Raw genomic sequence first — 71,630 nt, 5'->3', positions numbered from 1 at the left:
GTGTTCGGTTCCAGCTCTTCCACTTACTAGCTGGGTGAACTGGGCAAGTCACTTAGCTCTCTGAGTCTCAGTGTCCCCATCTGTAAAGTGGTCACAATACCACAGGCACTGCCTCTTGTATGGAGTTGTTATGGAACTAAATGTGATCATCTGAAGGGTGTGAAAGTAGTTTGAAAACTGTAAAGTGCTAGTCAAAGGCAGGTTGGTATAAAGACAGACACTGACAAAGTTAATAGCCACTTTATGATTCCTCTCATTGAGGCTGGACAAGAATGTCATCTCAGCACAATTGAGGTACTGAAGATTTAAGAACAAGAGATTCTTTTTTTTTTAAAGATTTTATTTATTTATTTGACAGACAGAGATCACAAGTAGCCAGAGAGGCAGGAAGAGAGAGATGGGGAAGCAGGCTCCCTGCTGAGCAGAGAGCCCAATGTGGGACTCGATCCCAGGACCCTGGGATTGTGACCTGAGCTGAAGGCAGAGGCTTTAACCCATTGAGCCACCCAGGTGGTTAAAGCCCCAGAACATTAGATTCTTAAAGAGAAGATTTCTTCCCCCCACATAGTATCTGCTTCTTATAATTGCAGTATATCGTGTTTGAATGTTGTAGTGCTTGATGACATTTTTTGGCAACCTGTTACTGATGGAAATGAGAAATCATTTGCCTCTCCAAACAGATTGTAACCGCCTCCTTGTTCCAAAAAGAGGTGCTCTGTAGAGTAACTAGGTTCAATTTAGAAATAGAATATCTGCACCCTGAAAGGCCAGGTTTCTTTTTATAATGTAACCATATTTAAGACTAGTTGGAAATAAAGAAATAAAAATAACCCAGAATCCTACTCTCTGAGTACATCTTTTTGTATACTTGCCCATTACTGCCCAGTTATCACCCATAAGCACAGACAGCTTAAGATAGCTGTAATTATAATGTACACACCATTTAGTATTCTACGTTTTTTTCCTCCTTCAACATTGTAGCAAACATTTCTCCCCATTTGTACATAGTCTCCATGTTTATTACTATAATGGCAAAATAGTATTCCATGAACTTGATCGCCTTTGGGTTAATCATAATCCCCTTCTGGTCAGGATTTAGGTTGTTTCAGGTCTTTCTTTTACTACTATTAATGATGCACAATGGATAGCTTCCTAAACATAGCTTTTTGCCTTACTGAAAGATAAACTCTCAAGGGTAGAATTATTCTATTCAAAGGGTATGAAAAATCTTTAGTTTTTATATTTGCACTGCTTTCCAAAAGGATTTACCAAATTACAGTGCTATTAGGTGTATTTAACTTTTAAAAATTTCATTGCAAACATTCCACAATTGATCAATTTGTTGTAAAATTTTATGGAGTAGGTGTAAAATGCTCTCTTAGAGTTGATTTGTTTTTATCTCTATAAAGGAAAGACAGCTTCCAAGGGCTACTTTTTAGAGGAGAAAGTTTGGGCACCAAGAAGAGAAATCCAGACAGCAGACAGTATCTTCATTTAACAGTTTTTCTACTGCAAGAAGGCAGAGCGTGAGCTGGTCCCCAGTCTCTGTTTCAGAGGATGAGAACAACCAGACCTGCCCTGGAACCCACATGGCACCCAGGCCTAGACTATGCAGCTGAGGAAGAGCCCTGCAGTAGTCTAGACATATTTGCTGGAACTCACCAATAGAGATTTTCAGTTTTGCTGAACTTCAAAACCAGCAATGCAAGTTGTAACTATTCCAGGAAGGGATATTACATTGGCAACATGAAAGTTGATCATCACCCAACTACTGGCATCTAGACCCAGTCAGAAGGAATTTTCAGGCAAACAGAATCTGGTGTGATGTTTATTGCTACTTGGAGGGAGCCAGGCCTCTTTGCTTTGCTAGTTGGACAAATTCTGAGGGGAACTTGGGTGGCAAAAGCCCACTCTAGTTTTCTCAGTTTCATGTTCCCCATTTGCTAGATGCTTTGCCTGAAAGAAGTGCTATGAGATGTGTGAACTGGAATCTTGGAAATAACTCTGAGAGTTTCAGAAGCTACAATTTTAATTATGAAAGCTGGTTCCATTAAAGAAAAATCAGCCAACACCAAAGAAATACAAACAATTATAAGAACACATTATGAGAAACTATATACCAACAAATTAGGCAATCTGGAAGAAATGGATGCATTCCTAGAGACGTATAAACTACCAAAACTGAAACAGGAAGAAAGAGAAAACTTGAACAGATCCATAACCAGCAAGTATATTGAAGCAGACATCAAAAATCTCCCAAAAACAAGAGCCCAGGGCCAGATGGCTTCCCAGAGTAATTCTACCAAACATTTAAGGAAGAACTAATATCTATTCTTCTGAAGCTGTTTCAAAAAATCAGAATGGAAGGAAAACACCCAAACTCTTTCTATGAGGTCAGAATTACCTTGATTCCAAAACAAGACAAAGACCCCACCAAAAAGGAGAATTACAGACCAATATCCCTGATGAACAGGGATGCAAAAATTCTCACCAAAAAACTAGCCAATAGGATCCAACAATACAGTAAAAGGATTATTCACTGCAACCAAGTGGGATTTATTCTTGGCTGCAAGGTTGGTTCAACATCCGCAAATCAATCAATGTGATACATGACATCAATAAAAGAAAGGACAAGAACCATATAATCCTCTCAACAGATACTGAAAAAGTATTTGAAAAGGTACAGCATCCTTCCTTTATTAAAACTCTGCACAGTGTAGTGATAGTGGGAATGTACCTCAGTATCATAAAAGCCACATACAAGAAGCCCACAGTGAGTATCATTCGCCACTGGGAAAAACTAAGAGCTTTCCCTCTAAGGTCAGGAACATGACAGGAACATCTACTATCATCCCTGTTGTTCAACATAGTACTAGAAGTCCTCAGCAATCAGACAGCAAAAAGAAATAAAAGGCATCTGAATTGGCAAAGAAGAAATCAAACTTTTACTCTTTGCAGATGACAAAATACTTTATGTGGAAAACCTGAAAGACTCCACCCAAAATTGCTAGAACTCATATAGGAATTCAGAAAAGTGGCAGGATATAAAGTCAATGCACACAAACTAGTTACATTTCTATACACCAACAATGAGGAAAAAAAAAAGGAGAAATTAAGGAGTTGATCCCATTTATATTTGTACCAAAAACCATAAGATACTTAGAAATAAACCTAACCAAAGAGGCAAAGGATCTGTATTCAGAAAACTACAGAACACTCATGAAAGAAATTGAGGAAGACACAAAGAAATGGAAAAACATTCCATGCTCATGGATTGAAAGACCAAATATTGTTAAAACATCTATGCTACCTAGAGCAATGTAGACATTCAGTGTAACCCCTATAAAATACCATCAACTTTTTAAACAAAATTGGAACAAATAATCCTAAAATTTGTATGGATCCAGAAAAGACCCGAATAGCCAAAGGAATGTTGAAAAAGAAAACCAAAGTTGGCATCACAATTCCAGGCTTCAAGCTCTATTACAAAGCTGTCATCATCAAGACAGTATGGTACTGGCACACAAACAAAACAAAACAAAACAAAACAAAACACACATAGATCAATGGAACGGAATAGAGAGCCCGGAAATAGACCCTCAACTCTATGGTCACCTAATCTTCGACAAAGCAGGAAAGAACATCCAATGGAAAACAGTCAGTCTCTTGAACAAATGGTGTTGGGAAAAGTGGACAGCCACATGCAGAAGAATGAAACTGGACCATTTTCTTACACCACACAGAAAAATAGACTCAAAATGGATGAAAGACCTAAATGCGACACAGGAATCCATCAAAATCATTGAGGAGAATACAGGCAGCAACCTCTTTGACCTCAGCCACAGCAACTTCTTGCGAGACACGTCTCCAAAGGCAAGGGAAGCAAGGGCAAAAATGAACTACTGGGACTTCATCAAGATAAAAAAGGAAAGAGCTGACAAAACCAAAAGACAACCGAAAGAATGGGAAAAGCTATTTTAAATGTCTTATCAGATAAAGGGCTAGTATCCAAAATCTATAAAGAACTTAACAAACTCAACACCCAAAGAACAAATAATTGAATTAAGAAATGGGCAGAAAACATGAACAGACATTTCTGCAAAGAAGACATCCAAATGGCCAACAGACGCATGAAAAAGTGCTCAGCAACATTTGGCATCAGGGAAATACAAATCAAAACCACAATGAGATACCACTTCACAGCAGTCAGAATGGCTAAAATTAACAAGTCAGGAAACACCAGATGTAGGCAAGGATGCAGAGAAAGGGGAACCCTCCTACACTGTTGGTGGGAATGCAAGCTGGTGCAGCCACTTTGAAAACAGTATGGAAGTTCCTCAAAAAGTTGAAAATAGAGCTACCCTACAACCCAGCAATTGCACACTAGGTATTTACCCCAGAGATACAAGTGTAGTGATCCAAAGGGGCACCTGCTCCCCAGTGTTTATAGCAGCAATGTCCATAATAGTCAACATCCATCAACAGATGATTGGATAAAGAAGATGTGGAATTTATACACATACACATAACAGAATATTACTCAGCCATCCAGAAAATGAAATCTTCCCATTTGCAATGACGTGGATGGAACTAGAGAGTATTACCCTAAGCGAAATGAGTCAATCAGAGAAAGATAATTATATGATTTCACTCATATGTGGAATTTAAGAAACAAGACAAAGGAGCATAGGGGAAAGGAGGGGAAAAATAAAACAAGACAAAATCAGAGAGGGAGACGAACCATAAGAGACTTTTTTTCATAAGAGACTCTTAATCATAGGAAACAAATGGAGGGTTGCTGGAGGGGTGGGGGTGGGGTATGGAGTAACTGGGTGATGGACATTAAGGAGGGCATGAGATGTAAGAAGCACTGGGTACTATATAGGACTGATGAATCACTGACCTCTACCTCTGAAACAAATTATACACGATATGTTAATTGATTGAAATTTAAAGAAAATTTTAAAGAAAAATCAGACACCCCTTTTCACTATTTCATATTCTGGTTCAGATATTCTTTTTAATTTTTAAATTTTTTTTTTTAAAGAGAGGGAGAGAAAGAGGTCGGGGAGGGAGCAGCAGACAGAGAGGGAGAGAGACAATCTTAAGCCCATGCTGGGCATGGAGCCCAAGGTGGGGCTCAATCTCAGGACCCTGACATCATGACCTGAGTTAATATCAAGGGTTAGACACTCAACCGACTGAGCCACGCAGGAGCCCTGGTTCAGATATTCTTTTTAATTTTTTATTTTTTAGATTTTTAAAAAACTATTGTTTTTCTGATTTAAATTCAGGTTAGTTAACAAAGAGTGTATTTTTGGTTATAGGGAGAGAATTTAGTGATTCATCAGTTGCATAGAACACCCAGTGCTCATTACATCAAGTGCCCTCCTTAATGCCCATCACCCAGTTACCCTATTCCCCAGTCACTTACCTGGTTTTCAGATATTTTTTTTTTAAGATTTTATTTATTTATTTGAGAGAGAGGGACAGAGCATGAGCAGGGGCAGGGGAGAAGGAGAAGCAGGCTCCCCACTGAGCAGGGATCCTGACATGGGGCTCCACCCCAGGACCCTGAGATCATAACCCAAGCAGAAGACAGATGCTTAACCAACTGAGCCCCCCAGGTGCCCTGTTTTTATACATTCTTTTTTTTTTTTTAAAGATTTTATTTATTTATTTGACAGAGAGAGACATACAGAGAGACATAGAGGCAACACAAGTAGTGAGAATGGGAGAGGGAGAAGGAGGCTTCCTGCTGAGCAGGGAGACAGAACCCAGGACTCTGGGTTCCTGACCTGAGCTGAAGGCAGATGCTTAACCTAGGTGCCACCCAGGTGCCCCCATTTTCACATATTCTTAATAAAACACAGAAAATGACTTGAGCCTTAATTTTGAAAAATTCAAAAGTAGTAGCAAAATATAAAAGGGAACGCTCTATTAGAAAGAATTTTCTTTTTTGTCTTATTTTATTATTCTTAAATATTTTTATTTATTTGAGAGAGAGAAAGCGAGAGCGAGCACAAGCAGGAGGAGGGGCTGAGGCAGAGGGAGAAGCAAACTCCCCACTGAGCAGAGAGCCCAACACGGGGCTTTATCCCAGGACCCTGGAATCATGACCTGAACTATCGGCAGACGCTTCACTGACTGAGGCATGATGGTGCCCCAGAAAATGCATTTTTTCATTGTTAAAAATGTTAATGTAAGCAGAGGTGACTTCAGGCTTGTACACATGTTTACTTGTTCCCTATCCTGGCTGGTCTTTTACAGATCTAACTTTTTGTTTCTGGTAAGTAGGTAGAATGTAGAGTGGAAAAAAATCTTATCTCATCTTAAAAACAATTGTATGAAGCAGATATTACTGTTGTTTTCATTTTCAGATGAAGACACAGACTCAAAGAAGCCAAGAGCCTGATCTCCAAGGTCACACGGCTCAGAGCGCATCTCTGCTCTCCTCTTCCAGCCCTTCTACTTGGGCTAAGAGTTCACTCTTCCTGTATCTGAAATTGAGCAAAGTTTGATCTTCTACCCAGGTGCTAGAAGGGGTCTAGGAAAAGACAGTGATGAGGATCCTGAGAAGCCCTTGGACAGAGAACGTGCGAACAGCAGGTGGCAGCAGTGTCCTTGGAGTCGTGGTTATCCCCCAGTGCCTGGAAAGCAAGGATAAGCGCGCACAGAGCGGTGGCAGGTGGGAGGGCGTGGATCTGATGCCTGACTTCTGTTCTCTGACTGTCTCCCACCCTCCATCCACCTCCTCCGGAGCCAACTGGACTATCTGACACCTAGGATGTCTGACAGAGAAAGAGTTTCCCTTTCTCTGCAGTAGGTATCCCTGAGGAACCTGTGCAGAAGATTGGGGAAAATGACCCAGAAGTCATTTACACTGGAAAGTCTCCATCTAGATAATTAATGTCATGTACAGTTATGTGATCATGGCATGTTGCCCTCTCTGTTCCTTGATATCCTGTTCTGTAAAATGGGGATCATAATGGCCACCTGCTTCTCAGGGCCATTGAGATGATTGAAGAAACATGATCTATGCAAAGCCTTTAGAATAGCTACTCGTCAGTACTATCTTTTGTAGAGGGCTTTATCATTTGCAGTGGGCTTTCATACCTATCATCTCAGCCCATCCTCCCTCCATATTTTGAGATGCAGATATTATGTCCATTTAACAGAGAAGGACTCTTTGGTTGAGTCAGAAGAAATAAAACTTAACGTGAACTTTGAGGTCAGACGGAGGAAGTCAGATTCCCCTGAGGCATGGGCACACATGCAAGTTAATCCGTGGATCAGAGCCTCAGTTTCTTTGCAAAATGGTGAGAATCCTACCTATCTTGTGTGCTTGTTGTGAGGATTAAATAAAACAATGTACATGAAGCTGTGTGGTGTAGTTCCTCTTACATAAGGAACACTTAACATTATTAAAACTACATCTTAAAAATCAAACATACAGAAAAGTCATATGGAAGGCAAATTACTCATGGTCCCACCACTCAGAAATAACTCTGTTATTACTGTGGTGTGTTTTTTCCCTCGGCGTTAACGTGTAATGTGGCTGAGATTGCATCACGTGTGTAGAAATAACCCGACCAAAGTGCGGCCCCCAAGAAGGGGCAGCGCTGGGCTGGTGCACCAGACAGGCTGGCTCCAGGCTGGCACTGTCCTATGTAACCTCTTCTCTACCCTGTCTCTACAGAGTTAAAGGCTTACATGACTTTTGAGAAACTGAGGGAAAAATGTTGAACTGCTTCAAGTCTGAAAATACATACTCACATTCAAAAGCATGTAAAGGAACCAGAAGCAGCCAAAACAATCCTATTGTATAGTTAAAGGCTGGAATTTTGCCTGGAAAAAGGGTTTCGTGTGGGAAAATTTTTAAAATTTCTGCCCATTTCTATTTAGTCAACATTTTAGTAGTTAAAATATTACTGTTCAGGCTGTTGTAATTGCAATGAGTAAATTTGGCAAAACCGGTAAACTAGTCATCTGACAGATTGATTAAATTGACAAACTGCATTATTGATCATTCAGCAGACTAGGTTCTGGGGTGCACTGATCTTTGGCTAATTGGCTTGCATCTATTGGACATGGAGTTCAATATATAAACTTGTTGAGTAAACGAATACATGTAGGAATGAATGCACTGAATCTTGCTATAAACAAGATGATGTTTCTTTCTAAAATTCAACAACTTTTCAATCTACAGATTCAAAACAATCCCTCTCAAACCACCAAGAGCATTTTTTACAAAACTAGAGCAAATAATACTAAAATTTGTATGGAACCACAGAAGAGCCTGAATAGCCAAAGAAACCTTAGAAAGAACAAAGCTGGAGGTATCATAATTCCAGACTTCAAGCTATACTACCGGCTATAGTAATCAAAACGGTATGGTATTGGCAAAGAAAGAGACACAGATCAATACAGCAGAGAGACCCCAAATATAAACCCACAATTACATGGTCAATTAATTTATGACAAAGGAGATGAGAATATAAATGGGGAAAAGACATTCTTTTTTTTAAGATTTTATTTATCAGAGCAAGAGCAAGAACAAGCAGGCAGAGGGAGAAGCAGGCTCCCTGCGGAGCACGGAGCCAGATGCGGGGCTTGATCCCAGGACCTTGGGATCATGACCTGAGTGGAAGGCAGTGGCTTAACCAGCTGAGCCACTCAGGTGCCCCAAGACAGTCTTTTCAATAAACAATGCTGGGAAAACTGGACAGCTACAAGCAAAAGAATGAAACAGGACCACTTTCTTATACCATACACAAAAATATACTCAAGATGGATTAAAGATCTAAATGTGAGACCTGACACTGTAAAAATCCTGGAAGAGAACACAGGCAGTAATTTCTCTAACATTGGCTGTAGCAAATTTCCTAAATACATCTCCTGAGGTAAGGGAAACAAAACAATGAACTATTGGGACTACATCAAAATAAAAAGCTTTGGGGCGCCTGGGTGGCTCAGTGGGTTGGGCCTCTACCTTTGGCTCAGGTCATGATCCCAGGGGCCTGGGATAGAGTCCCGCATGGGGCTCTCTGCTCAGAGGGGAGCCTGCTTCTCCTCATCTCTCTCTCTGTCTGTCTCTCTGCCTATTTGTGATCTCTCTCTCTGTCAAATAAATAAATAAAATCTTTAAAAAAAATAAATAAAAAGCTTTTGCATAGCCAAGGAAACCATCAACAAAACAAAGACAACCTACTGAATGGGAGAAGATATTTGCTAATGATTTTTCTGAGAAGGAATCAAATACCCAAAATATATAAAGAACTTACACAACTCAACACCAAAAAGCAATCCTATTAAAAGATGGGCACAGGGGACTCCTGGGTGGCTCAGTTGGATGAGCAGCTGCCTTCGGCTCAGGTCATGATCCCAGCGTCCTGGGATCGAGTCCCACATCAGGCTCCTTGCTCCGCAGGGGGTCTGCTTCTCCCTCTGACTCTGCCTGCCATTCTGTCTGCCTGTGCTCGCTCTTGCTCTCTCTCTCTGACAAATAAATAAATAAAATCTTAAAAAAAAAAAAAGATGGGCACAGGATCTGAATAGACATTTTTCTAAAGAAGACATACACATGGCCAACAGACACACGAAAAGATGCTCAACATCATTAATCATCAGGGAAATAAAAATCAAAACCACAGCGAGATCTCACCTTACACCAGTTAAAATGGTTAAAATAAAAAAGATAAGAAATAACAAGTGTTGGTGTGGATGTGGAAAGGAACTCATGTGTACTGTTTTGGGGAATGTAAATTGGTGCAGCTATTGTGGAAAACAGAATGGAAATTCCTCAAAAAATTACAAATAGAACTATCATATGATCTGATAATTCCACTACTGGGTATTTATTCAGGGAAACCAGAAACACGGACTCAAAGAGATGTGTGCACCCCTATGATATAGCACTATTTACAATAGCCAAGACATGGAAGCAGCCCAAGTGTCCATCAAGAGATGAATGGATAAGGAAAATGTAGTGTGTATGTATATATATATATATAGAGAGAGAGAGAGAGATAGATAGATATAGATATAGATATACAATGGAATATTACACAGCCATAAAAGGATAAGATCATGCCATTTGAGACAACATGGATGGACCTAAAGGGTATCATGCTAAGTGAAATATGTAAGACTGAGAAAGACAAATACCAACGATTCTACTCATAAGTAAAATCTAAGTTTAAAAAAAGCCAAATGAATAAACAAATAAAAAGCAGAATCAGAGAACAAACTGATGGTTCCCAGAGGGGAGGGTGCCGAGGGTTGGGCAAAATGGGTGAAGGGGAGTGGGAGGCACAGTTTTCCAGTTATGGAATGAGTAAGGAATCCATAGGACCGGCATCAGGAACACAGTCAATGATCCCGTAACAGTGATGTGATGGGACGGATGGTACTGCACCTGTGGTGAGCAGAGCATACCGTGTTATGGAATCACCGTGTGGTACACCTGAAACTAATGTAACACTGTGTGTCCACTAGACTCATATCAAAGAGGGAGCGAGAGAGAGGGATCAGATTTGTGGTTATCAGAGGCAGAAGAAGGAGAGAGAGAAGTAGGACGGGGGTCAGAAGGTACAAACTCCCAGTGATCAGTAAGGTAGTACTGGAGATATCCTGTCCAACACGAGGACGAGAACTAACACTGCCCATATGAGGGACAGGGAAGTTGTTAAGAGAATCAATCCTTAGAGTTCTCATCATAAGGAGGACATTCTTTTTTCCCTTTTCCTTCTCTTCTTATTATATCTATATGAGATGGTGGAGGCTAGCCGAACCTACTGTGGTCCTCATGTCACAATATATGAGAATCACACCATCACGCTGTATGCCTTAAATATATTCAGTGATGTATGTCGATTATTTCTCTATAAAACCAGAAAACAAAAATAAGATAAAATAAAATAATACACACATGCATACACACACACTCAATAATTTTACATGATGTCAGCATTTTAAGAGACTTGCAAGTTTCGTGAGACAGAAATTCGGGTTCTAGAATCACGTTCAGTATACTCCTACTCCAAATTCATGCTTGGGGCCTGGATGGCTGCTTAGCGATGGCCAGTGCATCCCGGTGGTTCAGGGTCAAAGCCCACACACTTTGGAGTCAGAAGAACCAGGTTCCAACTTCACTCAGCTCTCCCACTTACCAACTCCAGAACGCTGGCCAGCTGGTTCACCCTTGAACTGTTTCCTCATCGATCAAATGGGCATAGTTCTGATGTCTGCCCCCTCCCTTGTTTCTGGCATCACTGTCAAAATCAAACAAAATATGTAAATGTTTGCTGGGAGCGGGGGAGTGCTAGATGAATGTGAGTTCATTATTGTGACGCCATTAGACCTCAGCACATGACGCCAAAGGGCACATGTTGGTGACGAAGGGGTAGGGGTTGCTCTGGGGAAGGATAGCCTGGTCTATTCCTGAGGACGGCCACTCCCCCGCTTTGCTCTTCGGCCTCTGCCCTTCTGGTCACTGACACCAGAGGCAGAGAGACCCACGGACCTCTTAAACTGCCCCATGTAGGTCACCTGCCAGGAAAGAGTAGACAAACAGCAGCGGCCTCAGAACCAGCGCCTCCTGCCTGAACACGTTGGCCTGAGGTTGTCGGTGCAGAGCCACTGAAGGCAGGGTGAGGAGAGCAGCCTGGCCTCTCCCACAGTCACTCCCAGGCCCATGAGGCCCAGCTGCAGATATCCCCCTGGTCTGGCCTCTCCCTCTCAGCCATGCACAGCTCTGAAGCTAGCCTCCCAGTGTTTGGATGTTTGGAGCCAGTGTCTGCAGGCCACCTTTGCTGACTCGCAGGAAGAAAGCTATCGTCAATTAAAGCTAGCTGCAGAGGGCTGAGGACAGGACAGAACACAGCTGCATGGGACAAGACAGCCTGGGAATACCAAAGACAGAAAATTGGTGGGAGACTGGGGAGAAGGCTGGAGAGCACTGTTTCTTTTCTCCTCCTTTTTCTCAAGTGTAAGGGTGAATAACGGGAGGGGAAGGGCATTTTTCAAGGGAGAACCAGCAACCAGTGTCAGCGTCCAGAGCTTATATGGGTGTCTGTCCTGCACTGTCAGGAGTCCTACCACCACTCAGTGATGCTGCAGGCCAGCTGGTCCAGGGCCAGACACCTCCCTACAGCTCCTGGCCTCACACCCAGGCCATGGGACCTGTGCAGGTCTCCTGCCACTAGCCAAGCAGTAACGTGTCACCTCCTCACTCTGGCTGACTTTCTCTTTCATGACTTAGATTAGCCCTGCTAGAGACTAAGCCTAGCAGTTCACTATACCTGTCAGGTACTTCTTTCCAGAAAGCTTCACTTCCGCCATCTAAAACTCACACACTGGAACAGCCCTACAGGGTTTTAAGCTTTTAAGCAGTTGTGTACAGATGGACTTGCATGGAAAGGTTCTGAGCGTCTCAACGCATTTATTATCTCATATCAGCTGGGGCCTCCATCTTACCCCTCAGAGATCCGGTTTAAGTCAGCCCGAACCCCAATTCCAGGACCTGTGACGAGGGCTGGTTTTAGACGGTAACAGGCCCCAGGGCCTTTCAATTAATTATGGCATTCACATTCCACACCATATCAAACACATTGGAATATACCCATCTTTCACATTAAATATAACATTTTTGGATAGCAAAAGAAATAAAAATGAGTTTTGCTTTTGAAATTATGTAGCTACTAGTCATCCATTTACTATATGATCGTGAGTTCTGAGCCGTCATCACACATGCACAGGAAATTTTACGAAGTGAGGAAAGTCAAACCATAGCATTATTTCCAAATATGAAGGATTACAAATACAAAATTTTAAATTGCAGTTGACAGAATCGTAAGTTTTATAGATGTTTAATTAAAATGCTCTACTTTCAATTTTATACTTTTCTCCTTGTTTCAGATCCAGTCATTGTTTTTCTCATCTCACGAGTTTTCACAGGCCTTTGAAAACGGCTCCTCTGCCAGAGGCCCTGTGCCAGTGGGGCCTGCGCACCAGACAGCCCTGTCTGAGGTTGCTAAAAGCCCTTCCTAAGATTCTGGCCTGTCCCTCACCTCCTTTCTAGTCTCTTTCTGCTCCCTTACTCCTGCACATCTGCTCATTCTTCAGCTTTAGCTTGTACCCAAACTGGTCACAAGGCTCCGTTCCTTCCCTGTTTCCTATAAAAGACCACCAAAAGGTACTTTTGGTGGAGTCTGGATCAGGGCTGGTCACCAGGAAGACCGAGGACAATCGGGAGCTTAGAACTTTCAGCCTCAACCCCCTTTCTCTGGAGAGGATAGGGGGCTAGAAATGGGTGTTAATAAACAACCATGCCCACATGATGAAGCCTCCATAACAATCCCAACAATACTGGGTTGGGGGCTTCTGTGTGGCTGAGCACACCTGCATGCTGGGATGGTGGCTGACTTCACCTGCACAGGCTTGGGAGGTCCTGGGCTCCGGACGCTTCCGGATCTTGTCCTACGTAGCTCTTCATCTGCCTGTTCAATTCATCACCTTTACTCTGTCCTTTGTAATAAACTGGTAAGACCTAACTGTTTCCCTGATTTCTGTGAGCCATTCTAGGGAATTATTGACGCCAAGGAGGGGATCATGGGAACTCTGACTACAAGCGGTTGGTGAGAAGTACCCGTGACAGCCTTGACTTGTGATTGGCTCCTGAAGTGGGGGCAGTCTCTCTTGTGGGATTGAGCCCTGAACCTGTGAGATCTGATGCCAACTCAGGTACACAGTGTCAGGACTGAACTGAACCACAGGACGCTTGGGCCGGGGAGGTGTGAGCGTTGGGGAAATGCCTGAAGTGTGGAAAAGCCACACATCTGGTGTCAGAAGTGTTACGAGTATGGTAGTACTTTGATTTCATGATTCTGGGCAAATTCAAAGTTTCTTCACATCAGGAAAAGATTGAGGATTCTTTGTTTAAAGGTATTTCATAACATCTAACACATTACACTATGAAAACAGGGAGATGGAAAAATTCACCGGTGCAGGCGGAATGGAAGCCTGCTGTTTTCCATTAACTCCCTTCAGTTCATGTCCTGAAGGTGGAGCTGACTTTTAAATTGCTCCCCGGCAATCCAGAGTGTGGCTCCAACACTCCCATGCTGCTACTGCTCTGTGAATTCTCACAGTACTCGGCTGAGACCTTCTAAGGTAAGAAGGGAAAATGGAGCTTCAAGGCTCATACTGGTGAGAACAACAGAATCCCTCCAGCAAATCCAGGAAAATGTAGAATTCCAGAAAGCCACGGGAAATCACAACTTTCAGACTGGAATCAAACTTCATCAACTCTCCTAACTGGGAGGTGACGTCTAGCTTAAAAATCCTTGTGCTGCCAGCTCAACCCAAGTCCACTTTCCTTGAAGCTGAGCAGCTGCAAAACTGGAAGTTGGGGAGAGAGCACTTGTGGGGATGTGGGGGACAAAGTACAATCCCTTCTTGACGGAGAAGCTTGAGGGTGGAGTGGGGAGACAATGGAAGAAATACTAATTCTGGAATTCCTGTCCTTGTTTTGTTCCTGTCCTGTCCTCCCCACATTTCGCTCCCTGCCCCCCATCCCAGCCTCCTAACACATACACACACACACTCTCTCTCCTTACAGAATGGAAACCATTTAGCCACAGACATGATTTCCCAGGCGTATTGCTGGGAGTACCTGGAGTAAATCACTTCCTTTTCTACCCCTGGGAAAGGTCTCCCTCTTGCTTGAATCACAATTCAGACAGTCTGCCTCCAGTGAGCTGAGACTCAGATGAAGTATGGGGTGCATCAGCACCAATGGCCCGAGCTCCAAGAATTAGGAGCAGAGAAAAGATAAGATAAAGAGAGAGTGCCTCTGGGAAAACACAGTGCCTGCTTCAGACAAACCTGACTGACAAAACTCAGAACATTTTCATTTCTCTAAACCAAAATAATTATTTTGAGTAGAAATATAAGAAATATTCTCAAATATGATTCTAGGGGCACCTGGGTGGCTCAGTCATTAAGTGTCTGCCTTCGGCTCAAGTCATGATTCCCAGGTCCTGGGATGGAGCCTCCATCTGGCTCCCTGCTCAGTGGAGAGCCTGCTTTTCCCTCTCCCTCTGCCCCTCCCCCTGCTTATTCTCTCTCTCTCTCTCTCTAAAATAAATAAATGAAATCTTTAAAAAAATAGTTTTATTCATAAGATTTCTATTTGTACACTACTTTCCAGGAATCTAAAATGAGTGTCACTTCCTCACTAGATTATATCTTGTGATTTTGTAAAAACTATTGGAACAAGCTGATGGGGTAAGTAGACGAGCCTCCCTTTAGAGTAGACAATCAGCAAAAAGCCAGTAAAAAGCCGTAAAAAGCCAGACAGTAAATATTTGAGACATTTGGACCATATGTCTCTGTTATGACTACTCAGCTCCGTAGCTGTAGCACAAAAGCAGCCCTAGACATCACATAAACGAATGGATGTGAGTGTTCCAATAAAACTTTATAAACAATGAAGTGTGAGCCTCATATACTTTTTACATATCATCAACTATAATTCTTCTTTTGAATTTTTTCCAGCCATTAAAAAAAACTGAAAACCAAGCTTAGCTCTCAGGTTGTACAAAAACAGGTGGTGGGTTGAATTTGACTCATAGATAATAGTCTGTCTAGTATATAAAATTTCCAGGACAAAGACACGTAAAGGTAAAGTTTTGGTTTTGGTTAATGTAATCCTTCCCTTGCGGTTCTGGTATTTCATTTTACTTTATTATTTATTTATAAATGAGATTTATTTATTTATTAGAGAGAGAGAGAGCACACATGCGCACGCAAGCACACAGTTGGGGGGAAGGGCAGAGGTAGAAAGAGAATCTCAAACCGACTCCCTGCTGAGCGTGGAGCCCAGTGGTGCCCCATCTCACGACCTGGAGATCACAACCTGAGCCTAAACTAAGAGTTGGACCCTTAACCAACTGAGCCACCCAGGCACCCCTGGTTCTAGTATTTTATTTTATTTTAAAGATTTTATTTATTTATTTATTTTAGAGAAAGAGGATTGTGGGGGAGGCGCAGAGGGAGAAAGCATCTCAAGCAGACTCCTTGCTGAGTGCAGAGCCTGCCGCGTCGTGATCTCCTGACCCCAAGATTACGACCTGAAGTGAAACCAAGAGATCAGTCATCTAACTGACTGCAACACCCAGGCACCCTGGTTCTGGTATTTTAAAATAAGACAAGTGGGTAAGGAAAATGAAAGTCAAAGGAATACGTTATTAATACAGGAATTCAAGAATAGAGAAATATTTTGGAGGTCTCTCATTTCACACTTTGCAAAACAAGTACTGACTGTACCTTCAGACAGAATGGGTTTCGCCTCTATCAAAGTCACACTCTTACTGACCTCTGTTATTTTCTAGGAACACACTAAGTGCAAAGACCATGTGAAAACAGCCCCTGCCTTTTGACAGGGGCAACTGCTCATCAGAGGTCCTTTCCATTTAGTAACAGTATCCAATCATTCACAGAACACCAACTTCATGCTAGGTCCTGGGTTAGGTGTCACACCTTCCAAGATAAGTAAATTCTGAAGAAGTTTATGGTAAGTGACTTTCTTCCCTGCTTTCATTTAGTTTTTATCTTATTTTTTTGAGGGAAAACCAAAGGCACAGAGGATCTAGCTGGCTGTCTCACATGGACTGTCAAAGTGGGAAACCAGAGCACGACTAGTCCTGGCCTTAGCAGGGCTGGCACTAGGGTGAGGTGAGTGAAGCCTCAAGGGCACAGAGGTCAAGGAGGCCTCACACACAAGTACTACATGACCTCGAGAGTGAGCACCTCCTTAAATTTTTCACCTGGTGCCTCACTTGCCTCATGCTAGTCCTGGCTGGTGCCTTAGCTCGCCAAAGGCCAGCTGTGGTCCTGGAAGGGCTGGAATGGGCTTGGATGAACCTCATGTTCATATCCCCATTCTGAGATGCCCTAACTTCCTGGTGAGGAATTCCTTCTTTCTCATGGTGTAGTCTTGTGGAACTCCTTGTTGGCCTCACGCCCAGAGTGTAGGCTAATGTGAGGCCCTGAGCACAGTGTGGGCATCGTGTCTAGACTGTGACTTCTGAGCTGAATGAGTTGTTTTCTGTTTCTTCTCACGACCCGCAGGACATCTACAGTCTCTCTGAGTAATGCCCATGTTACGTTCCAGGGCCCACCTGAGAGCCCTGCTCTTCCAACCGTGGTCCACAGACCAGCGGCACTGGCATTGTCTGGAGCCGGTGAGAAATACAGATTCTCCAGCCTGCCTCAGACCACAGCCAGAATCTGCATTTGGACTAGGTTCCAGGTGATTCCTGTGCTCATTTAGATGTGGGAAGTGCTAATGTACACTTTCCCCACACCGTCCCACCAGAGTCCCCTCGGGCTTCACAGCCACAGGGGCCTGGGGAAGGGCCTTCATGGGAAATGTATAATTTGCTGAAAGTCTAGAAGGTGCAGGGCTGGCCCTCCCTTTCCCAGATGGGCTTGCTACCTGAAGAATCCTCGGCCCAGGGCTCCTTAGACAGACTCCTATGGTCTCCAGTTGATGGCTGACGCCAAAAGAAAAAAATAGGCACTGACCTCAGAAAATGGTGACAGCATCACCCTTTGAATAAGCCCCTCTCAAGGGAAGCTCCTCCCCTTTAAAAGTTTGGGGGGTGGAAGCAGGAGATTCAGGAAACTATTTCAAAGGGTGACATTTCCCTATAAAGTCCCTTGGGCTAACACGGGGTGGTGGGGGAGGGTGGTGGCCCTCTCAGAGAAGAGACCTGTTCTATCTACCTTTCAGGATGAGTGAAGAAAGGGCATCAGTGGTCCTACGATGATTGACAGCCTGTCATGCGGCCAGGACACATTTTACCTTTTATTTTTTAACATAACCATCAAGGACAGGCTTTCACAGAGGAGAAACTGAAATTCAGAGAGGTCAAGTAACTTGCCTCAAGTTCCCCAGTTGTTTGCTGGGAAGAACCAGGGACAGAACCAGGTTTTGTCAGTGGTGCAGATTCACAAAACACATGAAACATAACACCTAAGATGTAACCATGGTTGGCGTTTGTCCCACGTGGGTAGTGGTGGCGGCAGTGATGACGGCTCAGGTGTGGGTGTGTGTGAGCATACGTTGGATGATGGCGGGATGGAGTCCTTGGGAGAGTCAAGGGCACAAGTGAGAAGTGAGAAGTTGGCAGAGCTTCTCTGTGGTGGACGGCGATGAGATATGTGATCCGCCACTTATGACACCATTTACACATTTGTAATTCGAAATAAAGCATCATTATAGAATAAGTGGAAGTAGATCGAAGATATACAGATGTTTCCGATGATGACTTTTATCAGTGCTCTTTTTTTGGGGGGGTATAAAATATTAAATTCGGTCTCCTTTTCTTTTGGGTGCTCTTCTTTTGCTGATACACTCAGGACCCATCCCTGTAGGCCCCATCTTAACTGCAGCACTGAGGCCGAGAGATGCTCACCCAGCATCTCACCCGGCTTTTCTGGAGGTGGTGCTGACATCCTCCTCTTGGAAGACCGGAGGCGTGCCTCATTGTTAGAGAGGTGGGGACACAGCAAACCTGAGTGAGTCACTGCTCTGAGGATTTCTGGAGTGCCTGCTCTCCCCATTCCTGGGCTCTGAGTCAAGAATGTAACTGAAGCCCCAGACAATAGGGTGTGAAAGAAAAGATGTTCCCAAGTGTCAGATACCCGGGCCAACCAGACCCAAAAGCACAGAGCAGGTGCTTGGCGTTAGTTTCTGGTGCTGGCTGGGTCCCTGTGCCCTGCCCCACACCCTACACCTCTCTAGACAAAAGCCACAGCTAAGAAGCTTGTACCCCTGCCTCCTCCCACATATCTAGGAACCGCTCCAATGAGAACAGCCTGCTTCCTCTGGCCAACCCCTTTTTCAAGGCTAAAGATATAGAAGGCAGGAACTGCGTCCCAAGAGGGGAAGGCATGAAGCAGGGCCTTAGACGTGAAGGACTTCACCAGAGGAGGATGAGGGTATTTTACCGTCTGAAGAAAACTTTCAAGTGCCCTTCTAGTGTCTGAGAATAAGATCAACAACAGGTGGGCTGGGTTTTCTGAGTGTTACTGAGAAGTCCCCAGGAAACCAAACCCTGGAGGCAGACCCCCATCATTTCTGGTGGAGACACAGGACCTAGGCACGCTTTTCTGGAAGAGGGGACTCCCTGAGCGCTGGTCACCGAGGGTCTACTCAGGCCCCTCTCCTCCCCACTACAGAAGGGCTGTTCTGCAGAACGACCATGAAACCTTGCCACCTTGTGACTTCAGCGGGGAGAACCCACTGAACTTTCTGGTCCTGTACCGGCCCGATGGGCATTCGAGGCAGCCTTACAGGTGAGTATGGAAGGGACAAGGGCAGCCTTTCCTTTGTAGCCTGGGGAGAATGGCTATAAGAGTGGGTTGCAAGGAGACGAGACTCAGGGGTGTTTCAGGGATGATAACACAACAGAAGTTGTCTGTCATGGAGTTTTGTATCAGGTACTGTACTAACAACTTCCCAGGCACTATCTTCTTTAGTCATGACCTTAGTGCAGGTATTATTAGTTACCTCCCCGTTTTATAGAGAGAAAAGTTAAGTAGCTTCCTCAAAGTCACCCAACCACAGGAGGCCTTCCAATTCTGCTCTAACTTCCGCACCTGGGATTGTAACCACCGTTCTAGGCTGTCTCTTCTGAATTCACTTTCATTGCTGCTGCTCCCCTCCATCACTGTTCATTATCCTTAAGGAAGGGGCTTCCTAAAGCTAAAGCAAGAATGGCCAAAGATGCACCTCTGAGCCCACACACCGTTATTCACTTTTATCAGTTCTGGGTCTAGACATGGGGTAAGAGCAGGGAACTGCTGTGAGAGTATTGCTCAAAGTTCAAGTTTCTGTGTTTTTGTTGGCAGGAGGAGATTGGGGAGAAACCGAGATCACATTTCTCAAAGTCTCTATTTCAACCAGTTTGGGAAGTGTTTGTTTTGTTTCTTTTTTAAGAACCCAAAGCCTGGAACCCAAATGGGCTGTTTAGTTCTGGCTTGGGCGTTATATTTAGGGTAGGCCTGTACCTAAGAAGAAAAAGATTTTTTTAAATTTTTTTTATTTTTTTACTGTATGTTTTTATGTCCCATCAGTCAGGAAATATCCAAATTATAATGAATCCCTTATCAGTTCTAGTTACGAAAGCAAAAAAAAAAAAAAAAATCAGAAACATTCCAAATGATCAAAACTAGAGTAACGAATTATGAATTATGGCACATTAACCAGATGGAAGAGCATATAGTAATACCAGGAAGGCTAGTGTAGCACCACAGAAGGTAGATACCTATGCAAAATTTTTTGGATAAAAAATAATGAAGTTTTGAATAAAAAGACTTAAATATACACACAGGCAAAACATCAAAAATAATTATTTTTAAAAGTGGTGGTGAGGTTATGAATGACTTTTTCTTTACTGATTTTCTCTATGGTGTTAATAACATGTGACAAATGAAACACTCAAAGTGTATAATTATATGATGGCATGCACCTTATGTATACATCCTGGCTTATTTACTGTAGAACCTTGTATCCAAATATGGCAGAGCTTTTCAGTTGAACTTGCAAATCACTGCTTGAAATTTACATGTTCCTTTAAATACATAATACACGTTCACCGCTATTAAACAAATTGGGATTAATTCTTTGGGCTAGAGTCTTTGTCACCCAAATTTAATTACGCCATATTGATCCCTAGCACTTGCCTTTTTGAGTAGGATCCAAAACTAGAAACGCACAAAAAGCGCCCCCAAACCCCAGCAGTTCCTACTAATGCAGTAGCGAAACTCCGTTTTCTCTCACACACCACCTTGTTTTTCATCTTTCCATGAAAGCTGGAAAATGAATTATCTGGAGTCACCCAGGGCCCCTAATCTATTAGGAAGGTTAAAGTCTGAAGGTTGAAGACCAGCAGATCAGGTCATTGTCTTCTCTAAGGGCTACAAAAGGAGTGCTGCGGAATCTTTCCACAGAAGGGAGTGTTCATGGCATCTCCCATCCATTTGGTTTTCCAGAAATCCCTGCAAATCTCCCTACTGGCATAGAATGCTGAGTTTATTGTCTCTAAAAAGTCTATGTAATAATTTATTTATACTCTACTGTTTGCTCTAAAGATTGAGAGATGCTCTCAGATAAAAGCAAAGGTATGGTAAGACCAAAACAAAGATTAATTTAAAACAAGTTAAATAGCATAAAACGAAGACCAGGAAGGTGGGAAAGAAGGTAGAATTTTTCAGTTAGAGTCTGGTAGAAGAAAACTATAGTGAAGAACAAAACACCTGGTGGCCTGAGTAAAGAGTAAAACCAAGGTATTTGTAAATGAGCAGAGGTCTTGTTTCTAAGGTTTGAGAGGTCATGGTGAGTCGTGAACTGCCTGTGATGGGAGAACTTCTAGGAAAATGATCCAGCAGGCCCAGGAGGGCCTCTTCCACTGGTTTTAGGTGGTTAACAATCTTCCAGGAGGAAAGAGGTATGATGCCTGATTTCAACACACTCCTATATCATTTACGCTCAATTTGCTATGTAATCACATCCTATTGTTTGTAAACATGTGTGCACTGCTTCTATACACTGTGAGCGCAAGAAGTCTATTTTATGCTTTTTCTATATTGTCCTATAACCCCTAACCTATAGTTCCTAAAATGATGTGTATGCTTCTTAAGTGAAAGTGGAATTTCTTAGTCCCATAGGCCAAGTCATGTATAATCTTAATTTACTAGAAGACAATATAGGAGTCCCTTCTGTGTTTAAGAGAAAGTGAGCACTACTGCATATTTACCCTAATGATACAAATGTAGCGACCCAAAGGGGCACATGCACCCAATGTTTATAGTAACAATGTCCACAATAGCCAAACTATGGAAAGAGTCTAAATGTCCATCAACAGATGAATAGATAAAGAAGATGTGGTATATATATACAATGGAATATTACGCAGCCATCATAAAACTGAAATCTTGCCATTTGCAACAACATGGATGGAACCAGACGGTATTATACTAAGCGAAATAAGTCAATCGGAGAAAGACAATTATCATATGATCTCCCTGATATGAAGAATTTGAGAAATAAGACAGAGGATCATAGGGGAAGGGAGGGAAAAATGAAACAAGACAAAACCAGAGAGGGAGACAAACCATAAGAGACTCTTACTGTCAGGAAACAGACTGAGGGTTGCTGGGGGGGTGGGGAGGGTGGGAAGGATGGGGTGGCTGGGGGATGCATGGGGGAGGGTAGTGTTGTGCTGAGTGCTGTGAGTTGTGTAAGAGTGATGAACCAAGTATCTGAAACAAGTAATACATTATATGTTTAATTAAATAATTAAATTTATTAGATTTATTAAAATAAACATGGGGGGAAAAGTTAGCAGAACAAGAGATGATAGAGTAGTAAAAAAAATGGTAACTGGAGAGGGGAGATCACATGCCAGAAACAGACATGAGCTTTCAAGGATGGGATTAGTAACTGAAGAGATGTGATGGGGTTTGCCAGGATTTGAGTCTGGAAACACTTCACGGAGGCACATTTTCTTTACATTGATTATATTCTTATGTTATAAGAATCATGTAATTTCTTACATGATTTGTTCCTTTTTAATTTCTTGGCAAGGTACTAAGGCAGGTAATCCTGGAGTATTCTGGAAAGGAGTACTTTGTGAGAACACAGGAGGAAGACAAATCATGGGAATGGCCGTCTTCAAGCTGAATAAATCAGCAATTCATCACTTTCAGCCTGGGTTCTGAGATGTAATATGTAGCAGTCCCTTAAGAGCAAAAATGAAAAACCCTATTGCCCAGGGGGCTGGCTCATACTTCTAATATACTGTCTGAGCTTTTAGCACCAGTACTAAACCCTTTTGGGATAGTGACAGGGCTTGCTTCAGAGAACGGTGTCCTTGACCACAGCATGATGCAAGTAGTTATTTGGCAAACTGTTTTAGTGTGAAAAATGGTTTTCATAGAAGAAGTTGGCTTGGGACAGAATGGAGGGTTGGGGATGCTGAGGGAGATTGTGGTCAGCCCATCAAAACCTAGCTTACTGGAAGGCCAAAAGGCTACACTATCCTACTGCGTGTACCTGGAAGTTTAATACCCCATCTGTGAGTCAAAGGAACAAGAATTCCAGTTCCTGAGGATCCAAAGTTGAAAACAGATCAGGACTCACCATCAGGACGTGTGCTTCCCTCTTACACCCTCCTCCCCCACCGTCCTTCGGCATCCTCCCAGGAGGCCCCCTGGGAGACAGAGCAATCCTGGGCCACACACAAAGGGCTTGTTTGGCCGTCACTATCTTTCCTCTGGAGATGTGGGTGGGTTCTGCAGTGGTCCTGCCCAGTGGCTGCTCAAGAATGCACCAGGGCTGCCTGCTTCAGGGCCCCTGGGCTGTATTCATGCATTCCTACTGTCCTCTTCACTCCCTAGCATGTCCAAATGCAGTTTGAGAACCCAGCAACAGAAAACTTATTTCCAAAGGCCAGTGTTTTGCCTTAAAAAAGAAAATCTGAATCTATTGCTTCGAAACATTCTTTACCTTCTGTGCGCTGTTGGTACCACTCCGGAAATGTTATTTGAGTGCGCTGTTGGTACCACTCCGGAATTGTTACTTGAGTGTTTGTGTCTGGGCCATTTGTCCCATCGACGACCGTACTATGTGTGGTACGGAGGCCATGAGACGGATGGCCTCCACAGGAACAGCTCTGAAGATCTGTCACTCCAAAAGGAACAGAGTGACTATCAGTCTCCCTAAGGATTCCTAAGGAAGCGGGGTAGAAGGCTCAGGTTGAGGAGCAGCAAAAGGCCTGGAGGTGGTGGGGGCATCAACACACAGCACTTTGTTGAGATCCTGGGCTTGTGAGAATCGCAGGACATGCGAAGAGGCAAACCCTGTCCCTCAAGGCTGAAGAAACTGCTGCTCAAAATGGTACCATGAACCGAGGTCACACAGTGAATGGTGGACAGGTTTCCAGCTTGCTGCTCTGCTTTCCAGGGGAGCTGAGCTTCACCAGCAGAGTGACCTTGAGCAAGCCACTGAACCTCTCTAGGCCTGGATTAGAAGCCTCCTTCCAGCAGGGCTCTGAATCAGCATTTCGGTGAAGGCATCAGCCTTGGCAGGCTCTGATAAGGCCTTGACTTGACTCTTTGTTCTCCATGGCCTTGGAAACAGATGGAAATAAAGCTCTCACAGGCAGCAGGAACCAGTCTTATCCTCTAGGTCGATGCCCATTTGTCAAAAACTTGGCAAAAATTGCATTCATATTACTGAACCCTCAACACAGCTTCATTCATTGTTTGACACACAAAATTTATGACATCTGTTGGAGGAATGTGGCTCTGAACACTCTCAATGTCAAAAAGTATATATAATGGAACACTCCTTGCACTGCCTAACATTTCTGATTTTTTCCCAAACCCCTGTCTCCAATTCTGGAAATGATGGCTCCCTGAGCACCCCAGAGCTTTTTTGTTTTGATTAGAGAATTCAGATTTTTTTTTTCTTTCTGTTGTGTACATTTGACTGCAGATTTGAAAACAAAATCACATCCACAAATAGTGTTGACAAGTTGAAAAAATGGTTAACATACACTCAAATATTTGTTCAAGCAAAAAGACATTCCCCACCCCCACCCCCGGAGGGGGAAAAAAATCAGGCCAAAAGTATTATGCCCTGGAGTATACATACCAGCATACACAAAAATTAGATTTTCTTTCTGCTAATGACCTCTCCAGGAACAATAAGGAGGGGAACTGCTCTACTCAATGCCAGTCTTAAAAAGTTAAGAATGTATCCAGAAAGTGCTTTTCTTTTTTTCCCTCAGCAACAGATCATCATAAATTTAAACATTTTGGGGAGATGCTGATTTCTTACTTGTACCCTTTCTCCGCAGAGAGCCACAGTGTTTTACTCTGAACATGACAATTCTCCAGTTGCTCATCCTGAAATCCAGGCCTGCTAATGGAATTTAGGGTATGAATCTTGAACTATTTCTCTGTACTTCATGGTTTTCTAAATGGTGACCGTTATCAGCTTCCAGCCTTGGTGCTCCCACTTGAAGAGCCCTTATCTTCCTCCTGACCTCACAGGGGCAGCCTGTTCAGAGATTATCACATTGGAACAGAACCAAGGTGTGTGCGGAGACTGGCTGTTCCCTCCTATCTATCAGAAAGATCAGGGAAGAATTCTTGGAATTGCCCTGGTGCTTCATAAATTGGTGATTTCACCAGACCCCTGGAAGTTAGGCGGTAAAGCACTCACTAGTGGTCATGGCAGCCCCGAAGCTGACTCCACATCTTCCCTGTCTCCTCCCCCAACTGTGTTTCTGGCTTCATCTGTTTCTAGCTATGTCCAGCAGTGGCTTTTCTTCTGCTACACAACACCTGAAACAAGTGAGAGGATCCGCACAGGTCTCTGGATTCACATGGACCTAAAACCTGAAGCCCAACCCCATTTCCCGGGAGCCGTGAGACTGTGAGTAGTTTCAGGGACTGTCTGAGCCTTGGAGTCTGTGTTAATGAAACAGGGACTGATGGGAAGCGGAAAGAACCCTCGTGAGGTACTTCTGACAGGTTCTGGCAATGATATCTGAGCACAGTATTGATAACCATCGTCACGTGGGGTGAGGTCAGTGTTGTCCCAGTTTGACCAAGTCAGGTAGTCAATCCCCTCCAGGGTGGTCGCTGGAGCACATGTGGCATGAGGAGGAAAAGGCAGGTGCTGGTTATCAAGCATATCCCAGGTGCTGTGCTGTGTACTTTATGACAAGGGTGCTCCATTCCAGTCCCCATAGAAATACCCCGGGAGCTACGTGCTACTCTTGTCCCATTTCACAGATGAAGAATCTCTGATTCAGGGACTTGACCGGCTAGGCAGCTAGTAAAGAGGAGGCCAGAACTGGCTCCTAAAGTGAACGGGTACTGGGTTCAGGAAAGGCCTCTGTGACTACAGTGAGCAGTGTTCTTGGTCTAGCTGAGGACGGGCAGCGGGGAGCCTAGGGGTGGTGAAGACGAGCCAAGACCCAGAGCATTTCCTTGCTTCGAGCAAGGGGACAGTTTTGAAGAAGGAGGAACCCGCAGCCCAGCCTCCAGGCTTCTTGCTGGGTTCTTTGTCTTATGTGCCCTTCCTTTCTGTGGAGAGAAAATACCTGATCAAAGGGCTTAGAGGAATAGCTACAGATATATTTTCTTTCTTTCTTTCTTTTTTTATTATGTTAGTCACCATCTAGTACATCATTCATTATTTAATACTTTTCAGAGAAAACATGATCTGTCATCCAAATGAGTTTTCGTTCATTTTCATGCTACCGAGTTCGCTTTTCAAGAGAACATCCTTTTCTGCCCCGCAGCCCAAATTTGGCCAAATTAGATTGTTTGTAATCTCCTTTCGTTTGCCTGAAGTTTCAAGAGGGACCTATGATATTTTCAGTTTCCGTGTCGGAGAAAATGAAGATGTACTGGAATTTAGAACTCAGCATGAGTGAGAAAGCAGAAAATCACAAAGACCCCTTAGTGTGATACTTTTAAGTAGAGTCCCATGGTTGGGGGATGAGAGCTCCGTTGGTGCATTCATTCACGACCTGATGTGTGTGTGTGCTGCTGCTAAAGACTTAACTGAGACTTGAGAAAAAAATCCCCCAAACCGTACGACCATGGCAAAAGCCTTTATGTATGTGCAGACATGCACCCGTAACACGGAGAAAGGCTCTTGGAGGGGGTCTTTCCTGCTGGGTTATAACTGTATCGGACCAAAGAGATGCTACCTTGAGTGCTTGGGGGAGGATGATGCACAAAATGTAGCTTCCCCCGATCTCGGAATTACTGTTCTAAGAAACCATTCATGAGTGAAGGTAGGTCAACCACACCATCTGAAGTTCACCAAGGAAAAATGTACAAATGACAGGACCACCAAGTTTAGAAAATGTCCTACAGTGTGCATTTTATTCCATACCATCATACAATGTTTACATATAGTTAAAACTCTTAAATGTTTTTCCTTTACCAATTGTACGTAGTGCCTAAATCTTTCATTTTAACATGGAGAAATGGAGAGTGGAAAACCACATTGAATGCTATCCTACAAGTTGTAATGAGCCGCAAGTGTGCCAATGAGGAGGAGACAGAAGTCTTACAAGAGCAGCGTGCCTTACACATCCCTGGCTTTAGTGAATTCAGGCATACAGGACCCACAGCCTCACCTCGTAGTAAAACTCAAGACAAAATAAATTAGTGTTGGACAGAATTCTAAATTGTACAATATTGAACGAAAGACCACAGTGGGGCTTTTTGTTTAAAGTAGCACCAATCCACACCTGATTGTGTTTTCAACATTAATCTGCCTGTTGAATACATCGTTGGCACTTTTGAGTGGAAATCTTTCTGCTTTCGTGAGGATTCCTGGGCTGGCTGAGTACCCTGTGTTGCAAAACTCTCTATGAAGTGTGGCAATGGCAACCTGGGAAATGGCACTTTTAAGTCACTATGGCCCTGCCACGGGCTCGCCTGTGTATGTGTGTGTGTGTGTGTGTTTTCCCCATCCCCTGATCTAGCTGGTATTTCGTGGATGTTTACTGTGACAGTGTAAAAGTAAATAAAAATGCATTTAAGGGGTTTCATGGTAAGCATGGTGTTTCAAAACAAAACAAAACAAAACAAAACAACAGAGCAACATTTAAGAATGTGGTCGCAGCTAAGGAGGTTTTCACATGTTGTTTAACTCCAGTAAAGTCTGATCCAGCATCTGATGCATACTAAGGTTTTCTTCTTTGGCATGAGCCACTTTCTCTGCGGTGGGATTAGAAAATTAAGTCATGAATAGCTGCACTTCAGACACAGCGGCGGTTTGCTCGTTTACGCAGGCAAACATCAGTCACAAACAAAGATGAGAGGATTAGGACAAGGCATGCTGGTAAGATATTACTCAATTCCAGACAAGGACCTACAAAGGGGGAAGACGGCTTTGACCCAAAGGAACCACAGGCACAGCAGGCTCTCAGAGAGCGGAGCGGACAGGGGAACCTTCGCCAAGGGTCCACTCAGAATACAGTGCAGGTGGGGCTTGGCGGAGGTCCACCGGCCGTGCACCGTGGGGCCGGGCAGGGGTGCTTGCCACGCTGAAGTTAATACAGCAGACATTTCTGAGTTACAGGCAGTTAAAGGTCTGGGAGCTGTGTTGTAACACAATCTCACAGAAGACAAGGATGACGTAAGTGGGTTTTCTGACAACTTTTAGAATGATTTATTTCTCTTGCTCATTAAAAAAAAAATATCAACATATTTCATGCACACTTCAGTAGAACATTCTCTTACTATTCTTATAGTGTTCTATTTATTAATAGCATGACATTCTCACCAGATTCCAACAACACCATTAGAATAAAAGCATACCTTTCAGACAATCAGGGACTTCTGACATGAGCTCCTGTTTTCAAAAGCTATTTTGCCCAAGCATAGGTACATTTAATCAAACACTATACCAGATATTACGAAATTAGGAATATGAGTATGTAATAGCTATATATATATTATATATATTGTACCCTAATTTATATATAATATATATATATGTATATGTATGTATAGTTACTCCTCTGCTTTGGCTTTCTAATTAAAAGCAGGACTCAGTTCTCTGTAGGAAACAGAAAACAATTTTTGGTCCTCTTTATATATCAGTTCAAACAAGAGGACTGGCAATTCCTGAATTGTTATAAATATTTAATCCATATACATAATTTTACGACAAGAGTGGTTTCGGGGTTTAGAGAGAACTTAGTTATTCCAGATAGAAGAGGAAAATGCAGGTGAAGCCAGCTTTTTAGCTAATTCCTTCCATGTACAATTCTGCAGAAAGCAAGTGTTGTCATCCCTATCAGTTGAAGGTACGGCAGTCTTAGATTTCCTGCCCATGGGCTCCATTCCTAGAAATCAGCCCAAGCTCCTTCCCACTTAGAGTCTAATCCTCATTCAGAGCCAGCTTTAGTTGGTTAGTTAGGCGGCGGTTTTGCTCAAGTTGCTGGTAGAGTTGATCTGTACAGGTCAGCAAGCAGGTTAGCAGAAGAGAGGAAGGAGGTAGAAGGAAGAGAGAGGTTAGCCAGACTTGGTGAAGAAGTTAACAGACAGCACACAGAGATACCTCGGTCACCAGCCAGGCAGCTCACCCTTCCTCGGTGGTCATCTGTCCCATGCCCAGGAAGGGGAGGCGGTAAAGGCCTGGCAGATTGAGGAGGAGCCAGGATTTCTCACTTGGTGGCCAGGGAGGAAAAGGGAGCGACAGGGGTGAGGGGGTGAGGGAGGGAGAGAGGGAGAGAGAGGGGAGATATTCCTTTTGCACCTTATTAAAACCACTGTGTGAACGAGCCACCTGCAGCTCTTGGCAACAGCCCGAGGAACCACAGCAGAGCGACAGATTGGAGATTTTACAGTGAAACCTCAACCGGACCATTTTGCCCACCTCTTCCCAGAACCCCTTTCACCTGCACTCCTGGGGCTGGCTCTCCTTTCAGGAAGTACCAAGATGGGCCCCAGGGGCTGCTGTATTATTCACAGTTTCTGAAATGCAGAGCGAAGTTCCCTATCCCTCCCCCAGTCAGCACCATACAGGGTGCTACCCTATTCAAATAACAAAACCAACCAGCACTCATCTCCATGCCAGACTTAAAATTCATTTGCTTACTTCTTGAAGAGAACGGCATTCATGTGTGGTGCGGGATGGAGGCACAGAGACAAACACCCATAGGGAGAGGAGTGCAACGTCAATTTTACACAAGGGCCTATAATCTGCTCACACGGCAGAGAGGCCAACCACAGCTGTCAGGCTGCATGATGACCCAGGGGATGCTGCCAAAATGACAAGAACCTGGCACTCACCACGAAATGCTGGAGGATACACAACTGGTTCAAATGACTGTGACAACCTGGACCCAGAAATTCTACTTACTGATCTTGAAAAGCTGACAATCCTACTCCTGGGAGAATGCAACCATCCAGCCTCTGGCTCCCAGCTGTGCTGGGAAATTAACCAGTCTTATTTCAGCTTCCTCTCCTAAGTGGTAGGAGATGGGGAAAGAGGTCCTGTGCACTAGGCTTTCTAGCTTAAAGTATCTGCTACCCTGTCCTCTTTCAAAACCCTAGTCAAACATCACCTTCTCCATGTAGCTCCAAATGTACACCATCTAGGAGTTCAGACACGCTTCACTCCTCTGCCTTTCAGCAAAATGGCCAGCTCATCAGGCCAAAGAACATTTCAGGCTCATCTCTTCACACCTCCACTGCCTTCCACAATGTCTTGGGTAAGGGACGTGGCTCTGAGGTTGCAAATCTAAACCCCATCTGCACATTCACATGAACACATGCCGGTAGGCAGATATGATATCTCAGTTTGCTGAGCCCATGTCTGGCCAAACAGGAATGAAAGAACTTTAGAGAAACCCTAGAGAGTCCCAAGAGTCAATGAGAACTCAGCTTAAATGACAGCCGTCCCTACCACATCCCCTTGTGGACCTGTTCCACTGCAACTGTCATGGAGCTGTCTGGCCGGGTGGGCTGAGGGCAGGGACCAGCAACAGTTACACATTTGGAAGGGTTTCCCCCTCCTGTCCTACCTCCCAGATGTCTGGAGCCTCTAGTGCTCAGAGTCAGCAATGCTTTCTGTTTGGTCCTACCAGGCTCTTGCAGCAGCAGCAGCTATGGTCTGGCCCTGTGAACTGGAAACCTGGGCTCTGACAATTTCTGGACAGAATCGAGTTGCTACTTAGCCTCCTGTGAACCTGTACGTTCGTGGGCTATTGTAGAGCTGCCTTCCTGAACCATCAGTTTCCCATTTCCCCTTGCAGAATGTACTCACAGATAGTGTGAGACTCTCTGGAAGGGTTTCCAAAGAAAAAAAGAAAAAAGAAAAAAAAGATGTGCCTCCAGAATTAACAGTACATCTGCTCAGCAGAACTTTAAGACTCTTCATTTGGTCTATAAGCAGGAAGCAGGGTTCACTCAGAGAAGGACCCACTTCTATCACAAGGAGTTAAAAAGAAAAGAAAAAAAGGCAGGAGTCATAGTCAAAAGCAGACCCAAGGAGGCCTGGGAAAAAATCCATGAAATTATAGAAGTCTGCTCTCCCAAGGGACAGACAAAGACTCTAGATTCTAAATTTTAGACGTCTACTATACCGCTATTAAAATGCCTTAATATGTGGTCCTCTTAAAGAGTATTTTTCTTCTGCTCTAAATTCTTTGGTGAGTGATTGACATTATCTTCAGTTTGTCTATATTTATTTGAGTATAGTGGTATATAGCAACCCTCTTAGGCTAACAAAAACACATGAAAATCACCCACATTTAAAACACAGGAGAAGTAGAGCCAGACTGTTGAGGATGCAGAAATGTTGGGAATTAAGAAACAAAAGTCCACACCATTTGAAAGTTCTAATTTTGCAATGTGTTCCTCTTTGAAAATCACTTCACTGCTGTTTTTGAAGTGAACTAGTAAAGCTTAAATATAACTGTATTCTGAATAATTTCTAACGCTTTTAGAAAAAAAAAATCAACTCTAATGGCTATACTTCAAAAATGTCTACAAATGAAAGAAAAAAACCCAGCCATTATCACAAATATCATATACATACAAACCCTCCTAAAAAAAAAAAAATACATGATGTCCTTGAGGGCACAAAAAGGAACCTTGACTTAAATCTTACCATACTTAGAAAACTTAAGGGGCACCTGGGTGGATCAGTCAGTTAAGTGTCTGCCTTTGGCTCAGGCCATGATCCTGGGGTCCTGAGATCAAGTCCTACGTCAGGCTCCCTGCTCAGTGGGGAGTCTGCTTCTCCCTCTGCCCCTCCCCACAGCTCGTGCTCTTGCTCTCTCTCAAATAAATAAAATCTTAAAAAACAAAAACGCCAAAAAAAACCCTTATGGAGCCATGTCATGATCAAAATGAAGGTGGCCGAGTAATCAATCAGAGCTTTAACCGTTCTTTGGGCTGTGAAAGGAACATCAACAATAACCTCAACTACGACTGCCTGGATCTAAGTTCTTGTCCGAGATGCTGGTACATGAATTCCTGGCAGCATGGGCTGCTAGTTAGTCAGCCACGTCCCTGCAAGCAGGGCCACCTCAGCATCCACGCAAGGGGCTCACCACATCCCACACCAAACCTCTGGCAGAACGAGACACTGCTCAAGGCACGTCTTCTCACTCCTGCAAGCAACGTCCCCTATGTGGACGTTCTCAATGAGGACTACATACCAGAACCATCACCTTCTCAAAAACACAGGACAAACACTCCCCCACCACCACCCCGCGGATGCCCAGGCCTCACTCTAACCCCTGCAAACTACAACTCTCAGGGGGACCCACGCAGGAGTATTTTTTAAAAGTTCCGTAAGGAACTACCACTTTAGAAACTTAATATTAATGTTCAGCATGGGAAAAAAAAAAAAAAAAAGAGAGCAGCCACTTCACATACTCATATATGTGAAGTAGACTTGTAGTTTCATTCAGTGTTGAAATGAAAAAATGTCAATAAATAAGGAGTAAAAAGAAGAGCAAACAGAAACAGCTTGCACAGTGTTTATTTGACACTGAAACGAGGAGCTTCTGTACAATGGAAAGCAGTGTGCCTGGCCCTTAGGCCGGAGGCTAAAGGAACGAGCCAGGTCAGCTGGAGAAGAGACAGACTGCAGAGCTCAGAGAGGTGGGACAGCCAGCTTGATGAAGGGGTCTCGGGAGAAGTGAAGCAAAGAAACTTATCTGCATGAGGAGAAAAGGTGGGAGAAAAAGAAAACAAGTGGCACAATGGTAAAAGGAAAACCAAACTAATAGAGGCAAGCAGCACTTGACACACACGCCAGAAGCAGACATGCAAACCCGCTGCCAGCCGCACCTGCAGGAGGATGTCCATCCTCACCCACCAGCGTCGGGACCCAAGGCCAGCACGCGCCCCTCCACTTCAGGGGCCATTGCCGAGAAGGCCCAAGAACAGAGTTTAAGGCTTTAAGCTAACCCACCTTTCAGAATAGTTAATCATATGCCGTGATTCCCCTCTAGAATCACATTTTAGCATTGGAAGAGACCTTACAGACAGAGGTTCTGACTCACTCCCACATTTATAAATGAGGGAAGGGAGGATGGAATTCTCTCTGCTTTCCACAGAGACAGTTAATCTCCCTCATGGTGATGTGGAGGTTCTAAAACCTGTAAGGTGGCAGGCATGGGCCATACCCTTCAGGCGACCATTTTCCTGCATGGGTGGGTCTGGAAATTTCCAGGTTAGATGGAATTCAGTGCCATATTATTAGAATGAAGGGAACCTTCTACGGAAAGCTCCAGGTTAGAGTTTAAAGAGGCAGAAGTATGATGCTTGGGTCTGGTTAGCAATATGCGGATTAGTTGTGTGTGCTCAGAGTTCTCATGAGAACACGGGATCTACTTCAACTCTCACTGCCTCACACAGTTAAGTTGGGTCACGAACTCCCAACTCATACCAGGCAATCAGGGTTTTATTTCCCAATTCTTTGACACCAGCTGTGGTGCTCATTGTGAATATTTCAATTTCTTTTATCTAAACATGGAAAATTAAAGGCTCTGGTATTCAGCAGATGAACCATTTCTCTCCAGAATCCTTAAAATCGAGGAAGACATGATCTCTCACAGCACCATTCCTTAGGCTGTACCAGATCAATTTCCTCTCAGTTCATCAGTAACCGGACACTTTGGGGTTCCTTTTTGATATCTCTGGGAAGTTCCTCACAATTATACGTATGGCCTTCTAATTTTACTTGAGCCTAGTTTAATTTCCTAAAATGGCAGCCCTCGAGTCCCTCCTATTTTAGTTCACTGCTTGGTGGGAACCATCTAGCTCAGAGATTGTAAAAGAAACAGATTCTAAAAGGAAAATGATTTGTACAGACAGACTGAATCTGCTTGGCTTTTCTATTAGTAGAATGTAAGCAAAAACCAACTATCCTAGGTGATGCAGAGAGTAAACAGAAAGGCATGAAGACAGAGCTTCTGGAAGTAGAGAAGGGAGCAGTGGTGAGTTTATCATATTAGCATGAGGGCACGGATGTGAGCAGGCAGGGTGGATGAACATTTACATGGAAGTCATATCGTTGAGAGCGTGGTCCAGCTCCTCGCTGATGGCTTTGTACTTCAGTTTCTGAGCGTACAGCTCGTCTATGACCACGAAGTGGAAGGCAGAGGTGCAAGGGCATGGAGAGTGATCAAGAGATGGAGGGTGAGCGGGGGTGGCGTGGAGGCCATCCCGACACAGCAGCAAGAAAGGGGCAGTGCATGAAGGAAGCGGTATCGCAGCAGGTGGCCAATGCAGGAGGCGTGCGTTTTGGTTTTAAATGAATTGAAACAAAAACAAAAAGAACAAAAGCCATTAGAAAATAAAACAAGAGAGACCCAATATGAAAATCATCACAAATATGGTTTGGTCTAGCAGTAAACCAGGTTAAACCCTAAATGAAACCACAGAAGGCTATCTGCTGGGTGGGTGACCGGACACCTCTCCCATCTATAGCCCTGTTTTCATGGTGCTGGAGCAGGGAGCCACCTGTGACTATAAACAGTGGGGAAAATATCCAAGGGCAGTGTTTTGGAAGAACAATTTGTGACTCTGGTCTGTCATCCGGATCTGGCTCCACCCTCCAACAACTGATTTCCTGACCAAACTAGACTCCTGCGAATATCGGTTTCTGAGGACCCTGGGATATGCTCCTGGGGGTCTTGCTAAGCTACCCAGCTCCCGGTCCAGGGGAGCGAGGGGAGCCACACATTGGAGGGTGGTGCTGGGTCAAGTCTGCAGTGCAGTCTCTGTAATGATGAGGGTTTCATTCTTTGCTGCACTCTGGCAGGCTGTTTTGCAACCATCTGTCACCCTCTCTTCCCCACCAGCTTGGTTCTCATCGGCACCAACATCTGGTGCCTTTGCCAGCCCCTTCTGCCTTTCTTGTCCATTTTAAATATTTCCCTTTCTATTCTTTTTCACAGTTGACCCTCCACAAGCCTCAGAGTTCAACATTCAGGATTTCTGTGAGATAAAGGTGGATGTTAAACAAAACCTACATACCTTAGGGTAAAAGGGCTTAAATATAATCTCAAAAAACAATGTCCTATTATCCCCACACCCTTTCCAGAATGTGAAGCATCTGCCAAGATATGAAGGACTTAAACCCCACCCTTACATTGGATTCTTACTTGGAAGACGAGTTGTGTCTAAAAACAAATCCATGCCGCTCTGACAAATAGGAGGGATCACTAAGCAGAAAATACGCTAGTTGCTCTCACCTACAATCACCTTACCCACAGTGACAAATAAACCTGCCACACTTCTCAGAGTGTGAAGTCAAAGCTGGATGGCAGCTGCCGTTACAGAGGGACGGACCTCATCTGCTGGCTAGCAGTCATCTGGTGAGCAGAGGACTCAGGTCCAAGAGTTTAAGAGCCACAGAATGAAAACCCCAGAGGGCAGACAGGAAGAATGTGCAAAAGCAAGGAAGTGTATCAATGAGGGTGCACTTGGATTGGAAAACTGCTTTGGGAGTTCAGTAATCAATTGTAAGAACGGAATTAAAACTCAAGATCTTACCTTCTAAGTCATCAATGCTTTTCTCCAATTTAGTTACTGACCTCTCTGCAAACTCAGCCCGAGTCTCGGCCTGTAATGATTTCATTTATTTCAGTCAAACTTGGGAAGTTTTACATTGCTAGTAGCTACACATACAGGGAGAACTAGAGAATGAAAATCAAGGACAGCACCCATGAAACGGGTCTGGAACCGCCTGTCAGTCAGTCACGAGCACGGCACATTAACCCTGGGACCACCTCTAAATATCCCTGACTGGGCTCCACCATACTTTTGAGATGGAGGACCCCTGACCAGACCCATTAAAAACGGGACTCAGTTAAAATCCAGTTGGCGTCATCTGAAACACTCATAGTATTACCTCCTTCAGCTTGTCAGAAAGGACCTTGATCTCTTCCTCATATTTGTCTTCCTTCTGCGAGTACTGTAATTAGAAAGAGCATTCCAGATGTCAGGCCCCCGTTCACTCTAGACTCTGGTCTTCTAATACAAAGAAAGTGCCAGCCCAGCCAACAGATGTTGAGGATCTCTTAGGAGGTAATGGAGCCTCAGGTATCAAATGGCACGCTACAATACATACTCTGTTTTCCTGCCTATTGTTTTACATGGGGTAAGAATGAGATAACTCGGCCATGTGGCGCTTGGTTTAAATTAAATTGTTACAGACGACTCACATGCTCAACATAAAATACGTTCTCTACTAAAGAAAAAAAAAAGACTGTTATCCAATACCCATCAGGAAATCACCTCAAAATGATGCCATTTGCTAAGGAAAATGCCTAAGGGACAGTTGCTTTCATCGGCGAGGCCTCAGATGAGGGAGAGCGAGCCTGTGCTGAGCAGCTCTGAGGAGACGCCTTTCCCCCACACCGTGCTCCTGGCCTACCTTCTCAGCCTGAGCCTCCAGTGACTTCAGGTTGTTCGTCACAGTTTTCAATTCTTCTTCAAGCTCGGCACATTTGCTAACGTTTTCGATCAGAGGCAGAAAGGGTGGGAGACAAGCCCAAGGAGGGAGGAGAGAAAAAGGAGAGGAATGGGAAAAAGTGAGAACTGAGTCCTAGAGAACAAAGGGCTGCCTTAAAGTAGCCAAATCGTCAGGTATTAAAACACTCCATTTTGCCAAGGACACTGTCCCCAACCTCGCAACAGTACAAAGGCAGGGTGACAAAATCCAACAACTCTGAAGGGTGATAATTTGGCTTCTTTTTTGGCTGCACCGAAGAGCATTTATGAAGGAAAAACAAAGAAGTATAAAGGGCCCAAAGAAAGCACTTAAAGCAGGACAGAAGACAGCAGCGGGTGTCGTTATACCAAACGAACCAGGAGACACTGGAAGCTGAAAGACGTCTGGGTTGCAGTTAAACCTAAAACCACACATGAGCCATCAGTACCTTATCCTCTGCAGCCATTAATGCTTTCAAGGTCTGATCCATTATTCTTAATTGTTCTTCCAGCTGTCGGACTTGGCTGTTAGTGGACACAGGAAATGCACAAGGCCATTCTCAACATCAGTGTGCAGGTAAGGCATGCAGTGACACACGCATTCACACAGACGCCCCACGCGAGTCCTCCGTGTTCCGTACTGGCATCCCCGGCAGATGAGTGCCAGAGGAGCCGGGAGCCGGAACAGGGCAATGTGCAGCTGCCAGCAGGTCATGCCGTTTAGTCACCGCTCCGGAGTACGCCACGTACAGCAGGCTGGCACCGGGCCCGCTTACCTTTCTGAGAGTTCGGCCCGCTCCTCCGCGCGTTCCAGGTCACTCTCAATGATGACCAGCTTACGGGCCACCTGCAGCACGAGACACAACATGCACACATACACACCATGGGGCTGACAAGCTCTGAGGAAGAGGGCAGGCCACGGAAGCGGGTCCTGGATCTCCCAGACCCTAGATGTTCCTACAGACCAATAAGATGACCCTCTTTCCCCTGGACTGGAGAGAAGCCACCCTCTACCAGAAGAACCAATGGAGGGTAGACCAGAGGCTTCTGCCCACAAAGATCCAGAATGGTTGGTTTTGAGTAGGCAGTGTCATTTTAAGTCTGACCCAGGTGAAGTCCATATAATTACACAGCAGCCAGCCAAAGTGTGGAAGGAGGGAGAGAGAAAAGCCACCATCTCAAAAATAGCTGCATGATGAGACAGGATGCGTTTGATGCCGTCAAGGTAGGGACTGACAAAAAACACTGAAAATAATTCTGAAAACCCTATCAATTTAGAGCTCTGTACCTCAACCTCCTCTTTGTGGAGGAGGTTAAAAATGACAACAGAAGAGCAACAGAAGCTAACAAGAGATGAGCTGGTAAGATGACTAATGAAGTCAACTTGGTGTTCAGTGGAGGAAAGAAACTGAGAGAACGGATCCTCTGAAGCATTTCTGGAAGTAGCAGTAATAATAATAATAATAATAATGGTGGTTGTAATAATACAGTGGTCTTAATAATACAGTGATAATAATATTACTGGAAGTAGTAGGAATAATAATAATAATGGTGATCGTAATAATAATAATTATAATGGAAAAAAAGGAATGTAGTACCATTTCAAGATAGCTATGATACATTAAGGGAAAACAAATACAAGTCATATTAGTTTTGTTACCACAGGAGGTTGTTCTCATGGAGACATGACCAGAAGCTGATCCACCTGTGAACCTCTCTTGACAGTGGAATTCTACCATCTTGAAAAGGGAGGAAAGATTGAAAAGGGCCTCTTGAATCTACATGGCCTTCAGTGCATGGACTTGTCTTTATGCTGCCTGAATGGGATGGTGCTAGGCAAATCACACCAGGAAGAGCGGCCTACATGGTGACAGCATGAGAGGCTTTTTCCACAAGGACAAGAGGCCCAACTCTCCCTTCTCCTGGCCAAAGTTCTCTTGTCCTGGTCTGGGGGTTGCAAAGGTAGGGGATCATGAGGAAAGCCTCAGTCCTTCTCAGTGCTATGGACTGGCTTCATGATAAAGCCTGGGATCCCCTAGGAGGATCAAATCACAACTGTTTTCTGGAGACAAAGGAACTCTGCTTCTCAAAACCATCCATTTCCACCAACAAAGCAGACTGTTTCCCTAAAGAGCACAAGGCTGTAAGCACTGCTCCCGGCCCCCACCGAGGCCACTGCTAGGGAGTCCACGAGGCTTTGGTCCCCAAGATCTGACCTCTTCATACTTGCGGTCGGCATCTTCAGCGATGTGCTTGGCCTCTTTCAGTTGGATCTCCTGAATTTCCATTTTCTCCTCATCTTTTTGGGCTCGACTTTCAATGACTTTCATGCCCCTGAAAACGAAGACAAGCAGGAAGACCCAAGGTTTAGAGACGACCAACATAAACCCACACTGCACTGCATGGGTTTGTGTGGCCTGGTGTAACTGGCAGACCAAAACAGAGCACAGAGCCACTTTTACTTTCCAAATCATGAGGCAAAAGTTTCCAGAGCTGAAGGCAGAAAAAGCCATACACTTCTCTATTTATTGTGAATGAAACCTCACTTTCAATACTGGTGAAACTGTCCAGGGATCTAATGCTAAATGAAAGGTACCACGTCAGGATCCTGTTAGAAATTAGGAGGCATGGAAACAGGAAAAGCCAACATACTTGACTTGCTATATAAATAATGGGATTTCTTCCTTTTACTGGTGGGAAGCTTCAGCCTGAAAGTGGACCAAAGTTATAACAAAAACATACTTGTCTTCATGTACTTCTTCCTACAAAGAAGGTAGCTGTTCTCATCCCATTAGCTACAAATGTAAATATCAGATTGAACCATATGAGACTGGTGATACTTTAGGATGTTAGACCTGTAAAAATGGCAATTTCATATGGGTCAACCTATATTTTAGGTAAGAAACTATGAATTTTGCCTTTAATAGAATTCTTTCATAATAGGCATGTTGAGAAACAAACTGATACCAATGTCTACGCTGATATGTAAGTTTGAATCCCACAGTGTTAAGTTTTGGAAAATGTTAATTGTTCTGTGATATACTACAGTTTTATGGAATAAGTCATGTTAAAATGGGATTCATTTAGCAAAATCTAAGCAGGGAGTTCAGATAAATAAATCACTATTTCTTTGATGAAGCACTACGGTATATATTAGAAAACTGAGATTCAAGCCTTGGCTTGGCCATAAATTCACTGTCAGATTTGGGAAGGCTGTATCAACTGCTAAGCCCTTGTTTCTCATTTATAAAATGAGGGGGCTGGGGTAAACAACTCCTAAATTCCTTTTTACTAAAAAGTCTAACATTGCCAGATTGCCTTTTAGGTTCACTAAGAAGTATATTTCAGGAAGAATAGGCCACAGAACCACTGGGATGTGTGTACTGTAAGAGATGATGAGTCATCCTAAGGAATTCCAAAACTCTTGGTCTGGGAAGAAACAATAAGCAGCAGTGAATAATGAGCTGGGAACTTCAACTCAAAAGCTTCTTGAATCTTGAAGTCTGAAATCACTCCTTATCTCTGGCAGCAGGGAGGAGAAACTCACTTTTATCGAAGAGAGAAGAGAAATGCAAAGAATGGCTGAGTGCATTCACCTGCCCAGATCCTAGCACAGAGCCACTCACCCAGGGTTCTGAGCTACCGGAGAACTCTCTCTCATCTTGTGGAGCTGTGCTGGGATGCTTCTGGGCAACATGAATACATGAGCCTGAGCAGCTGAGCGGAGGAGAAAAATGCTTTTTAGCATGCACGGAGCTGTGCTGGTCTCTATGGCTCTATGGTCTCTATGATTCTCCTTTCCTACCCCCAAGCTGAATCTTGGAGCAGTCAGGCAGAACCAGGTTACAGGGAGCAGGCTCAGAATCCACAGGTAGCTGACTGTCTACGTGTGCACGAGTGCCTTACCAGCATTACTAAGTCCAAAATAATTTACTGTCGCTGATCATATTTCTGTTTTATTGGTGCTTCCTCTTCTACTTATCTGTTGGGTTAGTTGACCACTAAGAGTCCCCGGTTCATTTATCCAGGCACAGTCTCTTTTGAGTATTTTAAAATAAAGTGTATTGGGGCGCCTGGGTGGCTCAGTGGGTTAGAGCCTCTGCCTTCGGCTCAGGTCATGATCCCAGGGTCCTGGGATCGAGCCCCACATTGGGCTCTCTGCTCTTCGGGGAGCCTGCTTTCTCCTCTCTCTCTCTGCCTGCCTCTCTGCCTACTTGTGATCTCTGTCTGTCAAATAAAAATAAAATAAAATAAAATAAAAATAAAGTGTATCTTTTCAAAAATGCCTAACTTCTCTGCGGTCAGCAGGAATGAAAGAACCAGCAGGCATCCCTGGAATATCTCATTTAAATGTCCATGTCCCTCACTGGACAGTGAGCTCTAGGAGGGCAGGAATAGGGTCTTTTTCTTCCTTGTAACCTCAGGGTTTAAAACAGTACTTGGCACACAGGCGCCCCACTAACATTAAACAAACAAACCCAGTAAAATTATACCTGGCATTGACTGAGGAAACGATCCCACCAGGGGACTGTAAAAGTCTTAAGCCCTGTCGGGGAAGCCCTCCTGTCACAGCTGGGAAAGGTGGGCTGGGAGAGGCGCGCTCACCTCTCACTCTCGTCTGCTGCCTTCTCAGCCTCCTCCAGCTTCTGCAAAGCTGTTGCCAGTCGCTCTTGGGCACGATCCAACTCTTCCTCAACCAGCTGGATGCGTCTGTTCAGAGAAGCTACATCGGCTTCAGCCTAGGCAGAGAGAGGGAAAGGCCTCTCAGACCCGGAGAGAAGGCAAGCGCGGTGTCTTCAGGAAGTGGCAGAGCCCGAAACACCTGTCTCAGATGGGAAGCCTGGCCCTGTGGGGAGCTACCTTCAAGTGCAGCCGGTGCCCGGGGCCACTCTGGAGCTGGAGGAGGCGGGGCTGTGTTGATCCAATACCGTGAACACACACACTGGTGTGTTTACACACGCACCATCACAGGGACTGTAAGCAAGTGCGCTCTTGCTGGGTTCCCTCCACAGAACTCCACACTGGCCCTATCTGACCGCCACCTCACTCATGGGGGCCCGAGGGCAGGCTCGGCTACACACCATAAGAGGAGTCAGAAACCAGATTCAGGGGTCTGCATTCTCCTTTCTCCTGACCACTTGCTCCAAGGGTTCTCATAAAGGAACTAAAATGTTTGAGAATTCAGCCGTTCTAAAATATACACCATAAAGATGCCACAAAATCCAGTAACTGCCCCTCCCCCACCCTCTTCTCAGTAACCCCTGCAGTACTGGGTCAGATGGAACAGAGCCAAGACAAATTTCCCATGTGTTTCTGAGATAAGCTTACTGGCATTTCTTACGAGGCTGCTACAAGAAAAGTTTCAAACTCCTTAAAAGAAAAGCAGTATAGAGACAATTTTTATTGGTATCTGTATCTGAATTAAGAAGTTTCTTTTTTGGGGATGCAACGATTACCTACTATTGCAGGCGCTTGCTACTGGGAGCCTCAGAACACTTGGAAGGCTGTGACGGTCCCTCATACACACTGGCATTGGGGTCTGTTTAAATACCACACATGGAAGTCAAAGCCAGCACTTACCAATCAGATACCACTTTCTTGTTTGCATCCACTTTTATGTGCTTATCACGGGGTGACAAGGTTTTCAGGACACTTGAGAGTTTTCTAAAGATTACAATACATACTTAGGCACCCATGCGAGTTCTATCTACATTCCTATCTTCTTTACTCAACAGGAAGCTTCTTACATGTAGGGAGTCACAGCTTTCTGCACAGGATACAGGCTCAGTGAATGTCTACTGAATAAAACAAGTAAAATCAACCTAATTTAAACAAAACCAACTTTCTTAGCTCATGGACCCATGATGTACACGATCTAAAAGGCACATGTAGTTAGAGAGAGGCTGTGATTATGGCCTTAAATGAAATGAATGTGAGAACATCCAGCTCTTTGCTCATCAGGATTTATAAAATTTTAAATACCAAGTTTTGTCTGGGAAAGAGGTGATTAGGGCATCTCCAACTGTGGTGAAGGACTCGCTCCATAAAACATTGAGATACACTTTCATCTCGTTAAAAATTAGCTATGTAGTAAAAATCAGCTAACAGAGACAGGGAGTAGGGCAAAAGGGAAACAGAATCTGAGGACAGTTTACAACCACACTGGCTACAAGGTAAATCCTTACTGGGTTCTGCTAAGCCTGACCAGCTGGTGAGTATGGTTTTTTCTAAAGGACGGGTGAGGGCAATAGGGACAATTTCTTATGTACAAGAAACTGTCTTTTAGCTCTATTTTTTAAAAAACTGGAAGGAAGTATACATGAAGGGTATACTTTGGGTCAGGTCTGCTTTGTTCACTTTTCTGCATTTCCATTCCTAGTTAAATTCTAATCCCTTTATGAAGGTGGGGGAGGGGGGAGATAAGCAAGCAAGTTGCAAAGTTGAAAACAAAAATGAAGAACAAAAACAAAAATACTGTAGTACAATGTCTACGTCAGGTATTCAAAAGTATTTCTCTCCCCCACCTTCTTTCATTATTATTTCTTTTAATATGAAGGCAAGTATCTTTGTTACAGGTGCTGGGGCCAGAGAAATGTCAGCAACATTTTCCAAATGTTTTCTTGTAGCCACTACCTGCTAAGTTTCTGCTTTGTGTTTCATCTGGGCCCCAAACTTGAGAACTTTTGTAGTCACAGAAAAAGACGACTATTTCTGCTCTAGGGAAAGGACCTTCTGGGTGACAGGGCAATCTAGGTCCTCAGCTCCTCATGTGGCTGAGGCACAAGAGAATAAGGAAACCGTATCCCATGCTCGTTCCTGTCTCTGTACGCAAGATCTCCCTGAGAAGTCCCCCCAACAATCTTTATCTTCCCCCTTATTGCCTCCCACTCTAACATTCCCTCCTTTAGTTCTGGACCCAGTTTTATAAATGTCACTAACTCTTTCCATGGGAGCATGTTGTAAAAACTTAAGACTTCCTGACATTATGAGTTGTGTCCTATAGGAACACCAGCCCATATAGCTTCACATAGGGCACCCAAGCAACAATTGGGAATGGAAGTCTGTTCTTGGAGCTAGGACTGTACGCACACAGAGAACACACCTGTGGGTGGCTCACAAAATGGGGTCTCAACTGATTAGCTGAGAGAGTCCCTAGGCATCATTTAGCAGTTCCCACAGCTGGCTGAGTGTCAGAATCCACAGGAGGTGTGCATTAATAATGCAAAGTTCCAGGCCCCATTCCTAGAGATTCTGATTCAGCAGATCAAAGGGGAGGGCAGGCTCTGCAATATAAATAAGCAACCAGTTCCATTCCTGCACCTTCTCCATCCCACCACCCACAGACGCTGGCTAATCCTGTGCAAACCACTCTCTGAGGTCTCTGTTCAATAGAGAGGAGAGGGATCTTTGATTCAGAGGGATGACTATGCTAGGGCCATCACGGCGAGACAAGACTAAAACCCCAGTGGCCTGGGTCCTCATGTGTGGGCTCTGTCACTTCTCATGGTCTCCAAGGATGTCACAGCAGCCCTGGAACTAGACGTTCTCACTCCTGGCACTTTCTCTCTTCCTATATCAGAGTGGGAGGTCCTCCAAAGCTTCCCCTACCACAACTCCCCTTTAGAAGAAAGGCTTCTGTGACAGAGGCCAGCCAGGACTAGAGAGTTCTGTATTGAATACCATCCACTAAACAAGTCTTCTCAGTCCTTTCTGAAATAAGGTATATGGTATTACATTAAAAAACTTCAACACACAGCACCCATGTGTGACACCTCCCTTATGGACACAGAGCATTTGCTCTCAAGCCAGGAAGCCAATGCCTGCTGCCCCTGAGGTGTCCAGGATAGGCACAGGTGCTTGTAGGCTACCACTGGGACCTGAGAGCAGTGTCTGGGGTAAGTCTATCCCCACGAAAGCTTTCCCTGGGAAAAACCTGGATTCTCACTGGCTTCTCAGGTCCTACCATACTGGTATGATTACAGTGCTGTCTGGGTCCCCAGAATTCAAATTAAGTTTAATTCCACAAATGAATTAAGAACACTTCCTTCTCTTATTTTTACTTGCACGTGCATTGTCTGTGTGCGTGCATGCACACGTGTATGTGTGTATTTGGGCTTATGCCTTGTGTTAAAAGGCCCCTATTTCTCACCTTCACTAGCTTTTATTTCTGGTGTTTTCTAAATTCTGAGGTTTATTGAGGTATTCTCTAAGGCTCCGTTCATCACAGAACCTGGGCAGTCTACTTAAGATCTAACCTGAGATTACATTTGCCAGTCCAAGCCCATAGCCACATGAGTATCTGCTACTTTAAAAGCACATACAAATAACAAGGCGTTTGCGAAGGGGCAAGACCCCCGAAGCAGATTATTTCCAGACATGGAAGTCACCCTGATTGTGCTGGGTTAGCTTCTTCTAACAACGGGCCCATGTTTTTCCCACTGCTGGTGGAGTCTTTCAGTTTGGGATGCTGGTTTCTTTTATTTCAAAAGTGCTATTGTGTCTCAATATGTAATGAGCTCCTCAGAAAAGAGACTGCTATATTAGCAAAGGCTACCAATTATCTTCCTGCAAGATCTGTTGTTAACCACCAGACACTTTGCAGTTATGCCTGCCCTGTCCCCTCACCCAACCCAAAAGTACAAGCTACCTACACAGAAACCAAGGGCAGGCACACCACTCCCCCGACCCAACACAGTACCACATGGAAATCAACGGTATGGCCCCCTCAATACAGCAAAATATTACTCCAAATCAGATTTGAAAGAAAACTTTTACAAGGCCTAGATTTTCGTGAAATCCAGATGTTTTAGCCAAAACAACAACAAAAAACAACCAAAAAAACCCCACAAAAAAACCCAAAAGTAATGATTTTTACATTTTAAAAAAAGTATTATAGTTAAGATTATTAAGAAAAAAAATATCTGTAGGAAAATAACACGATATCCTAAAAAGTGATCCTCCAGAATACATCTTCAAAGTCCTGCCTGAACCAGAGTGGAACATGAGATGATCAAAGGTCAGGCATTTTTATTTCACGCAAACTGTAGTTATACAGAGAAGGTTTCACTCAACTTGCTGTGTAAGACCAAGTGACTACGGCCAAGTTAAACTTCTGCCCTTATATGGTAAGCAGAGGGGAAAAAAAAACCACTGATGACATTAAGGGGCACTCCCATGGATAACAGATAAACACAACCTCCTCTATCTGTGCCAAAGCCTGTAATTTATGAGGCATATTTGTATAATGAGGGAGAACGGACATGAACAGGGCATTGTAGTGCCCTTGCCTTGCCTACATATGAAAACAGAAATCATGAGTGTATATTCCAGTTACTGCCAGTAACTGGGGGTGCCAATGTGAGCACGAAGCACACCCTCAAGCCTCCTGGTCTCAGAGATATTTACCAACTCAAAAGTGAGAGATGGCAGGAGATTTCTGTAAATTGGCTACTTCCCACGATTTAATAAAATGACCAGTTAAAAACCTACAGGCTACAACTTTAAGTCTCCTTGTTTGCTGGATACCAGAAAGGAGGAAAGACTGGCTCCTTCCTGCTACTTTTTCCTTTGATAATGACAAAAAAACCATGCAAAACCCTAGTGGGTCACAAGATCCAGAGTCAATCATTATATCAAGCAAAGTATCCTCATTCCAACACTTTGAAGGGCCCACACACCTTGGAAAAACAAACCAGTAGGAAATAAGCGATAGCCAATTTTTCCAAGGTAAGTGCTGGCATAATAGGGCCAATTAACTACAGCATGTCTGAACTCTCGAGAATCAGAATTTAGGGCCAACTCTGAAAACATTTTTTGCAGTGGCTCATGATTCTGTCACTAACCCTGTATCTTTGCTGCCAAGAGAAAATGACTAAGCTTAACTCACAGCTCTGACCACTACCAAGAGACTGCCGTCAATAAGCTACCTCTTAGGTTCCAGATGCAGAAGTCAGGAGCAACTCTCAATCTGAAATGGTCTCTTCAATGGTCGGATTCAGCCCTCAAATCGCTACCTTTAAAGGTTCTGTGTCCAGTCACCTGGATAGAGTGTTTTCCAAATTACTTACAAAAAACAGAACCAATTAAACCACTTAAGGGACACCTGGGTGGCTCAGTTGGTTAAGCGCCTGCCTTGGGCTCAGGTCATGATCCCAGGGTCCTGGGATACAGTCTCACATTGGGCTCCTTGCTCAGCAGGGTGCCTGCTTCTGCCTCTGCCTGCGGTTCTCCCTGCTTGTGCTCACTCTCTTGATCTCTCTCTCTATCACATAAATAAATAAAATCTTAAAAAAAAAACCACTTTAAATACAAAACTCTGAAAAGAACAAAAGCATCTTTAGCCAACGGGCAAAAGTAGGAAGACTACTGTTACGAAAACGATGCACAAAAGAGAAGATGCATGGAAGAGTAATAACGTGCCCCTCATGAAGTTAATCTGCTTCGAACATCAGTCGCTGGGGTAGGAGTCGATATAAGGAGCTGCTGGATAGGGCCACACATTCCCTTTCTTAGGAGGGTGAGGGGAGTTCTACCGACTTCCACCAATGATACCATTTCAACCAAACATCTTCCCCAGTCTGCCCATGTCCTCTCTCCAAGTTCCAAAAGAAAAAAAATTATTGATTAAAAGCATGTATATGGAGTGTTTTCAGATGTAGTGAAACGAGCAGGCCATTTTTAAAGACCCTCTGATAGGTGGTGAACCAAAGGCAAAGCGGCAACGAGCAAAGCCAAGTGCTGTGCGGTTTTAACACCAGCTGACACTTAGCACTTACTCTGCTGTGCCCAACAGCACTGTGACTTCTTTACGTAAACTAAATCCCTTCGCCACCTAAACAGGCAAGAACTACTAGGATTATGCACATTGTAAAGTTAGGGATCTGAGAGACTGAAAAGTTTATTTGCCCAGTGTCTCACAGATAGTAAGTAGCAGAAACCAGAATTCAAATTCTGCCAGTCTGGGTCGAGTTCTCATTCTTATCCATCATGTTCTATTAGTTTTAAAGGTTAAAGGACAGCAGTTAGCCAATAAGAGAGGAAACTGCAATCAGTTTATTGCCCTGTCAAATTCAGACACATCTATGCAATCCCTGCTGACTCGGTCTCAAGAAAATTATCTTTTCCTTATTCACTTCCTGACTCCTGTCTGCATTTTATCTGAAATTTCCTCTAGTTAGGGCTTCCTAAGTGAACCCATTTGCTTCTATGTATTTCATGCAAAACAGGTCTTGAAGTTCCCGCAGCCATATTGCCATTACCAACACCTAACCAATAGGATTTGCTCAACTCAGAATGGGTCCATATTAAGCACAGCTGGACACCATATTATGCTTGCCATAATATTCCCAAGGTGTTTGAGTATGCTGATTTGAAACACACACTCAAAAACCAACAAATAGCAAATGCCTGGACTACCTCTGTTCCTGTCTGTTGGATACATTTATTTGCCTTAGAAGAAAGGAAGGAAGCCACCAGGTATTACACTCAGCATGGGGGAGGGGGAAGCCGGCAAGAGAATACACCCAATAATTGTTGGCATTTGGCCAACTTTTTTTCAATACTCGGTAACAAAGGAATGGCTGTATAAGACCGCTAGGAAGGAGAGATGGTTAATACAAAGGGAAAGGTGAACAGGTCTTATACTGTGTAAGTCAGAATCTGGCGCTGTCAATGTCTCAACCACCACAAAGAAATAGGCTTCCAGAAAACCGATGATCAACGGGGATGGTGGAGTTTAGCATCCCCAGGCCCTAAAGTCTGGCAGTACCCCAGACTTGCCCTGTCAGCGTCCCTTTCCAAAGGAACGGATTTCCAAAAGGATTTCCCTCTTCCCTCCCCACCCTTCGAGTAAATACGGCTAACAGCGCAAAGTGCACATCCCGGGGGACCCAAGACACCCGGACCGAAAGCAAATAACCCCAAAATAGAGCCCTTTCTGGGAAACTGGTGCTTCCAGAACCTTCTCAACACCACTCCTGCTCCCCCTCCAGGCTTTTACTTTAAACCAGCGAAGATGGAAAAAAAGGGCTGAGAAGAACAGGCAAGGCCGCTCCCTAGAACCAGGCGCCAGCTGCCCCAGGTGCGCCAGGTGCATTCCCGGAGGCGTTGAGGGCAGGGGCTGGTAGACTATGGAGGGCCCTGCACCTCGCAGTGGGCCCGACTGCGGGGGAGGCCCTCTGGGTCGGGGTGGGTGGGCGATGGGTGGGTCCCTTACGGTCTCCCTCAGCTTCCTCTCGTAGTCCAGCTCGCGCTGCAGACTGCCCGCGCGCTCCTCCGCGGCGTCCGCCTGCTCCTGCAAGCTCCGGATTTTCCTCCGCACCGCCTCCAGCGAGCTGCTCCCGGCCATCACTCCGGGCGGCGGCGGCGGGCTGGCGGGCAGGCTGCGGTGCGAGAGGCCGGCTGCTGCGCTCCAGCCGCCGCTGCCGCACTCCTGAGCGCCCGGCCGCCCCGCCCAGGCCGCGCCGCGCAACGGCGGCGCCCCCAGCGGCCCAGGACCAGCCCGGAAGTCGCGGTCTCCCGGGCGGCGCAGGCGAACCGCAGGCGGGTGCGCGAGCGCCGGGGGCGGGCACAGCGGCCGGGGCGGGGCACGCGCCACGGACCCCGGGAATTTGCAAACCTCGGGAGATACTGCGCATGCTCGCGGCAGCCGGGCGGGCGGAGGCGGTGGGCACGCTGGGGGACACCTGGAGAGCAGAGCACCGCCCGGCGGCCAGCGTGCCAGGAATTTTACTTGGACTCCCAGCGGCCTGCCTTGGTTCCCCGGTGACCCGGGGTAACGGACCTGGCTGCTAAGGGCGACGGTGCCGCCTACTGGCGGCGGGAGTTACAGATTCCCAAGCCAAGAGGGAGAGAAGCTGAGAGAAGGGTTTGGGGCCTGAATGTGTCCCCAGAGGGACAATTCCTCGTTGCAGAAAACCCCAGCACGCAAGATCCTAACCACAACAACCTTCCTCCCTCACCAAACTTGCAAAGTGAAAGCCACTAACATACTGCATTGTGATTAAATCTTCTTCTAAATACATCCTTTCTAGGTTCGAATCCAGCTCCTAGACCTCTCCAGGCTGTTGACTTGGGCCAAATAACTTGACTTTTCTAGGCTTCATCTATAAAAGTGGGGTTAATAGTAGTACTTTCCTCACAGGGCTGTGGCGAGGATTATGAAATCATACAAAGCACTCAGCACCACACATTGTGCATAAATGATCGCTTTCGCGATAAAGATGCAGGCACTGTCTTAAGGTTCAGGCGGGGGCGCATAACCAGCTGTGTTCTCAGAGCCCCGAGCCTCTTGGGGACTCACTTTCCTTTCCATAAAGACAATCATCTGGAGGGTCTCTTACACTTCCGAACGTCTTTGGTTTGAGTTCAGCCTCAGATCTTTTGGAATCTGACCAATTCTGGGTTGGACTGGGATGCCTTTCAAAGGCACAGCCGTGAAGGCTACAGAACCCTATGAGAGCCTCTGACTACAGCTGGATGAAAACCCAATCTCTGGGAACGGTCCTCTGCCAATCCTCCCTCTGGGGTGCATTTTTAGATGCCTTCTAGATCTCATGGCTTTCTTCCTCACCTTTCTCACAGGAGGTCCTTCATGTCAGTTTCTGATTAAGTATGGGAATAATGAAGAAAAAAAAAAATACAATCCCCCCTCAAAGCCCTAACAACAACCCTCCTCTTTTGCTCCACTCCCCCCCCCCCCATTTTCTTCGGACTCTGTCACAGTCTCCCTGGAGACTCTCACAAACCTCAGCATGTGCCCTCACGTCCTGTAGGTGGAGCCTCTCGCTTTGTTTCTATACAGTTCATCTGGTCAGGCAGGAGTTACAACTCCTCCCCTAGAGGAGTACCAGACCGTGAGTGGGCCTCCAACTTTGAAGGTGGAGGAAGGGGGTGTCTCGGGGCCTCCAGGAGAAGCCAGGGAAACTGCTGGACATTTGCAAGTGCTCTCGGCAGCCAACTAATGACTTAATGTCCTGCTTTTCAAACACCTGGGAAAGACAGTTTCAGGTGAGTTCATTTTCATGCTGATGTCATTATACAAGAGTTTAGGACAGTTCTCAACCTTGGCTGCACATTTAAAAAAATACTAATGCGTGGGTTCCACTCCCAGAGATTCTGATTTAATTGACCTGGGATGCAACCTGGATTCGGGGTTTTAAAACCACCCTAGGAAAATTCTGTTTACATAAGGTTGAGAATTACTGATTTAGGAAGCAAAAACCTACAGGGAATAAAGACTCACATACTGCAAATATTATATACATCACAATTATTGGGGAAGGGTTGAGGGGCTGGTGAGAAAATGGAGTCCTGGATCCCCTTTAGGCTCATTTAGGCGGAACACCAAAAATTTCACACCAAAAGCTACCTTGTGAATTACAACTGTTTATGCCAGGAAGCCCCCTCCTTGTGGAATAAGATTTGAAAAGTATGTTGGTAAATAAGCAGAAAAATATTTTTAATAGCAGGAAAAAAATGAAAATGTTTTTACACTGGTGAGTAATGACAGTGAAGTATCCCAATTCCAAATGTAGTATGATTCTACCTCAGGAAGCTGACCTGCTACCTCCCTCTTTTTCCAGTGTTATCAGTCTCTTCCTCCTGAAGTCTTGCCTATTTTTACTAGTTAGGAATCACTTTAAATATAGCTTTTCTTGGGTGCCTGGGTGGCTCGGTGGGTTAAAGCCTTTGCCTTCGGCTCAGGTCATGATCCCAGGGTCCTGGGATCAAGCCCCACGTCGGGCTCTCTGCTCAGCTGGGAGCCTGCTCCCTCCTCTCTCTCTGCCTGCCTTTCTGCCTACTTGTAATCTCTGCCTGTCAAATAAATAAAATCTTTATGAAAAAAATATATAGCTTTTCTTCGCAAATGTCCTTCAACATCCCTACAGGTTCCAGACAACCTAAAATGTCTTAAAAGGGAAGACAACCAATATATTACCAAAAGAAAGAAAGAAAGAAAAGTACCATATTAGGGATAGTTTTCCGGTAGGGAAAAAAAAAAGGAACCAAAACTGTTTCAGAAATGTCCCTCCCCTGCTAACCACGCCTCCCCAGGTGGCTTTAAATACCCTCATTTTCACTGCAGCCCCACCTCATTCCAGCATTCCCTGAAACAAGACTTTTCCATAAAGACATGATAGCACCACATAGTTAAAATAATTATGATCTTTTTTCCCTTTAAGAGTTGTAGTAGCTTTTTTCTCTTTCTCTTGCCTTCAGTCTTACTGGGCTATTTTCAAATTCTCTGCATTCTTTTCCTTATAAGGAATATCTCTCCTTGATCTATCAGCGGCTCTTTTGAAAAAAGCTAAATAAACGTCCTGCTGGAGAATTTGGGGGAGACAGACATCCTCCATTTAACCTTATACGGAGCAGACATCTGATCTATATTATACAGAGCAGGCGCAGAGTTATGTGTATTTTTTGGCTCGGTTTCTGAAGCCAGGTAGTTTGTAACTTTAATGTTTTAGCTAAGTTGGTGCTTCTGTGAACCCCCTTTCCAGTAATCTTGACGGTCATTGATTTGTCGATTCTCAAGGTTTTATGTCTGGATTTCTCATTTACAAAGCATGCTTGGAGATCACACTTTAAGCCTTTCAAGCCACAAAAAGCTGTTACTGGTTTCAAGACCCAAGACCCTCCAGCAATTTGCATTTCACACTCATACAAGAAATTCTGCCATTGTGCTTGGTAGTTCAGCTTCTGGGCACAGCTTTCCCTGGTGCTCATACATTCTTGGAATTGTTACTAACTTCCCAAGGAATTCTTTCCTAATTGGGCCTCTAGCCTTAATGAGCTTCTACAATGGAATCCAACAGTGTGAAAAGAAGTCTTTCCTTTGGAAGTCTAATGCTTGGCTTGACTTATGGGGCAGAAGAGGGAGGCTCTTCAGCGAAAAAAGATTCCAAAGCGCAGTGGGCAAAGAGCTGGTAGTTTTTGCAGTGTGTGTATCACGGCTGAAACTATGTGGTGGTTGTCAGAAGGCTGACAGGTGGGGGTGGGGCAAGCAGGAGGGGCAGGGGGCAGTTAGCTCACTATACCATATAAAGCACTGAGCTATATATAACTCTCGGGGTACTTTCAGGATCGAGCGCTGTCAGACTGCAGACCCAAGCAAGTATCATCTTCCCAGGCAGATCTTAAGGGCTGGATTAAGGCTTCCCTAGTAAGAAAGGAGGACTCAAGGGCCGCTGCACCCCAACATCGAGCTCAGCCTTCTAAGTCAAAGTAGCACCATGCCATTCCTTCCCTTTAGAGCCAGGCTCTCTGTATCCTGACTAGACTCACCATGGAAAACCAGGCATTCCCACCCACCAGATACAGCAAAGGAAAGAAGGCAAAGAAAACCAGGCATTCTGTTTGCACCAACCTTGGTGATGACACCTCAGAGGTTTTCTGCCACGGGGGAGGCAAGGTTCACCTCCAGCATCCAATTTCAGCCACTCCACTGCCCAGCCTGTCACCCACCCACCTCCACCCCCAGGAGTGGGAAAGAAGGAGAAAAAGAGGAGTGGATGAAATATAAATGAATGTGTGCAACAGAAGTCTGAGGCAGCATCCAGTGCTCTGAGCCATGTCAGGGCTGTGTGCGGGTGTCCAGCAGGAGGAGGTGACCCTCTTCCATTGCTCTTTGGCTACTGTGGTGACCATAGGGTAGCCACTAGGCAGGAGGGGAGGGAGGTAGTGTGTGCATGCACTTACGTCCGTGGCCTTTTTTTCTGCCAGCTCCAACTTCTCCTGGGCATCTTTGAGAGCCTCGGAGTATTTGTCCAGTTCATCTTCAGTGGCCTTGAGTTTCTTTTGCAGCGACACCAGCTCATCTTCCAGCTGGGAGTTGGCCGTGGGGGACGGGGAGGGGTGGGGGTGGGGTGCAGCAGGCAGCGTGATCCCGCAGGGGAGGGGTGTGGGTGCACAGAACCAGAAGGACAGGGACAGCGGGAGAGAGAGGGAAGGACAGGGAGGGAGAGAGAAAGAGAGAGAGAGTTAGCCATTCGTGCGCCGCGCCACGCCGCGCGCCCTCGGTACCTTGGCGGCGGCCTCATCCGCGGCCAGGAGGCTGTCCTCCGCCTTGTGCAGCTCCTCCAGCACCCGGTCCCGCTCGTCCTCCGACGCCCGCAGCAGCTTCTCCTTCGCCGCGATGTCCTCCTCGAGCTGGGGGGCAGCGGCGGGCGGGCGCGGGTGGCAGGCACGGACCGGGTGTTAGACACACACAACACACGGGCGCCTGGTTGGCTGGGGCCCCTGGCTTGGGGCGCCGCCGACTTGGAGTTCAAGGGGCTCTAGGTAACCTCTTCTCTCCTGAAGCTGGAACCGCACGGCGGCCCACCCTGCAACCCCACCTCTCGCGGGACGAGTCTCCCGCCGACGTCTCAGCGGGCTCAAGTCGACAAGTGGGGTGCAGAAAAACGCCCCTACGTCCCTGGCCTTCGGGCCGTACTCTCTATTCTGTCCCATCTTTGTTCCTAAGAAAAAACTTCATGACTCCCCCCACCCCCGCCCCCCGCCCAGTCTCTATCCCTGTTGAAGCTTTCATTCTTTCCAGTCAAAAGTCCAGAAAAATGTCTAACACCTTCTGGACTCGATTTCCCTCAACCACCCCCCCAATCCAACATTGATCCCCAACCCTGAGAATCAAGTGCCTCTAGGACTTGAGATGACTTCGCGGGCTCTGGAAAGCAGAGGAGGGAAATAAATGTCCCCAGACGAGACCAAAAAGTTAGAATTAGCCCGAGTCTTGCTCTTCCCCTCCCCCTTCTCAGCTGCGCGCCCCTGGCCGCCCAGGAGTAGGGGGGTGGTTCCCCCCGTCCTCGAGGTGAGCGGCCCGGAAGGGGTGCCAGGCGCCCAGGGCTCGGGGGCACCCGGGCGGGCGCAGGACTGGGGACGCGCAGACCTGCTTGCTCCTGTCCTCCGCCGCCTTCTTATCGGCTTCGGCTTGCTCGGCTCGATCCAAGGCGTTCTCCTTGTCGAGCTTGAGCATCTGCATCTTTTTCTTGATGGCGTCCATGGTGGCGGTGGCGAGGGGCCCTGGGGCTGCGGCGGGAGCGGCGAGGCGAGTGCACGGTGGGGCGGCCGAGCCGGAGTGCGAGCGCGGAGCCGCCTGCTGCTCCCAGATATGTACTTTCCCAAGGGGGCGACCGCATTCCTCGAGACAGCCAATACTTTTTTGGAAAAGCTTTTTTCTCCTGCCCCCTTCCCCCCTCTCCTCCCTCCGCCCCCTGCCCCCTCCCCGCTCCTTCCCGCGGGGGCCGCGCGCCCATTCGCTGCCGCCTGCCGGCCTCCCAGTTGACGGTGGATATGACTATATATGGGGACCGGAGCCGCCGAGGCGGCCGCCGGGCGAGGCCGCCTTGTTTCCAAACCTGCGCGCCAGGGAGAGGTTGCCGAGGCCTCGCTGGGGCTGAGCCGGGCCGAGGCACTGACCTCTGCCATGTGCCCTCCGCGCCCCTTACTCCCGGGGCCCACGCCCCGCCATCGGGGTCCCCAGCCCGGCCTTCCCGAGCACCCCCCTCCGTCCCGGGAGGCCGGGGGAGTGGAGCAGGTAGTGGGTGCGCTTCGCCCTGGGGGGGTCGCCGGACCCCGGCGCTCTCAGCATCCCGCCCAGGGGGCCTCCCAGCGGCCGCCGCGCCCGGCCCCCGGCCTGCGCTTTCCCCGCCCCCGCCCCCAGCTTACCCCCTACGCGGCTCTCAGCTTGCCAGGTGTCATCTGGGAGATCCCTCTCTAGTGGAGGGAAGGGAGAGTTGAGAGGAAGACCTGGGGGAAGGCCTCCTGAGACTTTCCTGCTGGTGAGGGTAGGATGTCTGGGAATCTCTCTTCTGTGCGCTGTTCTCCCCAGAGGAAGGACAGTCAAAGACTTTAGGGACAGGGGACCCAGTTGGCTTAGGTGCATGTTCATGTGCCTGTGTGTGGTGGTAGAGCAAAGGGTAGGCTGTGTGTGTCTGTGTGTAGGTGGGTGGGTGGGAGTTTAAGGGGAAAGAACTTTGAGTTTAGACTTAGGCACCCTGGTCTTCAGTCTCTTATCACCAGCAGCTGTGTGACCTTGACAAGTAACTTAGGTTCAGTATCTTTTTAAATCCAGGGGGTGGATGATCCCTGAGGTGCTTCCAGATCTAACTTTGTCATTATTCCTGCACTGATTTTAGGGAGTCAGCCTTTTCCCATGTTCAGATGCTCAGATACTAGGTTGCCGCAATGCTGGCCAAGCGTTATCCCAGCTAAGTCATTGTATCCACAGCCATAGCCCCGAGGAGGGATCAGGTCCAGCTGTGTATAGTGAGCTCTGCTTGGAGGCAGGAGGAGTTCCCCTCCATCTCTCACTCTTTCCCAAGGGAGAAAAGCCCATTCTTTTTAGAGCTTTGGCGGGAGGGGAAGAAAGGGGGCTTCCCTAGGACCCTGTCTGACACTGGCTGACACAGAGTTGGTGAGGGTCTTGTTAACAGTCCCTGCAGAGTAATTCACAACCTGTACTACATGGATACTGAATATTCCCCAGACGGTGTCTGAGTGGATTAGGCAGGCCAAACAACTTGTAAGTCCTTCAGAGAATGATCAAGTTCCTCTCCAGGATTTTATCAGGTTTCTTCCACTAACCCAACTGCCCAGGCAGGAAAAAAATACCCTGACCTAACGGTCAGAACATTAGACCTGTGTGCATAGGAGCTGCCTGGCACAGAAATTCACCAGGACCCTTTAATCACCATATGTCCGCCCAGTGAATGGAGCACAGAAAAGGTTCAAGGCCTCTGGGCAGTAGACAGATGAATGGACCACAGGGAGCTGACTCCCTAGCTTGGAGCTCAGCAGAGAGGGCAAGAGTAGGGACTCAGGAGATAGACTACAGATTCCAAAGCTGGCCTGGCTACCTCCTTGCAATGCAAAGGGGCTCTTTAAGCCCCTGTTTTCTCTTCTGTAAAAGTAGGTCTTTAAAAGTCTTCCTCCTTAGGGTTGTCACAAGGATGAAAATGAGACCAAGAGTGAAAAGCATTTGTCTAGCACATAGCAAAGTGCTCCATTGATAGTGGCTCTTCGGGTGGCAAACAGCATTTCTCCTCTCTGGGACTCAATTTTCTCATCTATGAAACTAGACAGCTGAACTAGAGAAACTCCTGGAGAGATCATATATATTACTGACTTTCCCCCATTGTGCCTAATAGAGCAGAGAAACTCGTTAAAGTTTCCTTAAATGTCTGGTGCTACAGATAATTCATCGAACACACTGTTGGTGAGTGCCTTCTATGTACTAGGCAGGCACTAAGCTCTGGGAATCCAAAGTGAGTAAGACATGTTCATGCTCTCCAGGTGTTCAGCATGAACAGGGGTAGAAGAATTCAGAGGAAGAAGACCTAGAAATCACCAGGGGTCATAGCAGACAGAAAAAAAAACTTCTGAAACGTGGTGATTTTTAAACCCATTTTAGAGGGGCACATGGGGGGCTCAGCTTGTTAAGCATCTGCCTTTGGCTTCAGGTCATGATCTCAGGGTCCTGAGATCCAGGACCTGCTCAACAGGGAGCTTCTCCCTCTCCGTTTGCTGCTCCCCCTGCTTGTGCTTTCTTGCTCTCTCTCTCTCTCTCAAATAAATAAATTTTTTTTAACTGATTTTAGAGGAAGGGTAGCAGTTAGGGAGAAGAGTATTGTATGAGCCAAGAGAAAAACAAGGAATGTTTGATGGTGGCTGGACAGTAGGTTTATTTGGGGGGTGAACTGGGACATGAGACTGGAAAGATCATTGGGGGGGCATATGGGACTTGAATCTCAAAGTTCACATGTTCAGCTCTTCTTGTGTGGGTTGAAGCCATCCACTTCTGTTCCCCTTCCTTCACCTCTGTGTTCGGAAGAGGAAAACCGTGGTGTCCAAGTGTGGAAATAGAGCTGCATAGAGCCAATTTTTAAAAAATCCCATACTACCGTGTCATTGACCGATAGACTGATGGGTTAACTTAGCAGGTCCCTGGACTCCATAATTTCCATTTCACCCCTGTTGAGAGTTTCCTCCATAAATAGCCTGACAGCCAAACCCCACCCAGCTTGATGGACTGCACATCCGTGACTTGTCATGCAGAGCCAGGACAAGCAAACATCATGACTTAACTCAAACAATTTCTTCCATATGGGACAAGTCTTCTGGTGGTTGGAGAGGATCAAGAGGGCTGGGCTGGACAGCAGCATGCTACAGTGTCTATCCCTGTTCCCAGCAGACTGGCCATGACTCGGGGACAGACTATAGGCTAAGCAGGGACCTAGGTTGCAGCCTCTCAGACAGAAGGACTGGGCTACTCAGCTTCTCTCTCACTGCACTTTGAATGAAGGAACATGGAAAATATGAATCATTAGCTGTGGCTGCTGAAACAAAAGGGGTTTGCAGTCTTGGGCTGAGATGTCTTGAATGAGGGTAATTAAGGCCATTCATGCATATTTGGGCTTTCTCTCCAATCACGGTCTTGCTAGGATTGCTCATCCCCACCCAGCTAAGTTAGTTGTGGTCAATGACTTGTTTTGGCTCAGGAAATGTGAGCAGAAGTGACATATGGTGGACACGTTAAGAGCACATGCCTCCTCCTGTTTCTTTTACTAGACAGTCGCTGCTCTGTCATTTGGGGTTCCCAAGTAGCTATGATAAGAGGAATTAACCTTCTCCCCCAACTAAATCTTGGTGGACATGTAGCCAGAGTGAGATATAAACTTTGGCTATTTTAGGCCACTGAGATTAGGGGTTACTTCTCTTGACTAATACACTAGAATAGGCCTTGTATCCTCTAAGTTATGAGGAAGTAGAGAAATTCGGTTATGGAGAATGAATGGAACAGACTTACCAAGATAAACACAAAGACCATGGAGAGAAAGAGATTGGGAGAATCTGATCATATTTCAGTTCCAAAGGTCCTTATAATAACTCTCTTTCTTTCCTGGGGTAACATGAGAGAGTCTGTGTTCTTTGAAAGTAAAAAGCCAACCAAATCATGCTGGTGGAGAAGCCTGCACAACAAACTTGGCTCCAAGCTTTTGTGTGGACACTAAAAGCGTCTGTGGAATTTCCAGATTACTCCAGGTCTTGGTATCAGTCATTTCTCAATAAATGTTTGTTGAATGACGGTTTATTGGCTATTAGTCATACGAGTAAGTAGGAGAAACAATACCCGGAAGGAAAGATAACAAAGTGAGGTGCAAAAGTTTCATCTCCATTGAAAATAAGGACTCCATGGTTTATTTTCTGAAGAATAAATGTAAGTATTGTGCTAGGGTAGCACAAACGTCCCTCAAATATTTTGCACACCTTTGGTGTGCAAGGGGTTTAACTAGAGTTTGTGAGGCTAAAGCAGGTGGAAAAGAAACATGGATCTTTTCCTCCAGGAAAATATGTATGTTGCTGATAAAACCCTCTCTCTGGGGGTCATTTAATGTGCATTTCCCACAGTGTTATGACCATTGTCCCAAATGCTGTCTGGGCCCCCTCTAGCTATGAGGATCACATATCTCAGGTTTTCTTGGAAAGCTTTAATATTAAATATACTGTCCCTTTACCCCCATAAGAGCACCCATACGTGCCATACAACATTTCCCAATATTTGGTTAGAAAAGAGAGTTAACATGAGCAAAGCTTGTTACCAGGACACCATTAATAGGAACACTTACTTGAATATGTCCGTGAGGGGTTGTTTGTCTAAAAACATAAAACAAAAACAAAACCTCATTACCTGGTAGTTACACCTTCTTTCACAGCAATGGCTTTGTGTACGGGGACTGTCCCAGAGTCAACAGTGCTGACTCAAGCAATTGAGGGAAAGTGAAGAATCTATAATTAAATCGAGAGACAATTGCTTCTTCTACTGGGTTTTGGAATGCAGAGTGTTATTATGCTCATGGCTCATTGTCTCACGGAACAAGATATGGCATGTTCTCTTCATCCACAGGGAGTTTTCTTTCTCATGGGCTTAGGATGCCACCACCACAAAGGACCCAAGGATAATAGGCTCTGCTTCCAGGAAGAGTTCAGAGCTCTGAGAAAAGTCTTCAGGCCCCGTGGCTGGCCCCGACTCCGCGGAGAGGCCCCCGAGTGCGGGCACTACCTAGATGGTTCACATAGGCAATGTGGTTCTCCCAGTACAAAGAAGACCAAAAAAAAGGGCTTTTCCTGCCCTATATCTTCTCTTCTTACAGCAGCACCAACTGTGTAAAGGATTGATCAAGACTGACTTGCAGGATTTAGCAGTCTCAAGAACGGCAATATTCCATATATATGTGCAGTTTATTCTTATTTATTATCTCCTCCTTGCTGGTTATGACAGCATCAGGATGAGAACTATTATTCCCATTCTACAGATTGGAATATCAAGGGCAGTGGAGGTCACCAAGCTGGGAGGTCGCAGTGCAGGGACATGAACGTGGGTGTCCCAGCTTCCAGCAATGGTGCTCTTTCCACTAACCCTGCCCCAGACTGTGTTTATATTAATATTTGATCTCATATTTAAAAGCAACACATGACAAGGTGAAGAAGAGAGAACAGAGGACCACCAGAGGTCATTTCTACATACGAATGTGGTTGACAGTAGTGAGGCTGGGACTGAAAGTGTGTGTTATCTTGTATGGGCCCAGTTCTGTACTGCAACCCTGGGCTCCTAGATCCCGCCCTCAGCTGTTGGGAGAACCTGGGCCAAGGAGACCTTTCCCTCCTCTCTCATAGATGGCTCAAGATGGGACAGGAAGGACATCTTCATGAAGAAAGGCAGGTGCATGAATTTTGTTCCTAGTACTTTCAAGGGAGAGTTCAAAGTAATTGCTAAAAATCTACACCTGCTTCTCTCAAAACCTATGGGTTGGGAAAGGAAGAGCCACCAGTCAATCCAGGTAGTGCGTTTGCGGGGGAAACAAAGACATAATATGTGGTCAGCATAGCAGCTAATGGCTCTTCAAGACTCCAGCTGTGCCAAATGAAAGCGTCCACAGACTCTGCAGTCCAGAGACTCGAGCCAGCCTCAGGGGGCCATGTTCCAGCTTTGGAATGGTTTTAATCATCACTTCCCAGCAAAGCCCGCATTCTTTTCGTATTGGATGCCACCTGTTCATTTTTATATTTTTATACTTGGTTCTCAAATTTCCACTGATGTCCTTAACAGGAACATATGTGAGAGTGACCTTTTCTGGCGGGCAGAACTCCACTCTCGCTCTGTAGACTATGAAATTGGATGCAAAAGGGACCGTGGAGGTGGGGACGCCGGAGCCCCTAGCTCTAGCTGACATCTAGCTACTGCTCGCCCAGGCTCTCGGAGGGCTGCTGCGTTAGGTGGGCTCCAACTTGGGATTTCCAAAATTTTTGTTCTTGCGACTCTGCCATAGCCACGGCCAACAGCTTAATTTTCAGTTGAGATTATTTGGTTTAGAGGCCTATGGGTAAGCCCAGATGCCTGAAAAGAAGCAGTGGACTTTGGTGTTTTTGTAAAGACCCTTTCTTGGCTGACTAGCAAAACCCTTCTCCCCAAGCACTTTCTGCTGGGACTCTGGCTTCTCCTTAAGAGAGCCCATTTCCTTGACTAAACAGAAATCCCTATTCTTCAGTAGAAATGCTTCCTTGAGTGTGTGTTCTCCGGAGGACCATTTCCACCTCAATAACTTCAGTGGAGGAAAGAGCCAGACCTTTCTAACTTCTCTAGGTGGAGGAGACTCTGTTCTTTTTCTGAGGTGCTGCTGCTTGAGGATGGAGTTCCCAGCTGGAGGCAGGGTTCCAGAAGAGGCTGGTTATTTTTAACATGGCCTTCTTTCCTTCCCAGCACCTGCTGTGATCTGTAACCCAAGGGGCTACTTAAATGCTAGTTGAGATGACTGAGGACAAGACAGCCTGAGCTAATGTCCTAAAATACCACCCAAGGGAGGCTTTTCTTACAAGAGCCAGATCATTTCTAGCTCTCTTCCTCTTCTTGTCCCTCCCCCAAACTGTGGGGCTGTTGCAGATCCTGGCTGAGATGTGTGGCTTCTGCCTTGGGAAGGGGTTGGAGAAAACCACTGGATCTGTCAACCTTGATGGCAGCTAGTTTAGTTATAATGATTCTACTCTTGGCTCCCATCTTCAGTTTTTCTCTCTACCGTTTATGCCAGACAGACACACGAAGAGGCTCTCAACACGTATTTCCCTGAAGTAAAACGCTCATTTGATATCCATGAAAATATGTGAAGAGGAGAGACAAAGTCCAGTCAATGCTCTAGATCAACAATGATCATGGGGATGCAAACATCTTTCTCACTGCAGATAGAACTCGTTGAATTCGTTATCCCCTAAAAAGGGTGCAAGCCGGAAATAGAAATATGTTCTCAAGGAGTCTGATACATTTGTGGAGGACAGATGCTTCATGGGTCATGAGGGACAATGAGAGAGTCTTAGGAGGTCTCTAATCCTGGAGTCTGACGTCAGCCCATGTTATCTACCACATTCCTCAGGGCCTGTCACGTGTGCAGGGCTGTGCTGATAAATTCTAGGGTTAGCCCATGAGGAAATTCTTACGTGCATCTGCTGACGTCTTGGCCTCCTCTAAATTCTCCCAAATGCTGTGGAGGGCCTGGTTATGAAGTCAGGAGCTTATTTCCAAAGGAAGTGAACCAGAACTTAAATATTTAAATGGGTTTTGTCCCTTGTAAAGTGGTCAGTTTTAATTTACTTGGCTGAAAAATGTAAGCAGTGAATCATACAGAGAGTGCTACAATTTAGTAAAAAATGATAGGTATACTTAAGATCATATATAAACACACAAACACAGAATAATTGGAAAGTCGCCTATCAATCTCTTAGCTGAATTCATTTCCTCTGAGGAGCTGGGGGGTGGATAGGATTGAAAATGGTGGTAAAAAATATAGCCATGTATTTAATGTTCCATTTGTATAAGTGGAATATTTTTATGACTTATATAATTAATGTGTTAACAATCTCTTATTTTCCCTTTACCGTTCTTTCAAAATATATATATTTGTGACTATATTATGGAAACTTCTGGAGGGTTTATAATTGCCTGAGACTCTTAGAGGAAGGACTGGTAGCCAAAGCCACACAGCAATTAAAAATCAATTAAAAAATAAAGGGGCCCATCTCCATCAGGGCACCCAACTGTTTTAAGTGCCTGTTATTTGTCAGGGGTAACACTGGGCACCGGAAATTAAAAATGAACAACCCAGCATTGTGACCTTTCTTGAGATCTCTTATTTTTAAGTTGCTCCTTGTGGCCAGTTCAAATTTCAAGCTTTTCACTGAAACTCTTGTTAGTATTATTTTACAAGGCCCGTAATAAAATTAGTTTCATTACTCTATCATTTTGTGTTTGGACCCAAAGCAATGTGCCCTTGGCTTGATCACATCAAATTTGCCGCACCTGGTTTCTGATGACTTACGAATGTTCGAGAAATGCAGCCTCCCTACAAAGGATCAGGGTCTCACTAGGCAAAGTCGGAAGAATGTGCTACAGAGTCTAAGGGGACAGAGGCGTCGAACGTGGAGCTCAGGAATACTTCTGGAAATGATGCAAATAAAAGAACATATGCACACTATTGACTATAGTTTCTTGGATGATGGGATTATGAGTCATTTCTGAAATACTTCACGTACTTTCTAAAGTTTAAAAAATGCATATGGGGACGCCAGCCTGGCTCAGTCGGTAGAGCATGGGACTCAAAATCCGGGTTGTGAAGTCAAACCCCACATTGAGGTAGAGATTACTTTAAAAAAAAAAAAAAAAAGGAAAAAATATATTTTACTCTTATAATAATGATAAATCAATAAATGTTAAAAAGTTCCTTTAATCATCTGCAACAGTGTTTTATATGTAAATATATGGCCTCCCCAAGGAACAGTTTTCAAAGAGAGTGCTTATGATGCTAAGTAGCCTATTAGGTTACTCCTCATGGTCTGCATGTTTCCTATTTCACAATCGTGGGCTATTTGTGTACTTGTCTTAATGCCTCTCCTAGCAGGAACGCCTTCAGTACTATCCCTCTCCCCACCGGCCACCCAGCTTAGGACTTCCCCTGAGTAATAAGATGAGTAATTTTAGCAGCAGACTCCCCCTAGACCAGGTCTGAACAAGGCTAGGACTCGAACCCATTTCAGACAGGCCCCAGAATTCCCTTCCTCGACTGCTAGCCGGCGTCACGCCTCCTCATGTTTACCAGAAATAGGCCCACAACGCATATTTTTCTTATGTTTATCAAGTGAACGAATGTTCCACGTGTGCGTTAAAAAAGTGCAGTCCCAAGATCTTGGGGTTACACATCATGAAGAGCAACAGGAAAGCCCAGAGCCAGTATCCTGTCAGCTAAGAGAAGAGAGAAAGTGAAGCTCACCGTAGTTTGTTTTCACCTCTGCTCACTGTCTGCTTTGACATCTGAGTGAGGGTGTTGAGCTCATGGCTGGGAACGATATGCTTCTCCCAGGTGAGTGGTTAGGAGGGAAGCTGTTACCCGTGTCTTTCCCTTCTCAGTCATCTACCAAATTCTTCCAAGGCATGAGTGCTGGTGGTAGCTCTCTGGGTCCCTCCATTCTAGGGAAGCCATGGTGGGTTTGTTCCTTGGAGTGATCATTCCTTCTGGGTGCTTGCTGAGCCAGTGGGTCTAGGAACCCTGGTTTTGCTGGAGACAAATAGAAGCCGAGAAAAACCCAGTCACTGAGCGTACCTGATTTAGTGCAAGGCTAGGCCAGACACAAGGCGTCCTGTCCAACCCAACAGCCTGGACAGTCCAGTTAAGAGGTCAACACTCAAGGATGTAGACTGCTATGTTTGGGGAAAACAACACCTTCTTGGGCTTTGGAGTCACCCAGGTAAGAGTCTGAATAGGGATGAAGGTCCTTAATCTCTTCCAGCCTCAGTTTCTCCTGCAAACCAGAGGCAAAAATACCCATCTCATAAATTGTCAGGAGGAGTAAGTGTGAGAACAGAACTACTGTCTTTGTTGTTTGCCTTCCAACTTTCACGTATGGAAGAATGACCAGCCAATTAATGATGTCTTATTTACCCGTTGAAATTTACCATGTGAGAAAAGCCCACTGGTCTTGCTATCAGATGTGCCTTCAGTATAAACCATTGATGAAGGAAACGGAGTATATTATTTTATTTTATTTTATTTTATTTATGTGATAGAGAGAGAAAGGGGGAAAGCATGGGGAGCGGCAAAGGGGAGGGGCAGGCAGAGGGAGAGGGAGAAGCAGGCTCCCAGCATGATGCGGGGCTCCATCCCAGGACCCCAGGACCACAACCCAGGCCCAGGGCAGATGCTTAACCTACTGAGCCACCCAGGCACCCGCAAAACTGAGTATTTCTTATATTTACATGGCGGAGTCAAGCACACAAACCTCTGTTTATACTTTTTAGGAGCTGGGAATTATTCTCTTAAAAATACAGGTTTTGGAATTAAGACTAACCTGATTATGCCATTTATTAGCTTTTGACGTTAATTAAGTCACTAAAACCTCTCTGTGCCTCAGTCTCCTCATCTGAGAAATGAGAATAAATAATGATACTCACTTCATTGGAGTGTTGTGATAATCGAGCTAATTAACAAATGTAAACCACAGATGCCTGCCATGTAGAAAGATTCAATAAGTACTACTTTTATAATTATTTTGAATTTATCAACATGTCCCAAACTGTGAACATATATGCTCACACACCTATGTGTTTCTTGGTCTGTGTATAAAGCATTACCCCAAACACAGTTATTATACCATCTGGGGTGGACTTCTTAGCAACGAGCTCTTCTCCACCCCAAACTCTTCTCAGAGAAAGGCTGCCCTTCCATGACTTGGCCTTCTGATTCCTATGCTCTTCCAGACCACTTAAGTTAGTCACTTTAACCAGATACCACGTGTATGAAAGGCTAGGGAGGTGGATCCTTGAAGGCCTGCCAGAACTGTATCAGGTAGTCTCTGGGAGCAAGTCAAGACCTGACCCTTATTTGTTTTATTTTTAAATTTTTTAATGAAATGTAACATACATATTGAGATGTACATAGATCATAAACATACAGCTCCCTGAGTTCTCACAAACCCAACAGACCTGTGTAACCAGCACCCAGACTGGGAATCAGAATATTCCAGAAGCCCCTGTGCTCCTTCCCTATACCACTGTCTCTCTGAGGATAACTACTATCCTGATGAGTTGTACCCTGGCTTTGAACTTCATATAAATCTGGCTGCTGATTTTGAGCAGCTCAGTGCCTGTTTCTCCCCCCAGTCTATACTGTGAGTAGGTTTCCACCTGTTTTTGATGATTAGTTCAAGGGTCAACAAGCTTTTATACAGCAGCAACTACATGCAAGATGCCGTGTTAATTAACTAAAGCCATGAGGCAAAAGCAGCTTGGTGTCTTTGGCGAGTGATTTTTGCAATCCTCCTCCCAAAGGGCCACCTCTCTGAGCTGTTTCTCTCTAGAATGAGTTTCAAGTTCTCCCTACTCTGCTCTCTTGTCTGGTTTCCACTCTGTGTTCTATCGGTGGAAATGAGTCTTCCTTGGTAAAGGTCTCAACGGAAACCTATAGTGTGTCTGATTTTCAACTCCAGGATTCCAGGATGAGTATCTGACTGGCTTGACCTGGCCCACTCCTGGTCATGTCAACTGTGGCTAAAGGGTTAGGGATGGGGGGTGCTAAAGGGCTGTGGACTGCCCCTCCCCCACCCCCCAGAGGAGCGAGTGCTGCTGAGAAAGGGGGAGGTTCTTGACTTTGAGGTTCTCAGCAAGGACCCTGGTCCAAACTGGCTCCTTCCAGCTCTGCCAGTCTATGATCTCTTGTCCTTCTCATATACAGATCTCCAAACTCCCATTTGAGGGAGACTTTCTGGTTCTGACACAGCGGCCAGCCCCTCAGGATGGTGGCCCTTTCATCTTGCTCTGAGGATCAGCTGTGGTTTTACAGACACACATGCTCCCCAGTCTCTCCATGGTTTGGGGCAGGGTGGGGGTGGGTAAGGGGAGGCGTGTTCTATCACAGCCAGAACTGGCCCCTAAAAACTAATATCCTAGATGGAGAGACCACCAACTGTTTATGATGATGATGATGATTGCAGAGCATTGGAATTCCTGCCCAGATGCCAAAAGTCACCCATGTGGAGGAGAGCTAGCAAAGGCATCCTGAATCCTGCCTAACCTCGTGGTCAGAGTGAAGAGCATAAAGCTGGGTCTGGGGTTCCAGCTCCGCTCATATCATGTGTGGAACAGACGGGGAGGCAGGGAACTGTGCTCAGTGTGCTTTGCAGATGTGAGCCCATCTAATCCTTGCTGCAAATCCAAGAGGGAGACACAATTCCTACTCCTCATTTTTATGAATGTGCAAGCTGGGGCAGAGAGTGGTTAAGCATAACACCAGTAAAGCCTATTATTGTTTACAAAATGCTTTCTTCCTGATCGTTGCAGTTCCTCCTCAAGAAACCCAATTTTACAGATGAACTTCTTCTGGCTCAGTTTCCCAATTTTGCACAGGTCATATGTGGCATAGGTAGGATGCAGATTCAGAGCTCTGACTTTGATCCCCTACGGCAGATCCACAAATGAGTAGAGTATAAGAAGCAGCAGATGCTGAAGCACGCCTGCAAATGACCCCAGTGAAATTCTGGTGTTTTAGCAACTGGTGAGCTCATATACAGATGGAGGAAACTGAGGAAGGATTGAAGGAGATGGTAATATCTAGACTGAGTTCTTGCCAGTGGGCAGTCCTGGATAAGCATAATTTGAAGGAAGGGCACTCCGGTAGGGAAGGGCATGAGCTCGAGCCTGGGGAGGGAGAGAAATAGTGGAATATTCTCTTTGACAGGAGGGAGCAGGTGGGAGAGTGTGTCGTCAACCTACAGGGGGAGGTCTGGGATCTCACAAGCCCCTGACCATGTTTCTTCAGCTTCCCTGGTGTGTCTGCAGTTAGGGACGGGGTGGGAGCAGGGGTGCAGTGCTGTATTATTTACAGGGGCTGGGGAGATCCAGCCACTTTCTAAAAGAAGGAACAATAAAACTTTTATAGACTGCTGCAGAGTCAATTGCACCGTACAATAGAGGCAGGTTGTGTGTGTGTGTATGTGCCGGGAAATTTGCAAGTCAGGGCAGGCGGATGGGGAGCAAGGTGGCAAGTAGTGGGCTTGGTGGGGGCTGTAACAGCTTGTCTGGTCCCAAGTTAGTTTCCACCACCAGAAGCGTGGTTTATGAGAGGACAGGATTCCTTTTCTGAGTCTCCGTTTCCCATCTACAAAATGGGGGGTCATGACACTCAGGATTGCTGCAGGAAACCAATGGGATTGGTCCATTTGTCTTGTGACCTTACTTTCATTGTTACTTTATACAGTTACTAAGTTTCATCCTTCTCATGGGTGCCTACTTTCCCAGTTAGAAAATTGCAGTGTTTGGGGTCGGGACCATGTCATCTTCTTTTAATCTTCCACAATGCCTGACAAACACACAACAAGTTGTTTCAACAAACAAAATAGACAAATTCTTAGTGAGGTATATTTACATATAGCACAAGCCAGTCCCTAGGTTGGTTGGTTGGTTTGTTTTGGAGTCTTACCTTAGTTCCTGAAATCAGAACAAGCCTGGTCTCCGTGAGCTGAAAAAGGCAAGGTGGGTTTCACACAATCTTTCAGTCCTCATAGGTAAAGCTGCACTGAGCCCTCTGTTGTGTGCCTGGCCATGAGTGAGTCCTATTACACTGAATCTTCTGCTCTAAAGAAAGAGATTATTTTAGAATCACGAACATAAAATGTGTTTAGGTGATGATAAATTAACCATCAAGTTACTGAAAAATTAGAGTCTTGTCCTTTCTGCTGCTACAGGTGCATTGGCAGAAGAACAGAGTTAACTCCCCCCCCCCCCCGCAACACCACCGCCTGCCACCAAACCTTGAGTCTCACTGTGTAGGGCACCAGCCTTTCTGTTCTTAAGTCCTGTACAACTTGCCCTGAGGTATGGGGTGGAGGGCTGGTAATGGCCAGCCTTTTGTGGGTGTGATTGAAAGATCAAGAGGAAAAGTATCAAGCATCAGGGCTTTTTTGGAAGGTTTAGGCCCAGCTAGGATGAAGGCATGATCGTCCTAGAGGAGAAGGGATCAGGTTTGGGGCTTGGGTGGGGAAGAGGATGGGAGACCTCCATTCCGGAGCGTGGCAGGAATGGGCTGGTAGATGCTTAAGGACCATGGCCCAAACACCATGTCTATGGAGCTCTGGCTTCTGTCCCATGGTGGAGTTGGGTATGATGGTCATGGATATTTTTATGGAGCAGCAGCCCTCCTTTGAATGGATCCTACAGGCTTGGACCAGGGATCCTAACTGACCATGATAGGCCACAACTAGAGAACTTGCTTCTATTTTCTCATGGGTCAAGAAAACCCTGGGGAAGGGGCAAGGGAGCCACAAAATATGACCAACATGGGACTTTGCACCGAGGTGGGTTTATTCAGGAATTGGAGCCTGATTTGATTGAATTCAGAAACACTTCAATAGTAACAATTCTTACAGCTCAAGCAAGGAACAAAATTCATGTCAGTTAAGCTAAGTGGTGAACGTTGTGTAGAGAATTTGCTATTGAAAACTCTCCTGAGCCTGAACACTGTGAGTTGGGGATGGGAGAGGGCAGAGGTTGACATGGAAGAGCTCAGCATCAATCTGCATAATCTTTGGGTGACAATGCTTTTTTTTGAAAACCTTACTACTTGGGATGAATGCCTGGAAAATTTGTGTCTTTGACATATTTGAAAAACAAGGGTATGCTACAAAACCACAGGTAGTCTCGCGGTGTTAGGAGGGATTTTGGATTTGGGTTTGTCATTCCACATTATGTTACACTTCTGTGGTTAGTCTCCAGCTTTAGGAGAAAGCAAGGATATTTTGGGAAGTGACGGCCTTACTATGTCTACTCTGTATTTTGTTTCCATTTGTTATCTCCAGAGCTCCTGGACTAAGTCCTTCTTTTATCAGTGAAGTTTCCTGCCTTGGTTCCCCGCCAGAGTCTCACAATCTGGTGTCACCACTAGATTTTCATTGTTTTGGGGACATTGTCTATTGCTCCAGAAGTCCAGGGCCTTTGAAAGGGAAATCAGTGAAGGTATAGTTAAAGAGAGACAGCTTCCCCTTTGATTTTGATAGGGAAGGACTGTTTTATACCCCCCTATCCCAAATCAAGGTGAATTCAGACTTAGGTGCCAGTTTTGATGGGGGAATCAGAGGATGAAATAAGCAAAGTGAATATGGTGGGAGCTCTACTAGCGGGAGGGCTAGATGGTTTGGCTAAGAGGGTCCAAGTGGCAGGTGATGGGGGAAGGGTGTTGTTTAGAGGAAGCAGCTCAAGGATGTTTTGTCAGGTTGAGGATGAAGAATTACAGTGGGAGGAAGTCAACGCCAAAACCAAGAGTACCATAACAGGTGTTAAATACAAAATGAGACAGGTGAGGGGGATTTAGGGGAGGAAGCTGGGTTGAAGTCGGGATGAGATCTGTGAAGGGAGATGGTGTGCTAGCGCACCTATGACACTCAGTAGCTGGTTCGTTCCCCAGAGGAGAGTGCTGATCCTCAGGGGCCAGAAGCTGAACATTCCCTCTAGTTCCTTGAGAATCTGTGGAACTCAGCTTCATGCCTATGTGCTTTTCTGAGCCAGCTTGAGTGTTTGAATCCATCTGTCTACCTGACCCTCCATCCCAAAGTGACCAGAGAGAAGGAAGCACAGAGAAAGCACAAAGGCCACTTGGCCACTGACCAGTAACAACAACAACAACAAAAACCAGTTTTGACAGAGGACCAGAGGTTGAAACAAGCATTTCAACTCATGGCTTGCTTTATGTCTCCATGGCTGTCTCTACTCTGAGGAAAGAGATCTAGAAATACACACCAGCCAGAGCCCTCTCTCAAACAGCAGATGAATCTGATGTCTGCCCACTCTTCTCTCTTCACTTCACCTGACAGGAGCATCTGTAACGGTCTCCTCTGAACACTGTACTATGTTCCGGGCTCGGGGATCAAGACAGATCTTAGGGAGAATGGCAGAGATCTGGAGCTGCAGCTCTGTGGAGAGCTACTGCGTCAGCTTCGTAGCTGTTCCTCTCATAACCTTGCTGTACCCGTTAGCTCTACTTGGGCCTGAGCTCCAGGTTTGGGCTTCTGACTTTCTTACTCTTTCTATCTTGATTCCCTAAGTCTCTGAGACTGGGTTCCTCTATCTAGCCCCCCCCCCCATACTCCACCTCAAAATCTTGGTCCGAGGTCTTTTTGCTCTTCCTTCAAATTATATGTGTCCAATACTTTCCTCCCTCTCATTCAGACCCTCCAGCCTCGATCTGCCTGAATGTTTTGATCTGACGGGCTACTGGGATGTCCATTGGTTACCCTCAGACTACCCTGAGGCCAGCCCACCTCTCTGGACTTCCAGGATTACTTGTCACTGAGACCATCCTTGAACATCTTCCCTCCTTTGGTGGGTCTGCCTTGGCCAGTCATCTCTCTTGTGTGACCCATCCCTGCCCTACAAACCACAGCTTATAATTCAGCAGCCAACAAATAATTCTTTATGGGACACAGGCTCAGGCTACATGGTTAGTGCTATGGGAACAAGTTTCTCAAACGAGTGACAATTGAGAGGCAAAAGATATCAGTTTGTAGTGATACGAGGTCAAATGTGGAATCAGCTTCATTTAACCTTTTGGAAGAATTATTTGATGAATATTAGTTAGATATTGCTCATAACAAACTACCTCAAAATATAATGGCTTAAAACAAGAATAAATACTTATCTGTCACAGTTTCTAAGGCTCAGATATTAAGAAGTGGTCTAGCTGGGCAACTATGGCTTGGAGATTCTCATCAACTTATAGTTAAGATGTCAACGGGACTGCAGTTATCTGAACGTTTCTCTGGTACTAAAGGATTTACTTCCAAAGTAGGGCACACCTGGCAATTTGGTGCTAGATTCTGAGAGAACACCACATTTATTCCCACAAGCCTCTCCATGGCTTCACAAATGTCCCTATAACATGGTGGCTGGCTTCCTCCAGAGCAAGTCATCTAAGAGAGCAAGGAGGAAGCAGTAATGTATTTTATAACCTCACCTTGGAAGTCACAGACTGTCCCTT

The 71,630-nt window shown here is 45.4% G+C and overlaps 1 protein-coding gene and 1 long non-coding RNA gene across 23 annotated transcripts; one reads left to right on the top strand and one right to left on the bottom strand.

The window, feature by feature from the left end:
* The first annotated feature begins 18,761 nt into the window (after positions 1-18,761).
* LOC101688776 lies at positions 18,762-27,671 on the top strand. The gene is made up of 3 exons (XR_001180549.2): positions 18,762-19,365; positions 24,933-25,012; positions 25,385-27,671. It is a non-coding gene; the product is annotated as an uncharacterized LOC101688776 (long non-coding RNA).
* Positions 26,952-54,700, bottom strand: TPM1 (tropomyosin 1). 22 transcript variants are annotated; one of them, XM_013059566.2, is made up of 10 exons: positions 54,458-54,696; positions 53,593-53,718; positions 53,269-53,394; positions 41,173-41,306; positions 38,784-38,901; positions 37,344-37,414; positions 36,512-36,587; positions 35,987-36,049; positions 35,629-35,698; positions 26,952-27,822 (listed from the first exon to the last, which is right to left on the bottom strand). In XM_013059566.2, exons 1-10 carry the CDS (start codon positions 54,569-54,571, stop codon positions 27,740-27,742), a joined length of 981 nt encoding a protein of 326 aa, XP_012915020.1. In that variant the 5' UTR covers positions 54,572-54,696; the 3' UTR covers positions 26,952-27,739. The 22 variants fall into 22 exon arrangements, with proteins under 22 accessions (XP_012915020.1, XP_004758823.1, XP_004758821.1 ...); XM_013059564.2 differs by lacking the exons at positions 26,952-27,822; positions 36,512-36,587; positions 53,593-53,718 and adding exons at positions 32,588-32,783; positions 34,130-34,208; positions 37,017-37,092; XM_004758767.3 differs by lacking the exons at positions 26,952-27,822; positions 53,593-53,718 and adding exons at positions 32,588-32,783; positions 34,130-34,208 and having other exon boundaries at positions 54,458-54,689.
* Positions 54,701-71,630: the final 16,930 nt, after the last annotated feature.

The sequence above is a fragment of the Mustela putorius genome, unplaced genomic scaffold, assembly GCF_011764305.1.
Source record: "Mustela putorius furo isolate JIRA1106 unplaced genomic scaffold, ASM1176430v1.1 tig00003896_pilon_pilon_pilon, whole genome shotgun sequence".
In the NCBI taxonomy this organism is placed as follows: domain Eukaryota; kingdom Metazoa; phylum Chordata; class Mammalia; order Carnivora; family Mustelidae; genus Mustela; species Mustela putorius.
This window is presented reverse-complemented; position numbering and strand designations above follow the sequence as displayed.

Bases quoted from the DNA above. Each gene is read 5' to 3' on its own strand.
- TPM1 (XM_013059566.2), bottom strand. From the start codon at position 54,571: ATGGACGCCATCAAGAAAAAGATGCAGATGCTCAAGCTCGACAAGGAG. The intron at 53,719-54,457 runs GTCTGCGCGTCC...GCTGCCCCCCAG, and splicing joins CGGAGGACAGGAGCAAGCAG to CTCGAGGAGGACATCGCGGC. The intron at 38,902-41,172 runs GTGAGCGCGCCT...CTTCGTTTTCAG, and splicing joins GCAGCAGACGAGAGTGAGAG to GGGCATGAAAGTCATTGAAA.